The 72,089-nt window shown below is 32.6% G+C and overlaps 2 protein-coding genes and 2 long non-coding RNA genes across 4 annotated transcripts; 3 read left to right on the top strand and 1 right to left on the bottom strand.

The window, feature by feature from the left end:
• Positions 1-8,834: 8,834 nt before the first annotated feature.
• On the top strand, positions 8,835-9,698 carry LOC108489724 (uncharacterized). Its single transcript, XR_001872052.2, has 3 exons — positions 8,835-9,068; positions 9,307-9,481; positions 9,641-9,698. It is a non-coding gene; the product is annotated as an uncharacterized LOC108489724 (long non-coding RNA).
• Positions 9,699-18,076: 8,378 nt separating this feature from the next.
• LOC128280689 (uncharacterized) lies at positions 18,077-20,241 on the top strand. The gene is made up of 3 exons (XR_008270793.1): positions 18,077-19,141; positions 19,283-19,354; positions 19,460-20,241. It is a non-coding gene; the product is annotated as an uncharacterized LOC128280689 (long non-coding RNA).
• Positions 20,242-30,177: 9,936 nt separating this feature from the next.
• On the top strand, positions 30,178-34,169 carry LOC108488427 (monodehydroascorbate reductase 4, peroxisomal-like). Its single transcript, XM_017792705.2, has 7 exons — positions 30,178-30,533; positions 31,462-31,513; positions 32,168-32,248; positions 32,409-32,527; positions 32,849-33,068; positions 33,152-33,270; positions 33,345-34,169. Exons 1-7 carry the CDS (start codon positions 30,414-30,416, stop codon positions 34,071-34,073), a joined length of 1,440 nt encoding a protein of 479 aa, XP_017648194.1. The 5' UTR covers positions 30,178-30,413; the 3' UTR covers positions 34,074-34,169.
• Positions 34,170-35,461: 1,292 nt separating this feature from the next.
• On the bottom strand, positions 35,462-39,289 carry LOC108488431 (uncharacterized). Its single transcript, XM_017792708.2, has 2 exons — positions 38,881-39,289; positions 35,462-36,128 (listed from the first exon to the last, which is right to left on the bottom strand). Exon 2 carries the CDS (start codon positions 36,076-36,078, stop codon positions 35,551-35,553), a length of 528 nt encoding a protein of 175 aa, XP_017648197.1. The 5' UTR covers positions 36,079-36,128; positions 38,881-39,289; the 3' UTR covers positions 35,462-35,550.
• Between the last annotated feature and the right edge of the window lie 32,800 nt (positions 39,290-72,089).

Raw genomic sequence — 72,089 nt, 5'->3', positions numbered from 1 at the left:
ACATGGGCTAGCTAAATCAAGCTCCCATGACCTTGGAAACATAAAAATTACAAGAAAATGGCTTAATTGAACATACCAATTGAGGACCGAAAGTTTAAAGCTTCAAAAATGGCTTTCTTAGGTTTTTAAGCATGTACAGTGGAGAAGAAGAAATAAAAAGATGACATCTTCCTCTAATTTCACTTATTTATACCATGATTAATCTTAATTACCTAAATTTAATTAAGCTAATCATGTTTAATTAGCTTAAGTCACCATCAATCACTAACTATAATTGAAAAATGGTTTAATTATCATTTTAAACCTGTCTAATTGCAACTTAAGTCCCTAAGCCTTTGGCCAATTAAAAACCTATAACAATTGGACTTTTACAATTTAGTCCCTACACCTAAATTAAGCAATTAATAGACAAATTTGAGAGGTCAAATTTTAATATTATTTTAAATATTTACAAAACTAGTTTATAGAAATGGGGTTACGAAATCGCCTTTTTTGACACCACAAAAAATTAGGCTGGTACAACTCTCTCCCCATTAAAAAACTTCATTCTCGAAATTTACTTGAGAAAATATAAGGGTATTGAGATTTCATAGTTTCTTCCGACTCCCAATTAACCTCTTCTTTACCATGACGATGCCACATTACTTTCACTAATGTTACAAATTTGTTTCTCAACTCTTTTACTTCTCAAGCCAAAATCTTAATTTGTTCTTTATCATATGTCAAATCAGGCTGTAACTCAATTTCATCTGAATTTAAAACATGAAAGGGATAAATTTATATCTTTGTAGCATCGATACATGAATCTTATCTAGTTTTGGAGGCATAGCTAGCTAGTAAGCTACAGGTCCAATTCTTTTACGAATTTTATATAGCCCAATAAACCTCGGATTGAGCTTTCCTTTCCTGCCAAAACACAATACCTTTTTCCATGGTGAGACTTTGAGAATGAATTTATTGCCAATCTTGAATTCAATGTCTTTTATTTTCAAGTCAGCATAGGACTTTTGTTGGTCAGAAGCAAGCAGTCTCGAATAAACTGAACTTTTTTCTTCTGTCTCACATATCAAATTTGTTCTCGCTAACTTTCTTTCACTCAACTCTGACTAACATAGAGGAGTTTGACATTTTTGACCATATAAAGCCTCATAAGGTGTCATTTTTATGCTCGATTGATAACTATTGTCTTCAAATTCAAATTCACTTTGATAACTGTTGTCTTCAAATTCAGAATTAAAAGCTCAAATAAATTAATTATTTAATCCAAACATACAACAATCATTTTCCTCAAACTAAATATTTAACAGATATAAAAACAACCTACTAATTTGATGGACCTAAATACATGCCAAGAATAAACTAACTAAAAACCATCTCCACAAAATAAAAATTGTATATTTTTTGACAATGTTGCTCGATCATTAACTCACAAAATATCCATAACCTATACACGAAATTAAAAATCAAGACACTGAGATTTTCACAGCTAAGTGGTGTTCTAACAATTTCCATCAATACAATATGCAAATAATTAAATTATAAGCATGCTATAAGTACTACATTAATATTCAGTATCAAATCACAAAAACAAGACACATTATTTCTCTTAATTTAAATTATACTATATTCATTCTATCAGTCACCTATATCACACACAATATATCACCTATATCACACTTATAAACTCATGAGTAACTAACATTAGTTCTTTGGCTCCAAATAATTGATATGAAAAAATCATTTGATTACATAGATATCCAACCATCACAACAAAGTGCAAAGTGTAAAGTGTTACAATACAATACTCTAGTATGTACATGATATTTCATAACCAACTATCACATCAAATGCACAAAGCGTAATAGGATACTTCTAAGTGCGAGTAGCAACCTGCCTACACAATGTTAAAATAGAGCTTTATATCCCATAGCATAACAATTATACTCAATAACTTTCCTAAATTATTTATGGGAGCTATTATTACTATTTCATTAATAAACAAAAATATTTATTTAATCAGATATAACGCATACTCGTGAATGAACATATACCATGAAATTTGGATAAACATAAATTATAAGATGGGTTAAGACCAATTTTAAAATCAAATTAAAATTTGGATCGACAAAATAGACTCCCTTTATCCAAAATGGTGTTGATGGATCAAGAAATAAACCAATTTCTTTTAGGGGCCGCTATTGCGGACTAAAAACAGAGACTTTTAGGTTATAATGGGTTTTGGGCTATTAGCTAAATACTGATTCCGCCAATAACTACATAAATCCTCCTTATTCTATTTTTTTTTCCTCTGGGCCAATAACCACATAAAGCTACTAAAAATTCCAAAATAAATTCTCATTTTTCATAATTCTTTCATATTAATCCTTTGCTAAATAAAATTTCAAAAACTACTAAAAATTCAAAAAATTTAATTCCTAACTCAAAGTAAATTTTTCGATATTTGTTGATACAATGCATCAAGTAAACATGGAAATCCCCAAAATGAGAAAAAAGGGTATCCCCTATTTTTTAAGAAAGATGGAAGTAAAAGAAGGAACCCCTTTTCCATCCCTGGAATTTTATTATATAGGTAGAGTAATCAAGTTGGATGTCAGGCCAGATCCCCGATCAAGTTGTAATTATTATTATATAAAAATATTAAATTTGCTTCTTAGTAAACCTCACAGTATTTTACTAGAATATCACGAAATTTGAAATTGAAAATTTTGAGGGCATTACATTATAGATATGGAACCCTGACAATATTTGTTACTTTTTTGAATTATAAACTTCTTATATGAGATTTTTACACTTTTTAATCATTATATTTATAAAATGGTGATAATTTTATACCAAAGTTCATCAAATAAATATATATATTTAAATAAATATACAGTATTCCACGGGTAAAAAAACTAATGGATATCTATTTTATTATAAGGTTCCGATTTAAGAAGAAAATAAATATTCATGTTCACATTATAATTTTTGACATTTGGGTGGGTTCATTACCTTTTAATTTTTTTAAATTATTTTTTGCCTTTTGTTTAAATTTATTTCATTTAGAATTTTACTAAATATAAAATTGTTTTTAAATAAATTTTCTCTTTATTTCAAGATTTTACTATTTTAATTAACTTTTAAGGTTATAATATTAAAATTACTCAATATTAAATTATTAAGCTTAAAATATAGATTTAAAAAAAGGCATATATTAATAACATTCGTTAAATTAAATTTATATTTTCAAATATAATAAAATTTAATTGCATTCATTGATTGAAGTAGAGCATATATATATAATCATAAAATTATAAAAAGAATCGAATATTAACCATTTTAAATTTAAAATAAATTAATTTAAAATATAAAAATAAAAACCTAAAAAATCACTAATAACATTGTTTAAATTATAAAAATATTAATATTAATATTAAACCATGATGAATTGTTGTACTATTTTAATATTAAACATTTTTAAGATTAATTAACATTAATATAATATTTTAAAAAATAGTTAAATATTTTTAAAAACATTTTATTATTACATTATTTTTCAATTCGTTAATGATTTTAAAACAAAAATTAATTTTATAAAAAATTATAAAGTTTACAAAGGGATACAAACTAGTTATATATATATATATATATATATATATATATATATAAAAAAGTACGAGTGTATATATAAAAATTTGAGTTTTGGAGTAGTTCTTTTAAGATTCAAAATACTTCATTTTTTAGTTATATTTAAAATGGATTATTTTTTAATTAAGCTTTAAATATGATTTTCTTATCATTAATAATAATAATTTTTAAATAATAAACAAATTTAAATATCAAGCATTAAATTATAATTAAAATTAAAAACTAAAATCTCAACACAAACTTCAAAATAATATAATTGCATGTAGCTACACCTGTTCATGGGTCGGGTCATCCAGCCCGGTCCGAAGACCCTCCCGAAATGTGGGAGGGTTTAGGCAAAAATATAGGCCAGAAAAATAAGCTTGGACAAAAAATAAGGCCCGTTTAAAAAATGGGTCAGGCCTCAGGTAAGGCATTTTTGGCTCGAGCCCGGCTTTCACTAAAGGACAAAAAAATATGTTTTTTCTTTTTGTTTTTTAATATTATTTTCTTATTGTTTTCTCTCTATTTTGTTACCATTTTACTATTATGTTGCTACTAGTTTATTGTTATTGTTTGGATATTGTATAAAACTTATTTTATTGTTAATTTTGTTATTATTTTAAAGATATTTGTTAATTTTGTTATTATTTTTGAGGCATTTGCTTGTTAAGTTGCATCTATCTTAGGCTTAGTTTGGATGGGCGGTGTGTTTACCTCCGGTGAGGTTAAAAACAGCGGTGGCAGTGAGATTAGTTACTGTAGCGGTGAGATTGGATACTGTAGTAGTGAGATTAGAAACAATGGTGGAGTGTGTGTTTGGATTCAAACGCAACTGTAACAGCGAGGTGAGAATAAAAAATGACTATTAAGGACATCATATTAGAATTGATATATAATAGAAATTTTTAAATTATTTTACTTTTATAAAATTATTAAAATATGTGAATTTATAAATTTATTTATTAAAATATTAAAATGTATCTTCCAAAATTTTATTATAAATATTTTAATGAATTATATAACCAATTTAAATTATTTATTAGATAAAGTGATGATTATTTTAATTTTTATAGTTAAATATTCTTTTATAACAATGATAAATATCATTTTCACAAATAGTAACATTATACTTGGATCAAATTTTGAAGTATCTAAATGATGATTTTAATAAAAAAAATATAGTAACATAAGACATAACAAGTTTCATTATTACTAGAAATTAGGTTATGATACAAAATGTTTTTACAAATATGGATTCATTAAACTAGTTGTAATGGTTTCCCCTAACATCGTGATTTCAAGGTCACTTTCATTGTTAGAAGAACTCGATTCACCTCTATCAAAATGGCCTGAAGAGACTAGCATGTCGAGTATATTCTCAAATTGTCAAAAATCTTCATCATTTGACCAAGCATGTCTTCGAATGTAATTATGCAAAATCATTGTTGTAATAACTATTAAAACTTGCTTGTTGAATGAATAACTTGGAATTTCTCTTAATATTGGCCATTTTTTTCCACACTCCAAATGTTCGTTCAATCATAGAGCGTAACGAAGAATGGGTATGATTAAAGATTTTTTTTTTTCCAGATGCTCGATGATTACCTCGATGAAAATCAGGTAAATGATATTGTCCCCTCCTATATGGACCTAGAAAATCTGCCATTTGTGGATATCCTAAATCCACAAGATAATATTTTCCTACAAAAAAGTAAAACATAATATCAAGTTTAAAAATAAATTAAAATTTTTAATATTGTTTTTATGTAAATATTAATTAAAAATTAAAGTTCAACCTGGTGGAGGGTGTGGAAACTTTAACTCTTGTTTTCTAAGCGCTTGCAAAAAAATTCTACTGTCATGTGATGTTGCTTCCCAACCAAGAAATGCAAAAATAAAGCACATGTTGAAGTCACAAACTTCCATAATATTTTGGGTTGGTTCACCTTTTCGTCTGATATAAGGTATTTGACAAGAATGCGAAATGCATGCTTTTATGTGTGTTTCATCTATGGCCCCAATACAATCCTTTAAAATAAATACAAGTAATGAGATAAAAGTTAGAAATAATTTATATTTTAAAAATATAAAAATTGTGTAAATTTTACCTTAAAGTGAGACCAATATCTTGTATCATGTCGAATATGGTTCGATACTTCCTCGAATTGACCTTCAGTGGGTTTAATCGTGTCTATTCCCATTCAAGCAAATATATGCAACAAATCAGTAAAAATTCGACTAACAGTTTCCCCAGATCGTTGAAATCGCTCTATTGCATTTGAATTTGATTCTCTATTTCCAAGAATGTACAATGATAATGCTAACTTCTCCATCACCAATACTTTCCCATGCTTTAAGCCATAATTTGTTTGCAAATCATGCAACAACCTGTGAAATATATTTTTTGGCTTCCTAAAACTATTCATGCAACGATCATCATGCCCATTTAATACTTCGTCCACCCATATTTGACCTATATAATTTGAATCCATACATGGTTCATAGTGAAATAAGTTTCATGGTGTACCAATACACTGCTTAACACATATTCTTCCACTTCATGATAATTGTTGTGCTCAACTTGTGTAACAATTGTGGCTATTCTTCGTTGAGCTTCTTCACTTAATTTAGGAGTATCATAATTCATATCAAAACTATTATACATATTGTTAAATTCATCCATAACCTGAAAAAGTAATCAAATGAAAATAAATTAATATTTTGTGACATTCTATACAACACAGAAACTTGAATAAAAGCATAGCATAAAAATACCAAACATAAAAATATCATACATTAGTTTTACATATAAAAAAGTAGTATAGTTATATTGCAATAATAGTTCTAAGGAGCTTATGGTGGATGTGGTTAATGGTATGGTTGGAAGGGAAATGAGGATGTTGTTACCAAGGATGAAAATGATGCAATTGGATTTTGTTCAGCATACTCACGTTAAAGCCTCCAAATCCTAACATCTGGATCTAAGTTCAAAAACACTTCTCGTTTTACCAGTATTTGGAACATTTTGATGGCAAAATAGTACAGTTCATCTTTCTTTTTTTTTGGAATTTCATCTCCCAAAGTACGCAAAGCATCCATTGCATTTGAAATAGTATATTGAGAGTGAGGAAAAATAATTTCATTCACTGACTTCCTTGGACTAGCCATAGTCTAACACAATTTCTCAATCTGAGTAGTTAATGTATTTCTTGATGATTTTCTACTTGAATTTGATTTTTTTCCTAGTGTTTGCTTTATTCAATTAGGAGTTTCATGAGAAGGGTTTGATGGTACCTCATTAGGAGGAATACCTTTATTCTCATTTTCATTACTATGTTCATTTGAATCACCAAATACCTCATTAGGTGTATAATCTCCCATAGGAACCCCGCTTGGAAGAACACCAGATGAAGGTGCAATTGCATTCTCTCCAGTGGCTACAATGCCACCAAACATTTGCCACATTAACTTATTCAATCGTGGTTCAATTCCTTTCTTCTTAAATCCTTTAAAATCAAGATTTTCCTACATAACATGTTAAATGTTATACTAAGATTTTTATATTTGTAAATTATTAATTTCAATAAACTTTATGCATTAAAGTAATGATAAAGTTAACACTAACCCATATTTTTTTAGCCCACCATTCTTCGGTAGCATCGACCATCTTTTAGATGGACACCATCCTATACCTGTAGATTTCTTAAGCAACTCCCTCCTTAACCTCCATTCCTTTTTTAATGTATCCCACTTATTTTTCAATTGAGGTTTTCCATAATTTTTTTGTGTTTTTGCTTGAAAAAGAGCAATGACATTTTCCCATCCTTTTGAGTTTAAATGAGTTGTCGGTCTATTACCAGCATTGACTTCATTCACTCAAAGTTCACAAAATATTAACGTCAGCTCATCATCCCAAACAGCTTTTGTTGCTAAGGTACTATCTTCCTCCACAAAATTTCATGTCTTTACCGTTTATTATTATTATTTTGATTTTAGATGTCAATCGACATAAAACCATAAATATATATATATATATATATATCATAATAAGCATCATTTAAAGATCACCAGTATAACAAATATAAGCAAACATATATCTTAAGATATCATGGTATATATACATCCACGCATTTGTAAAGCTCATTCAATATTTCTCACAAAAACTCTTTAACAATTTGATGTATGGGACATGCATATTCTAAACAAAATAATAGAATATAAGTATTTAATTTTCACTCATATGGGACATGCATACATGTATATCGTGTCTCCGCACCGATTTCCAAATATGAATGAAAAAACTAAGGGTGTCCAATATGAATACTTTAAAAAATGAAAAGCCAATGTGACATAGTCTAGCATTAGCACCAAATCATACAACATTTCATTACTTCTTGGATAATTTTATAACCATGTTATATAGATTTTCCACACCACCTAAGTTTCATATATCTAGATTTTCTAAAGACGTATAACAATTCGGCCTCTCAAACACAAAGATACGTAGGGGATTGAGAACGCTAAAATTATTTCAAAAGGGTGATCTTTCAAAGCTGTGTTTCTCAAGCTTTGTTGGTCTCAAAAGCACTATTTGAGTAAATTACTTCATATTCTAGGCATAACCCAAATTTTTATAACATTATTTTTTATAACATTCAAAATATATTTCATTTAATTTGTTCATTTTATATAATTAGATATAATAATATAGTTTCATAAAAAATAAGAATAATACATAACAAATATTAAATACCATCTCATTGTAAATACCAGCCAATTCATCACGAATGGGTATCCAATTTCTCAATGGGAAATTATTTGGCTTTCTATCATATCCTCCATTGAAAATAATTAATCACTAATTGCATGATTTACAGTCTTCCTTCATGCTGTCCCTTAAATCAATTTTTCTTACTTTTTTTTCTTGTGAAAAATTATTTAAAGCTTAATTAAATTAATTATTTTTATTTATATTTTATGCATCTAATCCAAATCAAATAATTTTTTTAATTAAATTTCAATTGGGCTTTTATTAAAACTATAAAGTAACAGCTTACACAATCTAAAAAACCAAAAAAGAAATAATCCAACAAAAACCAAAAGAAAAGGCCCAAAAATTAGATAGGCCCAAAATTCAAAAATTCAAAATATCTAGATATTTCAGAAATAGGTTCAGAATAGTTTAGAAAGCAATAAATGCACCGAACTAACACCCAATCATAAACTCTGAAATCTGTCCAGTCAGCTGTCCATTTTATCTCCTGCCCTCGGTTGACGATTTCACTCTTTTAGGAAAGCTAGTTCTCTCAAAACGTTGTCATTTATTTAAGCTTCCCTTTTTCAAAAACTTTCCTCCGAAAAACCATTCTTCAATCTGCTTCACGCACCCATTCAAGCTGCATTTGGTTCTCAGCGTACTCCGGGACTCTCCTTTCTAGGTACACTTCCTCTCCCCTTTTTAGAGTCTCTGTTGCGATTTTATAAGCAAGGACGTTTGCAGGTCTCGGAATATGTTTAAACAAAAAATTCTTACATCTATTTGTCATCTGTTGAATATCCGATATATATGCTCCTATCATGGATCTGTCTTGACATTTGCAGTTATATTTTTTTATTATTGCGAAGGAATCGCCTTCGATTATAACTGCTGGCCATTTATTTTCGACTCCTATTCAGACTGCTTTTCGGCATGCAACTGCTTCAGCGACAAAGGCGGAGGCGACCCCATGATGGGTTTCTGAACAGGACAAGATAACTAACTCTTCTTCATTTCTGACTATGATTCCTAAGGCTGAAAAATTATTTTTTCCATCATACGTGCCATCGAAGTTGATCTTGATGAACTCCCGAGGTGGGTGCCTCCAACTCCTGTTTTCCTTTGTATTTACTAATTTTCTATTTTCAAGACCATCAAGTTCTGCAATATAATTATTAATGAAATTTCTATTTCTTTACCTGTACTGGTCTTTTTCTTATGTATCCTTGGGTTCTTGTCTCCCATATGGCCCAGAGTACAGAGCAGAAAATGCGACATTAACGAGGGGTAAGCTGTTCAAATACCCAGGTAAGCCATTGTGCAAAATCCATATTAGCAACTATGAGAATATTCTAAAATGATAACATTGTTCGAACTTCCACTGTAACAGGACACTCCCAAAGTAAGTGGTCAATTGTTTCAGCTCGTTCTCCACACCAAGGGCAACTTGAGTTATTAGCTAACTTCCTATACTGCATATTTACCTTCATAGGCAGATAGTTCCATGAAAACCTCCATATTGTAATCTTGATTTTTGTTGGTAGATTTAGGAGCCATAGTTTTTTTTAGAATTTCTTGTAGATGGTTTGTTGTAAAGCGTAAGCTCTAAGATTTTCATCAAAAATTTGCAATAGTTTATAGGCGCTGCGGACCAAAAATTCTTCGAAGCTTCACGTCCCCAAACCAGGAAATTGTCGTGTGGTGCGCGTGCCAAGGGGATCTTATCGTCTCAATTTTCGGGAATTTTAAAAATGTTGGAAAAATTTAAAAATTGTGTTCTGTTTATTTGTCGTAGGATTAAGTACGTTAGTGAGCCTCTAGAAGGCCCAAGCTTAAGGTAAAACTCGGTAGTTTTAATTAATTTTAATTTCATAAGAAAAAGGGGTTCTGGTTAATTGGGCTGTTAGGTATTAATTGTGTAAAATAAATCACAAGGAAGCATGTGGTAAAGTGGCTATGTGACGCCACTTAGGGGCTTTAGAGGTGGCATGTGGGTGACCAAGGAGGGTTAAGGTTCGAGTCATAAGGTAAGCAAATTAATGATATTAATTTTTATGTACAAAAAAGGTAAGTAATGGAATTGAAGTGAAAGACTGTTAGGAAGAGTTGGAGTTGCTCAAGAGATTTGAGTAAGGAGGGGATAAGGGAGAAAATTTAGGAGCTGATTAGGGAGAGCTATGTTGGTCGAATAATGGACTCTTGAGGAGCAAGAGTTGGTTGGCCAAGGGGAGCTTTAGGGAAGTAAAATTTGGCTAGGGTTAAGGTCAGTATAAATTCGGCTTTAAGGGGAAGTTGTGCCGTTTGCTGACCATTTCCCTTTTCATTCTTCTCCCCTCTCTTCATCAACCTTTTTCTTATTCTCTTTTCTCCTTCATAGCCGAACCCTTCTAATCTCTTGTTCATCTCCATCCTTCCTTTCAGACGTTTCAAAACCTTCATAGTCTTTGGCCATAAAAAGTCGAAATCCCGAAAGCTACACTTTCTTCTGTGTTGATTTTTTCCTAGCAAAATCCTCTTATTTTGCTTATCATATTTGGCCGATTTTTTCCTCCTTTAAACCTCAAGCTTTGTTGACAAGACCACAGTAAAACCTTATTAATTCATCTTCTTCTACACAGTTGCAAAAAAAGCCGAAAACTCCACTTTCATAGGGACTTAGTCCAATATTGAAAACACTGAAGGTTTGACTTTGGTGATTGTTTGAGGGTAGAGCGACATTTGATTTAAGTAGGCATCAATTGGAAACATTGGTCGAAGGAATCGGTGGTAAGTGTTTCAAAACATAGTCTTTCTTTCGTATTTTAGGAAAGGCTGAAATCCCTAAATGTTAGGGAGGCTGTCGATTTGGACTTGTAGCCCTAAGGGGTTGTAATAACTATTCTCTTTGGTAAATGGTGTGATTTAGAGGTCACGATCAAGGGCTTGGACAAGTGGAACGATCGGATCTTTGGATTTAAGACATAGTTCGGCAACAAGGTAAGAGCAAGAAGGTTTTAAGCATGTTTGGCCGAATATGGTAAGGGGCTATTTACTCAGTATTAATTCAATATCTAGAGTAATGTGTTAGTGAATTAATTGTAGGCAGTTCATGCGTGGATCTCGACAATAAATCGTCGCAAAACAGGTGTGTAACTGACACCCTCTCATAAAGTAGATCGGCAAAAGCCGAAAAGTTGAAATGCCAGAAAGTTGGTAATTTGGGAATTTTCGAGTGTGCGAATGCTCGTAAGATAGTTGGGTTTGTATATTTGGTAATCTAAAAGTAATAAACTGCAGTACATGCGATTTCGTGCATTTTGATAATGTGGACTTAATGGGCCAAAAATCGGGTTAATGAGCCAACGGGATCAATTCGGTAAGTATGCACGGTAACTGTTCTGATAGTACGTAAATGATTAGGATATGCATGAAAACCTTAAAAGTAGCTAAATTACTATAATACCCTTATGTATGAGAAATTACCATGATACCCTTAGATGTAAATGACCAATATGCCCCTAGGGTTAATTTTGTCTGAAAAGCATGTTGAATTAAATCTGTATGATGTATGCCATGAATGAATATTTGTTGTATGGGGACATAGGTTATATTTTGGAGGAAGCGTCCTGGTGGCTATGCCACAATTATCTGATTTGGTGGTTCTGCCACATATTTCTGTTCTGGTGGCTGTGCCACAATTATCTGTTTCTGATGACTCGATCACATTATCTATTTCGACAGTCATGTGTCATATTTTTGTGGCGTGTAGCGGTTGGGTGGGTCGAGTAGTCTCCCCACATGGTGAAAGGATGGTATGGGGGTGTACATGGTTGGATATGGGTTGGGTTTTGCATATACATGAAATATCTAATCTGATCTGTTATGGGCCTATGAGCTTAATTCTGTATTTTGTTTTGGGCTAAGGCCAATTTATTTTGTTCTGTGGTTTGAGCTAATATGGCTATGGTTGGGTTAATTTTACACACTGAGTTTCCCTAAACTCATCCCCTATTTTCATCCATGCAGGTAATCCCCAACCGTAGTGGGCTTGGAGCTGCGAGGGATTCGGAGTGGCCACTCGTTCTGCAATATGGATTTCTTCTAGTGATTTGGATTTCAATTTTCCTTACTTTGATGATTTGGGTTTTGTTATGTAATAAGGCTGCTTATGATTATTTTTATTTGGTTTTTGATTTATAACTTATCATGATGAATTTAAACTATATTAACTATCAAAATGGGCTAGATCTAGGGTTCGTTTTCCAAAAACATAAACTGATTTCAAAGTAACACAATTACAAACAAGGCTTTTGCTATGATAATGTTTTCCAAATTTAAATATGTTTTATTCTAAAATAGACATAATTACAATGGTAACCTAAAAATATTCGCGATGTTAGAGTGTTGCAATGGCAGTGTGAATGTCTAGGATTGGATCCGAAAGAGCTTGGTACTTAAGCAGTCCGATTGACTCACCTCATCTTTTCCGATTTCCTATCTGGTGCACAGATTTCATTCATTTTAACACTTAATGAATTAATCCTTTGAACATTAAGTACGATTTTCTGAACTTAGAATGGGAAAAATGTTTTTAACGTTTTTGATGTGGCACGTCGGATCCGGTCATAACGTCTAGGCCGGGTTTGGGGTGTTACATTTTGTGGTATCAGAGTCAAGTTATAACAACTCGGCTGTTGAATGGGTTTACAAAAACGAAGATTTACTTCTGAAGGTAGCATTCAGAATCTCCGGCCCAAGCTTGTAAGTATTTTGAATTTTTCTGAATATATTCTGAATCATCTGTCTGTACTGAAACTTTACTAGAATATTCTAGATAGGATGCTACTGAAATCTTGGAAAAGCTTGCTAAAAGACTGAAACTGTAGCTAGACATCGATTCTGCGAAAATCAACTCTGAATTACTGTCTGAATCATAAAACATCTGTAATAAACATTAGAATGATATTAATGTATAAAATTCATAATCAGATAATACAATATGAGTACAAGAGCCACTCGTGGAAGAGGCCGTGGACGTGGCCTAGGAAGGGCTCGAGCGGTATCTTTATCTTCGGGACATATACCGATGGCAAATGCACCGGCACCATCGACAACAAAAGTGGAGTCTCATGATCGTGGTGCCGGGGATGACGCCCTGTCGCAGGCTATGCTTCAAGTTCTAAAAAGGGTTGCCGGGGCAAGTTCGGGCAACGGGATTCAAGGATCGATTTCTGAACGACTCTGAGCTAACGGAGCGGAGATCTTTAGGGGCGTATTTGGTGTAGCCCCGAATGTGGCGGAATATTGGTTGGAGGCTACCGAACGAATTATGGTTGACTTGGACTGCTAGGTGGAGTAGAAGCTGAAGGGGGCCGTATTGCTGTTGCGAGATGAGGCTTATCAGTGGTGGCTCACCGTGAGGGATGGAACCCCAACTAATAGGGTTACTTGGGAGCTATTTAAGACAGCCTTTAAAGGAAAGTACGTCGGGGCAAGTTATGTGGATACCCGTAGGAAGGAATTCCTGAATCAGGTCCAAGGATTTTAAAGCTGTCTTGAGTATGAGGTCGAGTTTAAGGTGGCCAGTATCTTTGTGGGGATAGTCGCTACGGAGTATGAGCGTAGCGTTCGCTTTGAGGATTGACTCAGAGATGACCTTAAGGTGCTGATTGCTCTACAAAGAGAGCGGGATTTCGCGGTTCTGGTGGAAAAAGTTAAGATAGCTGAGGAGGTAAAGCGTACTGAAAGGCAGAACCGTGAGAAAGATTGAAACTGTTTCCGGAGGGATTCTGGACCTTCGGGTGGAGCAAATAAGAATGTCAAAAGGGCGAGAATGGAAAAGCCAGTTCGAGTAGCTTCGGTGAATGTGGTTAGACCGCCAATTTGTGGAGACTGTGGAAAGGTATATTTGGGTGAGTGTAGGAAACGTTCCGGTGCTTGTTTCGATCGCGATCTATGGAGCATAGAGTTAAGGCCGCCACGAGAGTCGATCGCTCAAAGTTGTCTGAGAGGTCGCTCAACCCGAGAGGTGGACCACAACCACCGAGAGGACGTGGACAAGGCAGGGGCGAAAATGGAAATGGAAATGGTCGAGGTCGAGGTCGAGGTCGAGGGGCGCCTGGCAGGGGTGCCGGAAATGCTGATGCTCGACAGCTAGCGTTGGTGTATGCTGCTCGTCGTCGAGAGGAGGGCAATGCACCTGACGTCATAATTGGTACGTTTTTGGTTTCTAACATGCCATATACTGCTTTGGTGGATATTAGATCTATTCATTCTTATGTTGCATGTGCCATATCTGGGTCATTGGGAGTGCATTCTGAAAAGATAGTGAGTGGGGTATCTGTGTTAAGTCTTTTGGGCCACTCGGTTAGGGTAGACAAACTGTATAGGGATGTACCCCTGGAAACTCAAGGTAGGATCTTTCCTGAAGATCTAATGGAGTTGCCGTTCGGAGAGTTTGAACTTATTCTGGGAATGGACTGGCTTGTTAAGCAGAAGGTGACTTTGGATTGTGCTGCAAAACGAATGGTGTTAAGGACCACGGAGGGTGAGGAGGTTATGATGATAGGTGAGCGAAGGGATTATTTGTCTAATGTGGTGTCGGCATTAAGGGCCGAAAAGTGGATTCGAAAAGGTTGTGAGGCCTATTTGGCATTCGTAAGCTAGTCAGAAGTAAAGGGATTGACAGTGGATAAGGTCAGGACCGTAAAGGAGTTTCAAGATATTTTTTCGGAAGAGCTTCCGGGATTACCTTCAAACCGAAAAGTGGAGTTTGGAATTGACTTGTTGCCTGGAACAGCGTCAGTGTCTATCGCACCGTATAGGATGGCACCGAAGGAGCTGGTGGAGCTAAAGGCACAAATTCAAGAGTTGTTGGATAGGGGCTTTATTAGGCCAAGCGTGTCTCCATGGGAAGCACCGGTGTTATTCGTGAAGAAGAAGGATGGTACAATGCGGATGTGCATTGATTATCGCACCGTATAGGATGGCACCGAAGGAGTTAGTGGAGTTAAAGGCACAAATTTAAGAGTTGTTGGATAGGGGCTTTATTAGGCCAAGCGTGTCTCCATGGGGAGCACCGGTGTTATTCGTGAAGAAGAAGGATGGTACAATGCGGATGTGCATTGATTATCGCCAGTTGAACAAACTGACCATTAAGAATAAGTATCCACTGCCAAGGATTGACGATCTGTTTGACCAGTTTAAGGGGGCTTCTGTATTTTCTAAGATCGACCTTAGATTTGGATATCATCAGTTAAGGGTCAAGGAGATGGATATCCTTAAGACGGGATTCAAGACTCGGTATGGTCATTACGAATTTTTGGTTATGCCATTTGGGCTGACGAACGCTCCTACGGCATTTATAGATCGATGAATCGGTGTTTCAACCATTTTGGATCAATTCGTAGTCGCCTTTATTGACGATATTCGGTATATTCAAACGGAAGCAAAGCATGATGAGCATCTCGTATAGTGCTACAAGTGTTAAGGAGAAGGAACTTTATGCAAAGTTCAAAGAAGTGTGAATTCGGTTGAGGAGGTAACTTTCTTAGACATGTGGTCTTTATCTTGAGGGATTAAGGTGGATCCTCAAAAATTGAAGCAGCTTTTGGAGTGGAAGCCTAGGTCAAGATCGGAGATAAGAAGTTTCTGGGATTGGCGGGATACTACTGAAGGTTTGTGGAAGGTTTTTCGTTGTTGGTGCCTCCGACTAAACTCATAAGGAAAGGGGTACCATTTGTATGGATGAGACCCACCGGAAGCTTTTGAAAAGTTGAAGAAAGTTTTGATGAAGCACTGTGTTACTTCACCAGAGTCCGGAAGGATTTTACTTGTGTACAATGACGCATCACATGTAGGTTTGGGTGCGTGTTAACGCAGGAGGGTAAGGTGGTTGCATATGCGTCCACGGCAGACTTAAGCCTCACGAGGGGAACTATCCTACTCATGATTTGGAATTAGCAGCAGTGGTTTTTGCACTTAAGATTTGGAGACATTACCTGTATAGAGAGAGGTGCATTATATACACAGACCATAAGAGTCTTAAGTATTTGTTGACTCAGAAGGAGCTAAACCTTAGGTAAAGGAGGTGGATCGAGTTGCTTAAGGATTATGATTGTTCGATTGAATATCACCCAGGCAAGGCTAATGTGGTAGCCGATGCTCTAAGTCGAAGAGCTGTATCTGATCTGAGAGCAATGTTTGCTTGTCTAAGTCTGTATGATGATGGAAGTCTGTTGGTTGAATTGCAAGTAAAGCCAACTTGGGTGGATCAGATTAAGGAAAAGCAGTTGAAAGATGAGTCCTTGGTCGCTCGTTTTCAACAAGTTAAAGAGGGAGGAACTTCTGAGTTTGGGTTAAATAACGAAGGAGTTCTGTGCTTTCGAGGAAGAATTTGTGTTCCAAAGGACTCTGACTTGAGACAGTCAATACTTAAGGAAGCTCATGGGGGACTTTGTGCCGTGCATCTTGGAGGGAATAAGTTGTATCACGACTTACGAACTCTATCTTGGTGGCTCGGACTTAAGCGAAATAACGAAATTGTGGGAAATGTCGACATGTCAACAAGTGAAAGTGAGCATCAATTACCTTCGGATCACAGTGTAACCCAGGTAAAGATACCACTTTGGAAGTGGGAGAGGGTAACCATGAACTTTGTGAGTGAGTGGCCGTTGACACCATCGAAGAAAGACTCGGTATGGGTGATTATGGATAGGTTGACCAAATTGGCCCATTTCATACCAGTATATACTGACTTTTCGCTTCAAAAGTTAGCCAAGCTGTATGTGGCGGAGATTGTGTGACTTCATGGAGTCCCAGTTTCGATTATCTCTGATCGGGATCTCAGATTCACATCTCGGTTTTGACAAAAGTTGCATGAGGCATTGGGGACGCGGTTGAACTTTAGTACGGCTTTCTATCCCCAAACTGATGGTCAGTCGGAAAGGGTCATTCAGATTCTGGAGGACATGTTAAGGGGATGCGTGATTGACTTTCGAGGTAGTTGGGAGGACTACTTATCGTTGGCAGAATTTGCGTACAATAACAGTTATCAGGCGAGTATTCGAATGGCATCGTATGAAGCCTCAGATGGTCGAAGGTGTCGTACACCTAGTTGTTGGACTGAGCTAGGGGCGACAAGTTCTTGGACCGGAATTGGTGGCTGATACTGAGGCTAAGGTCAGAATAATTAGGGACCGTTTGAAAGAAGCATCTGATAGGCAAAAATCGTATGCAGCTTTGAAGCATAAGGAGATTGAGTACTCAGTAGGGGATATGGTCTTTTTAAATGTTTCTCTTTGGAAGAGGATATTGAGGTTTGGTAAGAAAGGCAAGTTGAGTCCGCGGTTCATTGGGCCTTATCGGGTTTTGAAGCGAGTAGGCCCAGTAGCTTATCAGTTGGAATTACCTCCAGAGTTGGATAAGATTCACGATGTTTTCCACGTCTCCATGTTAAGGCGTTATCGTTCTGACCCTACTCATGTCATGCCGATTGCAGAAATTGAGGTGCAAACTGATTTGATTTTTAAGGAGGAGCCCGTGCAAATTTTGGATCGAGATGTTAAGATTCTGAAAAGGAAATCTATCCCATTAGTAAAGGTGCTTTGGCGTAATCATGGCAGAGAGGAAGCTACTTGGGAGCCAGAGGAGGCGATGCAGCAACAATACCCTCATCTGTTTGGACCAGGTAAATTTCGAGGACGAAATTTCTTTAAGGAGGGTAGAGTTGTAACGCCCCAATTTTCGGGAATTTTAAAAATGTTGGAAAATTTTAAAAATTCTGTGTTTTGTTTGTTTGTCGTAGGATTAAGTACGTTAGTGGGCCTCTAGAAGGCCCAAGCTTAAGGTAAAACCTGGTAGTTTTAATTAATTTTAATTCCATAAGAAAAATGGGTTCTGGTTAATTCGGCTTTTAGGTATTAATTGTGTAAAATAAATCACGGGGAAGCATGTGGTAAAATGGCTATGTGACGCCACTTAGGGGTTTTAGGGGTGGTGTGTGGATGACCAAGGAGGGCTAAGGTTCGAGTCACAAGGTAAGCAAATTAATGATATTAATTTTTATGTACAGAAAAGGTAAGTAATGAAACTGAAGTGAAAGACTGTTAGGAAGAGTTGGAGTTGCTCAGGAGATTGAATAAGGAGGGGATAAGGGAGAGAATTTAGGAGCTGATTAGGGAGAGCTGTGTTGGCCGAATAATGGACTCTTGAGGAGCAAGAGTTGGCCGACCAAGGGGAGCTTTAGGGAGGCAAAATTTCAGCTAGGGTTAAGGTCAGTATAAATTCGGCATTAAGGGGAAGTTGTGCCGTTTACTGACCATTTCCCTTTTCATTCTTCTCCCCTCTCTTCATCAACCTTTTTCTTATTCTCCTTTCTCCTTCATAGCCGAACCCTTCTAACCTTTTGTTCATCTCTATCCTTCCCTTCAGACGTTTCAAAACCTTCATAGCCTTTAGCCATAAAAAGTCAAAATCCCGAAAGCTACACTTTCTTCTGTGCCGATTTTTTCCTAGCAAAATTCTCTTATTTTGCTTATCATATTTGGCCGATTCTTTCCTCTTTTAAACCTCAAGCTTTGTCGACAAGACTATAGTAAAACCCTATTAATTCATCTTCTTCTACACAGTTGCAAAAAAAGCCGAAAACCCCACTTTCATAGGGACTTAGCCGAATATTGAAAACACTGAAGGCTTGACTTTGGTGATCGTTTGAGGGTAGAGCGGCATTGGATTTAAGTATGCATCAATTGGAAACATTGGTCGAAGGAATCGGTGGTAAGTAGTTTCAAAACATAGTCTTTCTTTCGTATTTTAGGAAAGGCCGAAATCCCTAAATGTTAGGGAGGCTGTCGATTTGGACTTGTAGCCCTAAGGGGTTGTAATAACTATTTTGTTTTGGTAAATGGTGTGATTTAGAGGCTGCTGATCAAGGGCTTGGACAAGTGGAACGATCAGATCTTTGGATTTAAGACATAGTTCGGCAACAAGGTAAGAGCAAGAAGGTTTTAAGCATGTTTGGCCGAATATGGTAAGGGGCTATTTACTCAGTATTAATTCGATATCTAGAGTAATGTGTTAGTGATTTAATTGTAGGCAGTTCGTACGTAGATCTCGATAATGAATCGTCGCAAAACAGGTGTGTAACTGACACCCTCTCATAGACTAGATCGGCAAAAGTCGAAAAGTCGAAATGCCAGAAAGTTGGTAATTTGGGAATTTGCGAGTGTGCGAATGCTCGTAAGATAGTTGGGTTTGTATATTTGGTAATCTAAAAGTAATAAACTGCAGTACACGCGATTTTGTGCATTTTGATAATGTGGGCTTAATAGGCTAAAAATCGGGTTCATGGGCCAACGGGCCCAATTCGGTAAGTATGCGCGGTAAGTGTTCTGTAGTACGTAAATGGTTAAGATATGCATGAAAACCTTAAAAGTAGCTAAATTACTATAATACCCTTATGTATGGGAAGTTACAATGATACCCCTAGGTGTAAATGACCAATATGCCCCTAGGGTTAATTTTGTCTGAAAAGCATGTTGATTTAAATCTGTATGATGTATGCCATGAATGAATATTTGTTGCATGGGGACATGGGTTATATTTTGGAGGAAGCGTCCTGGTGGTTATGCCACAATTATCTGATCTGGTGGCTCTGCCACATATTTCTGTTCTGGTGGCTCTGCCACAATTATCTGTTTCTGGTGACTCGGTCACATTATCTGTTCTGGTAGCCATGCTGCATATTTTTGTGGGGTGTAGCGGTTGGGTGGGTCGAGTAGTCTCTTCACATGGTGAAAGGATGGTATTAGGGTGTACATGATTGGATATGGGTTGGGTTTTGCATATACATGAAATATCTGATCTGATCTGTTATGGGCCTATGAGCTTAATTTCAGATTCATTCGGGCTAAGGCCAATTTATTTTGTTCTGTGGTTTGAGCTGATATGGCTATGGTTGGGTTAATTTTACACACTGAGTTTCCCTAAACTCATCCCCTATTTTCATCCATGCAGGTAATCCCCAACTATAGTGGGCTTGGAGCTGCGAGGGATTCGGAGTAGCCACTCGTTCTGCAATATGGATTTCTTCTGGTGATTTGGACTTCAATTTTCCTTACTTTGATGATTTGGGTTTTGTTATGTAATAAGGCTGCTTATGATTATTTTTATTTGGTTTTTGATTTATAACTTATCATGATGAATTTAAACTATATTAACTATCAAAATGGGCTAGATCTAGGGTTCGTTTTCCAAAAACATAAACTGATTTCAAAGTAACACGATTACAAACAAGGCTTCTGCTATGATAATGTTTTCCAAATTTAAATATGTTTTATTCTAAAATAGACATAATTACAATGGTAACCTAAAAATATTCGCGATGTTAGAGTGTTGCAATAGCGGTGTGCATGTCTAGGATTGGATCCGAAAGAGCTTGGTACTTAAGCAGTCCGATGGACTCACCTCCTCTTTTTCGGTTTCCTACCTGGTGCACAGCTTCCATTCACTTTAACCCTTAATGAATTAATCCTTTAAAAATAAGTACGATTTTCTGAACTTAGAATGGGAAAAATATTTTTAACGTTTTTGATGTGGCATGTCGGATCCGGTCATAACGTCTAGGCCGGGTTTGGGGTGTTACAGGATCCGAAGTATTTTTCCAACATCTTCTTCTGAAAAGGTATTCTTAATCAGCTCCGTTTTTCATATTCTTTCAGTGTTATCGATCAACGCATTAACTTTTAAATCTGACATCGAATTAACCAATGAAGATAGCCTAAAATTTATTGCGTCTGGAATCCGAGCATCATTATTAATAGAAATATTAATGCCTGTACCTACTCACCAACATAAACCCTTTGCCAATACATCTTTAGCCGACCAGATGTTTTTCCATGTATAAGAAACTGAGTTTCCCTAGCAGGAGTTTAAAAAATGATCATTTGGAAAATATTTAGCTTTAAGAACTCGCATAACAAGAGAATTCTGATTATTAATAATCATCCATCCTTGTTTCGCTAGAAGAGATATTAAAGTGAGACATGTTTCGAAAACCCATTCCCCCCTCCTCTTTTGGTCGACACATAAATTTCTATTAGCACCAATGTATCCTTTTCTTCCTCTTTCCATGTTGCCACTAGAATTTAGCAAAAATATTTTTTAAATCCCCACATAAAGACTTTGGTAGAAGAAAGCATGTCATAGTGTATGTAGCAACGTAAAAAAAATTTGCTCTCGGTCGCTAATTGAGGCGATTTATTGGAAAATTTGAAAAAAGGAATTTCGATTTAAAAAAAGGGAGTCGCCACCGATCCTTTTCCTAGGTGTGATCGGACACCTAATAAATCATCTTTTTTTTTTAAAAGAAAATTTACTTTTGAATACATAAGGAGGCCGGGTTTAGGTCTACGTCAAAATCTAGGGAAAATGTAGGGTTCGGGAGTCGGTTACACATGAGGAAGGTATTAGCACCCTCGCGACTCCCAAAATTGGTATCTCGTTAAACATGTGTTGTCTTAATTTTCGAAAATGCGAGTTCAATATAACATTTAATCGTGATTCGATTAAAACACGAGAAATTTCAAGTTTTTCGGCTTCTTTTGAGAAGGATGTTCCATTTTTAACACGAGCCGATTAATATTCACCCAACATAACGATGAAATCGACGAATTAATGTTAAATCGGTACGTTAGCTTATTTGTTGAAATTAATTAAAAAGTATGAGTAAAACATTATTATAATAAGAATTAGTAAATAATGCAAACAATGATGCAATTAATAATAAAAATATTAAAACTAAGAATATTAAAACAACAATAACAATATTTACAAGAAAATAAAAATAATGTACTATTACTATAATAAGAAAAATAATGTATTTATAACAATAATAGAGAAATAATAATATATACATAAAATATATATATACATATATATGTGTATATACATGTTAATAATGATGAAAAGAATAATAATTATACTTATAATAGTGGTAATGGTAATGATCAAGGAGTAATGAAGTAAGTATAAGTATGTACAAAAGATACATGTATACCAAATAATACATAATAATATTAAGCAACAATAGTGAAAATAATAAGTATAATAATAAATATAATGATATATAAAATAATACTATATATAAAAAGTATATATATATACACGTATAATAAAATATATACTAATATTAATAGTAAAATAATAGGGTAAAAATAGATATAATAATAACATGTACATAATACGGTATATAAAATATATATATATATATATATGATATAGTATTTAAAAATGTATACATAGTATATATACTAGGAATAATAATAATAGTAAAACAACCATTAATAATGCTACATAAATAGATATATAGTAATAGTATATACATAATATAGTTATTAAAAATATATATGTAAGATAATATGAAAATAAAAAAATATATAAATAATATAGTATTAAAGATATATACATAACATATATAAAAATATAATATTAAAAAGATGTATATACGTAATATATATAAAAATGTATACATAATATAGTATTAAAATATTTACATAGTATATACATATTAGAAATAATAATAATGTTAAAAATAACTATTAATAATACTACATAAATATATACATATATATTAAGAATAAATACGAAATATAGTATTAAAAATATTTACATAATATATACATATTAGAAATAATAATAATATTAAAAGCAACTATTAATAATACTATATAATATATATAAGTATTAAGTAAAAATAATAATAATGAGATGCTAATAAATAAAAATATAATAGTATGAATAATATTAAAATTAAAATAGAATAATGAGAAAAAGTAATAAAAAAAAAGGACGAAATTGAATTGAAAATGGAATTTTTGAGGCGAATTTGAAATAAAACAAAAGGAAGGGGCCTATTTGAACGCGTGCAAAACATAGGGGGACCGAAATAGCAAATATTCCTTCCCATCAAAACGCAGCACATCATCGGGGACTAAATTGAAAATCGCAACAAATTTCGGAGCCGAATTTGAAACAACTAAAAACTTGATTGCATAATAGAAAAGAAGCGGAGGGGCTAAATGCGCAAATAGCCCCTCCAATGAAAACACGCGGATCCTGAAGTTGGAGCGGGTCGAGTCGCGGGTCGGCCATGGGTTAAAGCTCAAAACGACGTCGTTTTGGTGCTTAAAAGGCTTGCCCAAAACGACGTCGTTTTGGAGGCCTATTTAAGGCCAAAAATTTAAAAAAAAAATAACTTCCAACTTGTTTTAAAAAAAAAATTCTTTATCTCCTTTTGTTTTCTCTCTGCAGGTATATGCTTCGGCGAGGACTCTGGCCGGTCGCCACCGCCGATCGTCGTCGCCAGCCGCCACCAACCACCGCCGGCCACCGTACACGGTGGCCAGAAAATCGAAAAAAAGTATTTTTTTATTTTTTTGTTTCTTTTTTTTTTGCTTAATAACATGTATATATTTAAGTAGATTTGCAATATAAAAAGGGTACAAAAAAATAAAAAATAATAGATTCTAAAAAAAAGAATCACCTTTGGTTTTCAATCTCGATTTTTGGCACTTAGATCCTTTGATTTGGTATTGTGTTTTTGATTTGGTGTTTCCCTCGTCACTGTTTTTGTGTTTGAAAATATAATATATGTATTAAGACTGCCCAACCCCTTTACAATATTTTGCTTGGCTTTTTATAGCCATTTTACATCAATTTTTTTTATATTTGTGTCTTTTCTTTCTTTGATTTTGCAGGTGCAAGTGGCGGTAGAGTAGGTGGCGGTGGGTGGTGGTGGCAGAGTCATCAGAGGCAAGTGGGGAGAGGGTGGCTAGGGTTTCAGCTTTTCTGAAACCCTAGTTTGACTAATGAGCTAATTGGGCTTGGGCTAGGTATTTAGGTTTTGTTGGGTTTGTTGTTTGGGCTAGTTTAGGTATTGGGCTTGGGGTATATTTTGGGTTTAATTTGTTGGGTTTTAGTTTAGTAATTGGGCCACTCGGGTTTAGATGTAAACGGGCCAAAATTGGCCTACAACAGTGTAAGTTGGTATTGCTTGAAGAACTGATTTCATAAAAACCTCTTTTCCCCCTTGTGATAAAAGCCTTGTGCTCCATTTTCCAATTCTCTAATTAACTTTGTCCTTGAGATTTTGAAAAGATTTTTTTTTCGTCTGCCTATCACATTAGGGAGCCCTAGATATCTTTCCATATTTGTTGAACACCGCACACCCATTCCATTCAAGATTTCTTCTTTGACCCCCTCTGTTGTGTTAGAGCTAAAGAAAATTGTCAACTTATTAAAATTTACACATTAGCCAGAACATCGTTCATATTCCTTCAAAATGTCTTTTAAAATTGTCGCTCTTTCCTTTGTGGCTTCTCCAAACACTATACAATCATTTGCAAACAATAGGTGTGATATCGCCGGTCCCCTTCTACTCACTTTTACTCCTTTTAGGAAACCCTCTTCTACTGCCAATCTTATCAAAGATAAAAGTCCCTCGTTACATATCAAAAAAAGATAAGGGCTAAGCGGATAGCCTTGGCGGAGCCCTCTAGTAGGTTTAAAAACACTGCCTCTGTTTCCATTAATATTCACAATATAAGAGATTGTAGAGATACATCTCATAACTAGTGTCACCCATTCCTCTGCAAATCCCATCAGAAGCATTACTTCCTTTAAAAAATCCCATTCAACCTTGTCATAAGCTTTGCTCATATCTAGCTTTATTGCCATAAATCCTCTTTTCTCGGTACGTTTTTGGCGTAATATATGTAAGATTTCATAAGCTATCAGCACATTATCCAATATTAATCTTCATGGAAGCACTTTGAGCATTTTCAATGCACCTTCCAATACAGTCTTGAAGTCAATTTGTTATTGTTTTTGCCACAATTTTGTACAAAACTGTACATAAGCTAATAGGTCTGAAATTAATGAGGCTTGTGGGATTTGGGATTTTTGGGATAAGCACTATATCTGTACAATTCAAAGATTCAAAATCCTTACCCACATTTGGGATTCCTAAACAAAAGGCTTTAACATCTTTTCCTACAATGTGCCAAAACCTCTGGAAAAATAGTGTTGGAAAACTGTCACAACCTGGTACTTTAGTTGGTCCCATGCCTTTCAACGCTAAATAAACCTCTTCCACCGTATATGTTGCTAACAAAGTTGTATTCATCTCAAAGGAAATATTAGTACCAATACCAGTCAATAGGTGAGATAAATCACCCACTTTATTAGATGAAAATAAATTCTGGAAGTAGTTTGAGACTACTTCATTAATTGTTATTTCATCAGAAATTTCCTTCCCTTCAGCTGATTCCAGCCTATTAATTGTGTTGATCATTCTATGAGCTGAGGCATGTTTATGAAAAAGGCTAAATTTTTATCCCCTAATTGAAGCCAATTGGCCCGTGCTCTCTGTTTCCAATACATTTCATCTTTATTAATCTCTATATTGAGTCTGGTTCTAGTATGAATTAGCTTTTCCATTATATCATCATCCTTCTCGCTTTCCATTAGAATCCCTAGTTCCTTTGTGAGCTTCTTTTTCAAACCATCTCGACCTTTTTTAATTGAGCTTACCCACCTTGTCAGACTAACTTGTAGACTTTCTAGCTTCTCAGAGATCGACCCATTCGATGACTCCCATGATTTCTTTATCTCTCGCTCAATCAATTCTTCTAAGATCCACCGTGCCTCAAATTTAAATCGTGGGCTTCGTTTATAACTTGTTCCATTGTCTGTACTAATAAGGAGAGGGCAATGGTCTGATATCGAGTGAATTAAATGATGAATATTGCCCTTTGGAAATAGATGCATCTATTTTTCATTGGTAACGCCCCTATCCAATCTCTCTTTAATATTTCTTTCTGGTATATTCCCCCTCTCCCATGTAAACCACGCTCCCGTAAAACCCACATCCATTAATTGACATTCATCCAAAACCTCGCGGAAGGCTGCCATTTTTTTCTCCTCCCTCGGTTGTCCTTCACTTTTTTCAAAAGAGTACATTATTTCATTAAAATCACCACTAACCAACCACGAATAACGCTGTTCTTCACCTAACATCCTTAGCAAGTTCCACGAAGCACTTTGATTGCTAACATATGGTAACCCATAAAACCCTATAAATCTCCATTCTCCACTAACATTGCTTTCTTCGATCAACACATCAATATGATTTTTTGAAAAAGCTTTTAGACTAACCGTAATTTCCTTTCTCCATGCTAGACAAATCCCACCTTGCGAGTCATTTGCTCCTACATCTATTCCATTCACAAAACCACATCTCCTTCTGATCTTTTCCATATGCTTGTCATCAATTTTGGTCTCCATAAAGAAGACCATTTTGGGGTTATGTTGCTTCAGTGAGAACCAAAGCCTTCGCACTGTCCGTAGGTTCCCCAAACCACGGACATTCCAACAAATGATTTTCATTGCGCTCGGTCGGCTTGCCTTCTGGCAGCCGCTGATCTATTTTGGTTGGGAAAATAGCCTTTTTCCAAATTTTCTAGTAACAATATTGAGCCCTCCTTGTTTTTTGAAGCTTGTCCATCATATTTCACTCTTTTTACTACATCTTCATAGGTTTTTTCTTCATCGCAATCTCCAACATCTAATTCTGTCAACTTTCTCTACCGCATTATACTTTCTTCACTGTAATGACCCATCACTCTAGCCGAATTAATTTTTTTCCAGCTAGTCTTTTTAGCTGATTTCAAAGTTTGATCCTGTATATCGCATCACCCATGAACTTCCTCGTCTGCGATCACCCCTTCTTCTTGAAACTTCTTCACTTTTTCCACTTCTAGTAATTATAGTCTCATGGCATTTTCATCCCCTCCTTGTGGTTCCATTTCCTAACTTTCCTCCAAAAGACCTGTGTACGAACATTGAGACTGTGTCTTCTTTGAGAGGGCATTAAGCTTTAAACTCTCCATTCCTTGTAAATTTAATTCTGCCTTTAGCGTTACAGAGAAAGGTGGGTCATCTCTGATTTTGTCTTTTTCTGTAGGTTTTATCACACCACAGTCTAGGAGGGCGTGCCCCATCCTCTCACATCCAAAACAAAAGGTCGGTAGTTTCTCATATTTAAAAGAGATCCAAGATTTCCTTTGATCATCTGTGGATACAAATATACCCCTACGAAGGGGTTTCTGCACATCTAACTTAACTCTAAGATGAAAGAATTCACCATTTATTTTAGATCTAAAAATTCCTCCAAAAGTCACCCCAATAGCATGCATCAATCTTTTTTTTATCAAATTTAGGCAAACATGGCCCAATGTTAACCTAGAACGGGGATGAAATAAGTCTGATTTGATTTCTTTCCATCGATTTAACTAGTCGATCAAAAATAACTAATTGCTTCCGAAATAACCATGGCTGACCTTCCAGAACAGTCTCTAAATCTTCTTCAGACTCAAACACGATTAGCAAAAGGTTTTATCCTGCCAATTGGATCTTGAATTTTTTCTTTGTTTTCCATATACTATTCATCTATGCCCTGAAACTATCCAGATTATAAGATTTCTCTGTCCATATAGTGCAAATCAGAGTTGGCTTTCCTCCTGGTTCCACTACCGAACTTTTAACCGATAATTGGATGAGCTCTTCTACCAAGAGGGAAACCTCGTTACCTTGAAACCCATTTTTGCCACCACTTTCCTCCATCTCAAGCCGCAACAGAGGCTGTTTTCGCTAATATACTAAGTAAAGCACTCTTCGCTCCTAAATCAAATAAAATGTTAATCCACATCATGATTATGAATTAAGAACATAGCTAAATGGAAAAAGAAAAACACAAGATATCAAGAATTACTCCGTAGTAAAAAAACAAAGAATGACCCAACTTAAATACTTTTTTCTCATACAAATACATGGATCTTTCCTTCTTCTTCTTTTTTATAGCTCAAAATTATTTCAAAACTTTAACAACTAGAAACACTATATTCATATAGGGTTAAGATTCATTTCTCGATTTTATGGTTTGTTTCATCATTTCAATCTTGTATTAAGAAGAAGAGCACTACACTACACTAAAAAATTCTTAAAAAATTCCCAACTACAAGCTAAATTTTTGCATTCATTGTAGAAGTGGAAACTACAACTCATATATGTAGATATCCCCAACAGATCAATAATCCGATTTAAACTCGAAAAATTTAAAAACGAGATGAAAACATAACATGAACATGATACCATACTCAACACGTATATATAAAAACTAACCTTTAGGCAAAGAAAAAAGTAGCAGCCACAACTAAGAATGAAGTAAAAAAGAGGGGAGAAACCAGTAATAATCACTGTTTTAGTTCTCAAATCTGAAAAATAAGTGCCTGCTTTGTTCCCAAATCTGAAAACAAATAAGGTTGGGGAAGCAATTAGTTTAACTTTCAAGATAAAATGGTAAAATAATAAATAAAAGTATGGGTATTTTTGTCTGTTAAAAATACCTACTACCCAAATGGGTTTAATTGCTGCCGATATCTCTAGCCACTTTTCAGCATATCAGTGTGGTTGAAATTAATTTTGACTATACTGTGATGCTGAACCAAACAAGCAATCAGTGAAATTGGTAGCAATTATCTCCCTCAACTGCATCACACTGGCATTAAAAGCTAAACCAAAAGAAGCCTTAGTGTTATTTAAGTATACATAGTTTTTAAATTTTATTTTTAATTTGTTGGGAAATATTTATTTTGATGTTTTTAGTATTTTTGATGTATTATATATATTTTAAAATTATATAAAAAAGAATATAAAAATTAATATGGGCGGGCCAAGTCGGGCTTGGGTTTTAACATTTTTATCCGGGTCAGACTTGGACAAAATTTTAGGCCCATTTTTTGGGCCGGGTCTAGGCCTAGCGAATGGACCTAAACTTTTAGTTGAGCCTGGCCCGGCCATGCACACATCTACATGTAGCAATCATATATATCATAATATATATCTATATGTAATATGAAAGAAGGTATGAGAGCATATATTAAAACGTACATCGAGTACTGTGATAGTTATTTGAGTTTCAAAATATTTCATTAATTATTAACCTATAATTATGGGACTCATTATTAACTTAATTTAATTACATTATATAACATTTTAATTTAATTTAATTAGCTATAATATTCATTACTTATTAATCACATCATATAATAACTTAATTTAAATTGATTTAAGAATCAAATATAAATATAACATTTATTTTTATCGAATTCATCAAACAATAAACGAGAACAAAAAATAATCCTATTTTATTAATTTTATTATATATATGATAGCATATATACACATCATATCATATATATATAACACACAAATATATATATAATAAAATAGAAATTTGGAATAATTTTATTAACAATTAGTTCTAAACTGGTTCTAAGACATTTGTCACCTATTACACGCTGACACATCATCATAATTTAATTTCGTAATCAAATTATTAGTGAAACATTATAAAAAATAGATTTATAAAAATAATTAAGTGTATTTTAATCAATACATACAATTGAACCGTGCATTGCACAAGTATGTAAACTAGTATATTTATATAATACATGAAATGATTATGAAAAAAAGTAAAAATATTTTTAAAATTAAAAATATCAAATGGCTTGAATAGTTTGCCATTTAATTCCATTTTATAAAATTAATAAAATTTCCATCATTTGTATGATTTGAATTCTATGTCATATGATTTAATAAACAAGACAAAAGATAAATCTGTTTACTATTTCATGGAAAATTATATCCCCAGAAGTACTATAGAAAAGAAGATAAAGTCCCTTACATCATGTGGTAGAAATATGAAGACCCTTATCCACTCCACATACAATGTTTGGCTTCTTTCTTTTCCGGGTGGCAACATCCCATTGCAGGACCTTACCCCATCACTGGTCCCACCAGTACACGTCAACCAATGGCATGATCATGTTAAGTAATGACAAATCTTTACACGTTGTACCACGAGAGTCAAAAAAAAAAAATTATTTGATCTCATTCATTTTCCTTGGAGCTGAGAAAGGCAAGACCTTCCATGGAGAGAGGATTTGAATATGTAATAGTAGGAGGAGGTGTAGCAGCTGGATATGCAGCTCTTGAATTTACTAAAAGAGGGGTTTCTCATGCTCAGCTCTGCATTATATCTGAAGAACCAGTAAGTGTTTTTAATAACTTAATCATGTCTACTTACTCTTTGTAGAATTAGATGAGGGTTTATACATAAAACTTAGGGGTAGTGTTTTTTTCTTTTCTTTTGCATAGTCCTAAACTAGTTTGTGTATATTAAATTAGTTTTTAATGAATTTCTTAAAAAATTCATTAATAAATTGAAATTTTAATCTAATTATAAATTATTTTAAATATATTTAATTAATTTAGAATTGATTATATTCATCATGGTTTCAATATTAATATTAATTTATTATAATTTAAATAATATTATCAATATTTTTACAGGTTTTTATTTTATATATTTTAAATTAATTTATTTTTTAATGTCAAAATTGTTACTATTTAAATTTTTATTATTTTATATTTATCTTTACTCTACTTTAATTAATAAATATAAGTAACTCTTATTATATTTAAAAAGTACAAATTTAATTTAATAAATACATTAATATATGTTTTTTTTAAATATATATATTTTAAGCTTATTTTAAATAAAATCTTAAAATATAATCTTACATCTTGTGCTAAAATTAAACTCATTGGTTGAACTGGTTAGATGAGTTCAACCAGTTAATTATATTAAAATAATTTAAATATTAAATATAAAAATTGAAAAAAAATATCTATTTTATTAAATTGTACAAATTCTAATATAAATTCAAGATGCTAAATTTCATCACATACACTTATATTTTGGTAAAAAAATCAAAGAAAGTTAAAACCAAATTTTATTCTTTTTCCAAAATTTTTGATTTCTTATTTAATTAAAAATTTTCTCACTTAATAGTATAAATTAAATTAAATAAATCATTAATTTTCGATTCAATCAATTTATTTGATAGATTTTACTCCTCTTTCTACGATAGTAGATGATGTGATTATTTTTTTATGAAGCATGGAATTGTTTTCAGGTTGCCCCATATGAGAGACCTACTCTAAGTAAAAAATTTCTACATCCTGAATGTAAGTATCACTTTCCAACTCTGATTACTTTTTTTTTCTTCTTTTGGTTTTTTATTTTTTGGGTAAATGAAAAACATTACAAAGATTATTCCAAGATATATCCAAGACTTCATGGAGGTGTTTAAAAAAATTGAACTATTAGTCTCTTTATTATAATTTTTTGAAACGTGCTGAATCAGTCAAAAGTAAGTTAATTCTTATAATTAAAGTGGAATTCGACACCGTTGCAGCATTCTCTTGAATAGTTTATACCTCCTCTTTATTGTCCGATAAGATAAAAACTTTGTCAAGTCCCCTATCAATAATAATCGCCACATCTTCTAAAGTGCCCCACAATTCAGTATCTAGAACTGAACAAATACCTACCAACTAATTATACTCAAGAATCCAACTTCCGTATCTATCACGAATAATTACCCCAATTGTTTCCCACCACATTTTCATGTTGTCAAAAATTATAATTATTTTCCGTATAGATCTATATTATATTTAATATTTAAGCTAATTATTGAATTAAAATATTTTAAAATTTGAACTGTAATTTTATTTTGAATCAAAAGTAATGAAAAAGCCCAATTTTATTTTGTTAAAAATTCAAAACTAATAAATTTTGCCATATCTTAATATTCTCTGGTTTTTGTTGATAATCCACAGCTCCGGCACGCCTTCCATCATTTCACACTTGTGTTGGTGCTAATGAGGAATTGTTAACTCCGACATGGTACGAGGAACATGGTAATTTCTTTCTCATAACATTATCCTTATACTTACAAAGAAACATACTTGTCTAAAAGATAATTTTTTTTTTTAATTTTCGTCCTTATACTAGATTAAATTTTGAGTTTAGTTTATATACTTTTAATATTATGCCCTTTCGAGTTAAATCATTATTTAGGTATCGAATTAGTCCTTGGAACTCGAGTTGAATCTGTTGATGTCGGACAGAAAACGCTATTGACAGCTTCCGGCGAGACTATACGTTATGAAACCCTCATCATTGCCACAGGGGCTAAGGTATCGAAACTAAGCTTTTAATCACCTAATTATTGTTGTTAGTGTTAATGGTCACAAATGATCAGGGGCAAAGTCCGAAACTAATTTTGGAGCCGAAATTGAGTTATGTATTTTTATGAGATCTAAAATGCAATTTTATCATTGTATTAGCTTATATCTTTATGAAATTTTATCATTTTTGGGGCTAAAGTAGAATTTAGCCATTTACTAATTTATAATTTTATAAAAGATAAAGAGGCCAGAATGATATTTTCCCATTTTAGGTTTAGTGCCACCCCTGCAAATGATAATGATTGCATATTCATGTTTGTCAAACGGTAGGCTTTAAAGCTCGAAGAATTCGGAGTGAAAGGATCGGAAGCGGAAAATGTATGTTATTTACGAGATTTAGCCGATGCGGACCGACTCGTTAACGTGATGCAATCTTGTACCGGCGGAAATGCTGTGGTCATCGGCGGAGGGTACATTGCGATGGAGTGTGCTGCATCATTGGTCACCAATAAAATAAACGTAACCATGGTTTTCCCCGAAGCTCATTGCAGTGAGTGTCTTAGTTTTGTAATCCAAGAATGAAGAGTCGGATTTTTTCTATGTTATAAAATGTTAATATTGTCTATGTTGTAGTGCCTCGTTTGTTTACGCCGAAGATTGCAAGCTATTATGAGGATTATTATCAATCTAAAGGAGTTAAGTTCATTAGAGGAACAATTTTATCATCATTTGAATTTGATTCCAATGGGAAGGTAAATTATGTTTATATGATGTTTAAAGCTGTAATCTTTGATGTTTTGATTAGCTAATCAACTTAGTTTTTTAGGTTACAGCTGTTAATCTACGAGATGGGAGTCAGATACCTGCGGACATGGTTGTTGTAGGGATCGGAATACGTCCGAACACGAGCTTGTTCGAAGGACAACTGACGATGGAGAAAGGTGGGATCAAAGTGAATGGGAAGTTGCAAACAAGCAATGACTCGGTTTACGCGGTTGGTGATGTCGCGGTGTTTCCTGTCGATCTTTGCGGTAGAATTCGCAGGCTCGAGCATGTTGATTCGGCTCGAAAAACCGCTAAACATGTCGCTGCTGTGATCATGGAACCGGAAAAAACAGGCGAGTTCAAGTACCTACCGTTGTTCTACTCAAAAGCCTTCTCGTTTTCTTGGCGGTTTTACGGAGACAATGCAGGGGAAGTGGTCCATTTTGGAGATTACTTGGGGACTAAATTTGGGGCATATTGGATAAACAATGGTCATCTTGTTGGATCTTTCCTTGAAGGAGGGACCGAGGACGAGTTCAAAGCAATAGCTAATGCCACTCAGCTTAAACCAGCAGTCGATGATCTGGCCGAGGTGGGACGACAAGGCTTGAATTTCGCTATGACAGGGAATAAGCAAATAAAACCTCATACACCGTCAATCGAAGCCGGAACTTCTAGCCTTGTTGTAGAAACGCCGATCTACCCTTGGCACGCAACCGCGGGTGTTGCTGTGGCAGCATCAGTAGCTGCATTTGCATATTGGTATGGAAGGAGACGTAGAAGGTGGTGAGAGACATCATCAATATTGGAAAACACCATTGTTAATAAAAGAATAAAAGGGTCTAAAATACTTTATATATCATTGAGTTCACTTTTTTTTTTAAAATTGGTTCAATTTAGAATCTCATATTTTCAACACCAAAGCATATTTTGTGGTATAAATTTTGACTAATTACCCTGTATTATATTAATAAGATTTAAAATTATCAGATACTATTAGATATTACAATTTAAATATTTGTAGTGTGGATTTAAATATTATAAATTGAATTATATTAGAATTTTGATATTTTTAATTATTATTTGCATTAAATTTTAAGAGGATGTGTGGATTAATAATTAAATATTTATTATTCAAATTCATTTTATCTCGTAAGTAATGTATTAATCGAGATTCAAACAACAATTAAATTTAATGAAAATATGAGTTTTAAAATAAAATTGTTCTACATTTAACAAAATTGAACAGAGTTAAAAGGCTGATCCTCAAGACCATTGAGAGTTGGGCATTTGGCCTAGTGATATGATTTTTGCTTTGGATGTGAGAGGTCCGGTGTTCGATTCCTAGTATACTCCATTTATTAAAAATAACAGTTGACTGATCACTTGACCCCTCTTCACTTTCTCTCGCTCCAAACGAGGGAAAACAAAATGGCTTTTTATTTTATTTTTCAGAAGAGTAAAATAGATGTTGGTTACTGTTTTTTTTTTCCTTTAATTTTTGTTCACTATTTTGGCTGATTTAATTAGATGCAAGTAAATAAATTGGTCAATTGAGTCTTAACTCGATTAATATGGGTATTGTTGTTAATGTAAGAGGATATGGGTTGAGTGCGTTAAAGCACATTATCTTCCTATTTATGGGTAATTCTAAACATTGTGTCAAAAAAATATATATAATTGTAACGAGATTATTAAAAAATCAAATTAAACTCTTTAATTATTTAATGAAAAATATATTAAATTATTAATCATCACATAGATAAGTGTTAGGAAATCAAATTTTCTAAATTTTAATCAAAGTGGAATAATAAATTTTATTTAATTTCTTTTAAGATGTAAAAAGCCTCAAGTAAATAGTTAATTTTGAGTTAAAAAATATCATTCAACTTTAAGTTAAAATTATATAAATTTGGTACTCGTTGTATCAAACCAAACAATTTATTTAATAATATAATCGTCAGAGATGTAATTGAATTGCGCTAATCACATTTGTTGTTTTGAATTTTACTTTATTCTTATAATTTATTAAAAATAATATCAACTTTTAATCCCTTTTACTTAACTAAAATATCATCTAATTATAGGACAATTTTTTCTTACAAATTACTAAAATCCCAGATTAATTTTTATTATAACTCTCACCCTAAAACTCTCCTAAAGAAAAAAACTTACACATTTAAAAAAAAAACTTTACAATAAAAAACAACAACAATGTACTTACACATTTTTCTTTTCTCGCGAACCAAACAGAAAAAGGAAAAATATCAAATGCCAGTGAAAGAAACCCTACCAAATCCCAAATGCCCAACCTGATATAACTCTAACCAAACTTTCTCAGCTTCAAATCTCGCACTGAAATTTCCCATTTCTACTTCCTCGTCATCATCATAGAAATTTTCTTTCTCTCCAAACACCCTCGAGAATCCCCACATTTCCTCTTCTTCTACCCTCATTTTCCCCCTCGAATTGTTACGATCATCATCGACTCGGCTGCGTACTTTTCTCTCCATTTCCACCCTGTTCCTCTTCTTTTTCCCGAACCCCAAGCACCTCCTCCCCATCTTCCATGGGACCTTAACCAATGCAAGCGTCAAGAGATTGAGCAAAGCACAAGGGCAACAACAAAGTGCCACGCAGTCGGCTATGACACCGGCGGTGCATGATCGGCAATACTTGCCTGAACACTCGATCAAATCCCCTGCTTCATCAATGGCCTCCTTGTTCTTCCTCGTGGGCCCTACTACCCTTCTTCCTTTACGTGGAACTCGAGGTGATGATGAATTCTCCACCATTTGATCTCTCTTCACTTCACTCTTGACGATTATATTTAAAAAAAAAAACACTGCAAATAAAAAGAAAATATCAGAAAACCCCTTTGGTTTTCATCATTCTCTCTCTGTAGATCTCTCTAAATCTTTTGCATTGATTGAATATTATATTACATATATATATATATATAGCCTCTACATTGTGGACATGAAAGCTTTTATTTTATTTTTTTAACATCTTTATATTAGTTTTTCAATTTGAAAAAAGGGTTAATTTTATTAAACATCCTCAAACTATCGTTTAAATTTCAAAATAATCCCTAAACTTCAAAACATCTAATTAAATCCACCAAATATCCTCAAACATGAACAATTTAAATTTGACATGTTGGGTTGTTTCTCTTTTCTAATACATCATATCTATAAGTTGTTTATATCATAGATACACATGCGTTTACAATTCAATCCATATATTTTATATGCCATATTTAAGATGAAATTTAACACCAAAACTATGACTACATTAACACGAATGATTCGATAGTAATACTCTGAGAGTTCAGTTAGAATATTTTAAAATTTGAGGATCAATTTAAAATTTATATCATAGTTTGAGGATGTGTTTTGAGATTAACCAAAAGAGAAAATTATTGAAGTCAGGAAACTGAGGATTTTTTTTATATTCTCTTACATGCATTTTTTTTTCCGAATTTTTTCATGCATTTTTAGCTCTGTAACAATTCAAACACTTGAAGAGAAAGGGAAAACTCACGCGCAGAAATGGGTGGTGGTGTCGGAAATACCAATGAGAGTTTAGAGTGGGGAGAGTTAATGGCTAAAGCGCGTGGTAGTTTGATGTGTTCTGTTTTAGGAGGTTGACATGACAACAATGGGAAGGTTCTTAAATTACCAAATTACCCATTTTATTTCCAAATTGGTTTATGTCACTTTAATATATATTTGTTTTATTTAAATTTACCTATAAACAAACCATAAATTAAATAGTGAATTTACACTTTGACCTCTTTAAAAATAAAAAGTTTTAATTTAATTCTCTTAAAAATGAAAATAAAAAAACTTTTGTTTAGTCCTTTCAAAGATTAATACATAATAAACTTATATCTCGATCTAGGAAAAAATTATAATTAAATTTTAACTCCTATTAAAAGATTTCTAAATTCACCTCTATTTAAAGTTTCGCCCGTGAACAAGATTACACATGTAAAAAACATAAAGAAATAAAGAGTTGATGAGTAAGAAAAGAGATAAATTAGTCATTTTATCTATTTTCATTAAGATTTGACCATTCATACATTACGTGGTGTTGATGTATTTTATGGGGGTTATAATGAAGTATACAAAATTTATATATAATATAACGCAAATGTGTATAATATGAAGCAAAAAGAAAGACAGAAATGTGAATATGAAATGGAAGTGTTAAAGAAGTAGATGACATAAAGGAAAAGATGATGGAAGGGGGAAGAGTTTGAAAAAGGAAAAGTTACTTAGACGAGACAATGAAGACAATGAAGCGACACCGTTTGCATGGGAAGCAAAATGCTTAAATTTTCCTTTTTGGAATATAATTATTAAATAATAAAATCAAAGGTTGATGTCTTGTTATCATAACTATTTTAAGCTTTACACCAACTCTTTCAGTCACCCATTTTCATGAATAGACTTTTCATCTTCCTAATGCTTTTTACCTTTTTTTAAATGCATTATCACCTCTCATTTGGTTTTTTTATATACAAACACGAATATGTATATATTAGATATTTATGTGTAAATCACGTCAATAAAATTTATATTAATTTTAAAATAATTTCAAAAAATCAAATTTCAAATGCTAAAAGACGAAAACTTAGTTGAGGGCTAAAACGATTTTTTCTGAATCAAAAGAAAAGAAATATTACAGTGAGTAAGTTTTTTAAGAGTAATTACAAGTCTGTTTTAAGTCAATATGTGTATCATAATAAAATTATGGCTTTTTTATTAATTGTTCTAACTTTATTGAGTTAAGTAACATCAAACTCAGATAGTATAAATGTAGGTTTAAAAATAATAAATAATAAAACATACGTATAAAATTAAAAATAAAAATTAATTTAAATTGTGAGTAAAAAAATTTTAAACACGTAAATGCATCATATTAAGAGTATATTTAATGCATTTAAATTGTTTCTAAAGTTGGTATCTAATTAACTTATGACACTAACTCAATCAACGACATTATCAATTATTTGTATAATAATATTACATTGTATAAAAATATTAAAATAAACATTTAATTGAAGCCATAAAGAAAAGATTGTATAGATGCTAGTAATTTTTATTAGTTTTCTAAAATATAGAAAAAATATCATCACAATATATATATATATATATATATATATATATATATATTTGCAAGTAATGCACTGTATCTTAAAAAAATTAATGGGGGCATTTCGAAGTCTGGGTGTTATGTGATTTAAAAAACATTTTTTAAAATATATATATATTTTTAAAATTCGAAATTTAATAAATTTTAAAATTTAAAGTCGAAATTTCAGTATCCATAATTTTTACCAGTTATATGAACTCTAAAACAAGAAAACTTTTGCAGTAATGGTTATGATGGGATCCAGTCAATCATTATCAACAAAGAACATGAAAATGCAAAAAGAAAGTCACAGTTTTGATTCATGAAAACCCTAATGTCATTTGTAAAAAGAAAAAAAAAAATCAACCTTTACCTTCCTATATTTGATACTACTATCATTGTCATTTATATATATGAAACTATTGGAAATAAATAAGTAGTAAAAAAGAAATTCTTACCTTTACTTGGGCTGAACTAGCTAGCTGGTTGTTGTTGTTGTTTCTTTCTCCGGAAACTTTGAAGGTTTTTTTTCCCGGGAAAATATTGCTGAGACTTTTCTTGAGAAAAAAAAAAAGAGTTTGGGAAGTATAGTTGACTAGTTTTGTTTGACCGTAAAAGCTTTGATCTGATCTCAAAATGGTTACGAGATTTAAATTGTTGCTTCACTAACATTTTCCAATGAAAGGGAATCTGAGGTGTTGTGGATTCTGGGTTTTTATTTGTTTAATAACTGGGGAAAAATAAAAAAACTTTCTTAAAAACAGTAAAAACAATTTGTTTATGCAGAAAACAATGAAGAGAGAAGCATTAAAAAAGAAAGAGGTTTGCTTAGAACAGTGTGAGCTCAGATTAGAGATCTGCTAATTTATATATATATATATATTCTTTTGTTTTTGATGAGTCCCGATGACAGCGAATATAGGAAATTGCCTTTTTTTTTTTTGAACTCCTTATTAACCTATTTTCCCACTTCTAACTTAACCCATTTTAGAGTTAAGTAAAATTCGATTCAATTTGAAAATTTTGATAAAATATTTTAATTTTAAATTAAATAATTTGAGTTATTTGAGTTAATTAAGTTATTCAGATCAACTAGAATAAAAATTAAATTTTTATTTAACTTGAATATAACCCAATTCGAGTTATTTTAAAATCCGAATAAGGAAAATCAAAACTTCGTCATTCTGATAAATGTTTACCTTTCTAAAGTTAAAAGGTAAAATTATGTCATTTTGATAAATATTTACTTACTAAGGTAAAAGGAAAAATCATTATATTGTTTATGTAGTTCAATAATCTTATACTTTGTCTACTAGTTAAATAATCGGTCCATGTAAACGCAACATTGAGTATAAATAATAGGATTTATTAATTCGACTCGACTTGACTCGAAATTTTTTGACTCAATTCAATTCGATTTGAAAAAAATTCAAATTGAGTTTGGTTGCTAAAATTGGATTCTTCAGCTCGACTAACTCGAAATTTTTTAACTCAATTCGACTTGACTCGACCGAATACTGACCCCTATCCCTTGTATTGTATTTACATATTTTTTATTATATAAAATTTATGTTTAAATGATTTTTATATTTTTATGAAATATATCTTAGACATCTTGGCCTCTCTAGATTTCTCATTTTTCTTCTAAATTTTTTATGAAATTACATGTTAGTATAACGGTGAAATTTCGCTTTGATCCCTAATAATTTATGATTCATCTCTGTCTTTAAAGTAATTTTCTGGTTTTATCCCTGACCCAATGTGCAATGTCATATATGAACTTTGATTTTGTACAATTTTATACATAAAATTTTGATTTGATTCAATTTTCAAAAATCACTAACAATATTATCAAATTAACATTATTTTACGTTAATATATTACAAACACAAACTATGAAATTAATCCAATATGAAAATAAATGTATATATTTATTTTTAATGGGATAAAATTGAATTAAAATTTTATGTATACATGTGAACTATACAATAAACAAAGTTTATGTATAAATTTAATATGTATTCGTATACATTTTCAAACATTTGTATATTCATATGAAATTTGTGTTTTTTTTTCAATTTCATTTTATATATTTGCATTTTCATAATCAAACAAGCAAAGGGGGAAAAATAGTAAAATATTTTCTTGGATTGGAACTTTTTTGCATGAGTCATGCATACACGTGAGAGGAGGGGGACACGCACGTGCACCCACCTGCACATTCAAAGCTCTTTTTGGATTAAAGAAGGATTGAGAGCCATATTGAATTGACCAAGGGAGTTTGGGGTGGAGATGATGGTCCTAACCATGGAGAGTTCACCGGTCAGACCCTGGCTTAGTGGGGGTTGGGTTCCACCACCGACCTTGTCAGTCAGTAAGGTGTATCTCAAAATGCTGATTCCAAGAAATTTTCTACCACATCAACAACGTAATTATCAAGCTTCACTTTATACTTTTAATTTTCTTGCCTTCAGATTTTATTTTATTTTAATTACATAAAGTCGGCTGAAAACCATCTAGTTATCGAAATAAATATTTAAGTGTAACTGTAAGTCATATTATATTTTTACGAGAGAAAATAATTTTAAATTTTAAAAATGATATTATTAGGAGAGACAATTATAAATATTAAATATAAACTATAAAATAGACATGCAAAAAATCAAAATTTCATCTAATTATCTCAATTTTATTTTTATTTTTACAAACCGAGGGCCGATAGTTTAGACCATAATGACAAAGTCTAACCACATCCATTTTATCATCACTAAAAATCCTATGAAGATTGTGAGGTGGTATAGTGAAATATTTTTATAACAATCACCTTCTACAGGGACGAAATTAAAGGGTTGGCAGGGGCGTGAACATTTAATTTAATTTAATTTCGACATGCTTTGTTCCATCAAGTTTTGAATTCTATGTAAAAATATTTTTAATGACATATTTGTTGGAAAAATCGATTTAGAAAATAATATTTTTAGGCATAATGGAAGTTAAATTTTTTTTTAAATCGAGCTGGGTGGTATTTATAGTTGTTGATAATGCAAAGGATTGTTGTAAGTGTTTATATCCCACACTGATTTAGTACAAGCTATTAATAGGGTTTTTATATAGCTTTACGTTTAAATCTTATTAAGTAATTAGATTCTAGGTCTAACACATGCATATCATTGTTGCTAACTTGATTTGTGTTTGTGTCACATACCATATGTATTTTTTGGGGACAAAGTTTTATTATTTTTCTAGAAAATAATATCTTAACACAATTTTATTTTTTTCCTATTTTTTACTGTTATGAAAATCTAGAACAGTAATATCTTTTATTGTTGCACGCGAAAATAGTGGGCCAGTTTTAAATTTGTTTTGCAGTAGTCTATTATCCAACAATTTAGAAACGAATTACTACTACTTAAACATGTCTACCTCAATCAACAAATACATCCTTGATCTCTTGAAGCTCGAACCTCTTGACGAGACTAACTATCGACGTTGGTCTTAGAGGATGGTTATCTTCTTCGAACAACTTGAAGTTGACTACATCCTCTTCAATCCACCTACCATTGAGAAACTCGGAGATTCCGCCACCGTTCCTGAAAACTTGGATGTCCTTACTACAAAAGTCAAATTTGAAAAAAAAAACAAAATGGTAAGAGGTCACATGTTAAGTCATATAGCTGACGACCTCTTCGACTGGTTTGTAAAAAATAAGTCAACCAAATCCATCTAGGATACATTGAAAAAGAAATATGAAGTCAATGATGCCAGAGTCAAGAAATATGTTATTGGTGAATGGCTCAAGTTCCAAATGACCAATGATAAGTCTATTATGGATCAAGTTCATATCTTCAAGAAGCTATTTTCGACTTCTAGTGGAAGGGATGGAGATGTGTGAGATTCTCCAAGCAAACGTCTTGATTGAAAAGCTACATAAATCTTGGTCTGACTATCGTAATCTCCTAAAGCAAAAAAAGTGGGACATTCCTCTAGAAGAACTGATTAGCCATATGAAGATTAAAGAAGCCAACCACCTTAAAGATAAGGCTTTAGTAACCTCAATTCAATTTCTTTTAAAAACTAACTTTGTCAAATCTGGTTCTAGTTCCAAATCTAGCAAGTATAAAGATGCTGGGAGTTAAAAAAAGACAATAAAACTCTAGAACAAGAAGGCTATCAATTTTAAGAAACTAAGGAAAACTAAGAAACCCAACAACCACATAAAGTGCTACATGTGTGGAAAATATGGGCACAAAGTATACAAATGTTGCTAATGTTATAACCGCTAGAATGAAAATACACCACAAGCGCATATAGTTGAAAATCCAGATAAGGTTATAGCCTTTATGGTTTCTAAACTATACCTAATAAAAAATAATAAAGAGTGGATTGTAGAAACAGATGCCTCCAATCATTTTTGTTCCAACAGAGAAATGTTCACTAAGTTTGAAAATGTAATTGAAGGTGAATAAGTCTGCATGGGTAATTCAAGCACTTCGGAAGTACTCGGTAAAGGAAAAGTTTTACTCAAACTCACTTCTGGTAAATTGTTGGCATTAACTAATGTCCTTTATGTACCTACCCTACGTAAAAATTTGATTAGTGGTGGACTATTGAATAAGGTGAGCATTAAACTAGTCTTTGAATCCGAAAAACTTGTACTTTCTCGAAATGGAGATTATGTGGGGAAAGGTTATTTGTGTGAAGGTTTATTTGTGATTGAGACTATGTTTAAAAATAAAGCTACCACTTTTGCTTATATTATTGAATCTTTTGACATGTAGCATGCTATATTAGGACATGTGAATACTCATTCTTTGAAAAAAAAAATCATAAAAGTGAATCTACTTCTTAACCTAGATAATAGTATCTTTAATAAATGTGAAATCTGTTTTGAAGCCAAGCATGCTAGACCTTCCTTAAAGACTATCTCTGATAGGAAAACTAAACTTTTAGAATTAGTTCATACTATTCTAGCAGACTTTAGAAACACAAAAAGTAAAAATGGAAAACGCTACTATATTACATTTGTAGATGACTACTCTAGGTATACAAAGGTTTATCTTTTAAGAATAAAAGGTGAAGCTGAACAAACCTTTCTCCTTTATAAACCAGAAGTAGAAAACCAATTTAATAGGAAAATAAAACATCTTAGATCCGATAGAGGGGGCAAGTATGTCACTAACTTTCTTAAAGAGATTTGTGAGAAATACAATATTATACATGAGTTTTCTGCTCCTTATTTTCCACAACAAAATTACATAGATGAAAGGAAAAACAAAACTCTAAAAGAAATGATGAATGCTCTACTACTTAGTTCTGGTTTACCTGATCACATGTGGGGGGAGGTCGTACTTACTGCGAATCACATCTTTAATGGAGTGCCTAATAAAAAATTAGACTGCACCTCATACGAATTATAGAAAGGTTATGCCATTAATCTGAAATACTTGAAAGTGTGGGGGTGCTTAGCAAAAGTAGGTTTGGCTACTTTTAAACAGAACACTGTTGGATTTAAAACAATTGATGTTGTTTTTGTTGGTTATGCTCTAAACAATGCTACCTATAGATTTATGTATTTGTATGATTCTTCCATATGTGAATTTAGAGATGTTATTTTCTTTGAAAATATTTCTCTTTTAAAGAAATATAACATAAATCTCGATACACAATTAGATAAGTATATTCCTTCTTCTAGTACACATAATAGATATATTCTTAATGATGATGTGGAACCTAGGAGAAGTAAAAGAAAAATGATTGCCACTAGCTTCGAACCTGGTTTTCTTACTTCCTTTATAACTAAAGTTAATGATTTAGGCTTAATAAGTGATTTTATTGCTCATGTATTTTTTTATAAATGATGATCCAAAAACCTATGAATGAAGCCATAAATTCAATAGATTCTAGTTTTTGGAGAGATGTTATTAATAATGAAGTTGAATATATTATGTCTAATCACACTTAGCAATTAGTACACTTGCCAGTAATAAATGGGTCTTTAGAAATTTTTTAAATACATGTGTTAATCTTGAGGGACGATGTCCACTGTACGATTACACCGATTTGGGCAAATCATTTCTAAGGCAGTGGATTTTTCATGGTGCAATAAGTTTTTTATTTTTTAATTATTTATTTATTTTCCAATTAGTGCTAACAAATTTATTTTGCAGTAGTCTATTATCCAACATTAGTAATAAACCTTAAATCAAATTATTAATTGTGTTCTGTGCAAAGCGGGCTAAGTCATTTCTCGATTTTCTACTAAATGATGTTCTCCACTATCTTCGAACCCCGAATTACTTTGGCTGTAAGCTGAAAAAACAAATCAAACGCACAAAATGAAAGCTTTTATTAACTTTCAGTGGGAAAGTTAATTTCTCTCTATGGGAACTGAAAACCTTTAAACTTTTCAAAAAATAAAATTTGTTCTAATAAATAAATTGCAGTTATTTTCTAACAGAATAACAATGTTCTATCATTGTTGTAGTTAGGTCATCCCATAAATCCTATTTATAGGAAAATAGTATAAGAGTTTAACTTGAACAATGGGTAATTAAATAATAATATTTTAATAGAAAAATACAATTCCCTTTTATTTGGAACGCTGAGAGGCAATGACATACCCTATTGTGTGCTAGGGTTTGTCTCCCCTCTCACATGGTATGGGCTCTTGAGCCCATCGTGTATTGAGTACAATTATATGTGTTATGTAACACCCCGAACCCGAGACCATCGCCGGTGTCGGACACGAGGGGTTAACAAGCCAAATCCACATGTTTCGCCCATCAATTTGACATTTCCAGTCAGGCTGGAAAACTGGGTCATTGTCGCCTTAAAAATCATATCTCGAGTTTCAAAACTCGGAAACTGTTTTCGTAAATTTTCCCTGAATTTAGACTCATATATCCATCCATGGATTTATTTCTAGAATTTTTGGTCGGGCCAATTGGTACAGTTTATTAGTTAAAGTCACCCATGTTACAGAGATCGACTGCTCTGACCTTTGCGCGTTACAACTTGAATATCTCTCTGTACAGGGCTTTAATACTGGTTCCGTTTGTTTCTAATGAAACTAGACTCAAAATGGAATCTGTACATATAAGGCATGACTCCTGTTTCTTTCTGGATAATTTATAGTAAATTTTTAAAGTTGCAACAGGGGACCCAGAAACCGTTCTGGCCCTGTCTCACAATAGCATTAATATCTCTTAACATGTAACTCCTATGACCGTTTCGTTTCTTCCATATGAAAGTAGACTCATCAAGGTTCATTTACATAACTTATTCACTATTTAATACCATTTCTACAAATTTTGGTGATTTTTCAAAACCACTCCACTGCTGCTGCCAGCATCTGTTTTCAAGGTAGGTCTTATCTATTTGTAGTCTCCATGATCCAACTAGTCTTGCCATACATAGGTTCACCTATGACCATTTTAGCCATTCAATGGCTGATCATGTGACCAACACTCCCATTTCCAATCCATAATTACATCATGAAACCATATATATATATATATATATATATATATACAAATCACAAATGGTCCAAGTTCGTACTTGACTTCTACGAGCCATTTTTGCATGGCCGTACACATATACATCACAACACAATTGAACCGACAAGGGTAGTCCTATACATGCCATTTCAAAGTTCAACCAAAAATTATACCAAAATGGAGGCTTTGATAGTGTAGATGACTTGACTTTAATGATTCGAATCCGATTGCTATCTAGCAAAATCTATAAAACAGAGAGCCAAAGCAACGGGTAAGCATTTTTATGCTTAGTAAGTCTCAAGGAATAAAATCAGCTTTAATTAAAGCAATACATTCACATAGCCAAATGCATCATTTCATTAATACACATTCACATAATCATTCTTACTTCACACTTCATCATTATATACTTTCACAAGGTATCAACCACTTCAATAGTTGATATTCGTTAGTCGATTGAGCGAATGTTGCTCAAACATGTCGACTTTTCCAATGCACATATAAACATACCTTATTCTTTGGGCTTTTCGAGCGTACTAATTGAATTTATTACAGCAACCAACACTCACCTCCAGCCCAAGCTTCTTGAATACAACCGGATATAACCACGTGCACGAATGCCTTGGTCTTAGCCGGATAGAACGACTTGCACAAATGCCTTGGTCTTAGCCGGATGTAGCCGCTTAGCACAATTGCCTTGGTCTTAACCGGATATAATTTCCAGCATAAATGTCTTTGGGACTTAGCCGGATATCATTCAATTGCTCATGCACACATACATCAATAATCATTAGACATTCATGTTTCATTTTCGTTACTAAGGCTAAAACACAAAGGTAATCACTAGCATAATCGCCTTGGGACTTAGCCGGGTATCATTCAAATACTCATACACACATAAATCGATAATCATTACACATCCATATTTCATTTCACATAATTCAAGTAGGGTCACTTCTTGAGGACTTACCTCGGATGTTGTCGAACGGCTTTTACGGCTATTCGATCACTTTTTCCTTCCCTTGTCCAATTGTGGCCCTCTAAGCTCTTGAGCTAATTCAAACAAATTTAATTTATTAAAACCTCATTATGCTAGCTTATGGCGAATATGACAAGGAGTTTAAATGGTCATATGGCCACCCTTTAGCTTGAATACACAATGGTCATGCACATTTTATACTACATCAAGCAATTCAATACAATTCATTCAAGCATCAAGGAAAAGCTAAGGCCATCAATAGGCTACCTAAGGCCGAATATACATGTCCAATTTGAGGCCAATTATCCACTTAATACCACACAAAAAAACAGCATGCATTTTACTAGTTAATGTTTTACATATTGTGGCTCAATACTTATAATATAGCATCAAGCACTCATATGGCCGATTATACTTGCAATTTCACAAACATTCTTCAACATTTTCTTCTTTAAACAAACATATTCATCACTTACTTCATAACCAAAACATCATGTGCAAACATATATATACATATATGTGCATGGCAATTTCAAGGTGCCCATAGCCATCCAAAACACAAATTTTAACTATCATGCAAGAAGCATGAACCATGCTCATGAATGCATCATGGCGAATACATCACAATCATGCCCTTTCAACTTCAATCATGGTTAAACAAAAAGAAAACTCAAAGTCTTACTCAAGATGGCTACAAAGAAATTTCAAGAGTAGACAATCCATCTTTGCATGCATCATCATCAAGCTTCACACTTAGCATGCAATGGCTTTATCACCATATTCACTTGGGCGAATTTCATTCCCATGACATAACAAAGATTTGAACCATGGGCTAACAAGAACATCAATCTAGCAACCAAAAACATGCATGAATCTCATGGCACAACCTCAAACATACCTTACTCTTGATGCAAGTATAGCCAACCTCTTCCTAATCCTCTTCCAAACCAAGTATGAAGCAAAACTCCTTCCTTATCCTTAGTATTTTCGGCCAAAAGGAGAGTGAAAATAGATGAACAAAATTTTTTTTTCTTTGTTTTGTTTCTCTCATGTACGGCACAAGGGGGAAAGCATCCACACTCATTTTTTTTTCATTTCTTTACCCATGCTCTTATTTTATTATTTCTAACATCCACCACTAGTAAAACATGTTTAAGACATGTTTTCTTTTGCCCATCTTCATCACCATGGCCGGCCACTTCCTTCTCTTTGGGTAAATTGACATGCAAAACCATTCTTTTGCATGCATATACTATTAGACCATTGAAGATTGGCCTATCACCTTTCAACAATGTTTCATATAAGTCCATCTTAATAAATTCACATAGAAATGATCAAATTAATGCATGCAACTTTCACACATGCATTTGCTAACATCATAAACATAGAATATAACTTTTAATTACTTATAAGACTAGGTTTAATGGTCCCGACACCACTTCCCGACTAGGGTCAAATTAGGGATGTCACATGTTATCTAGATTTTTAAATAACACTTATAATTTTTTCAACCCAATAACTATTTTTCTATTTTCTCAAAATATTGTTAATTTAATTTAATTAATTAATCCATTTAATTATTTTTAACCAATTCTAATTCCGTTAAATTCATGACAACTTTACCATATTAAATCTATAAGAAAATATATGTAATTGCCCCATTCAATAAAACTGTGATGACTAATTAATTTAATTCTCAATTCAAACTTGAATATAATTAATTAAATAATAATTCAAAAAATTAATTTAATTTCTAAGTCACCTTTTGTACTTAGTGAGAAAATGCATTCACTATAAATAATGATACATGTGATCTATTTTTCTTAGTTATCATTTTCATTTATTCCATATTATTAGTTCTACACGCAATCCATTTTGGGTTTGTATCAATCTAACGAAGGGATCAATTAGACATATATAATTACGGATAATTAAGTTTCGGCTCTTCACTTATCATTTAGAACATTATTTAATCGTGGAGTCATTCTACTAAAGTCCTATGATTGAAATCCCCATGTTGTATATCATTATGAAAGCAGCTTGATGTGCTTGTCTAATAACCTTATCATAAATATATTACCTTATAGGAAATCATTAACCTCTTTGGGTTAAATTTGTTCACCCAATGTAATTCTATTTTATCTTATGGTAACAATTACATCGTCCTTCATGAAAAAGTCATTTACTAACAAATAATAATTAAATCATTTGTTGACAATTGATTTATGACCATGTTACTTTTTCATCTATCATGTAATGCCAATGAAAGGATATTATTTACCCATTATTGGGATATGAAATCCATTATTGTAAATGAAACTATGTCATGTAGAAGTCATATACGTACTAGCTTTAAGCTCTTTAGTTTTGAACTTATGATTTTAATACATTAAAATATACGAGTCATACACACATAGTCAGTTACTTACTCAAGATTGAGGTAAGCCACACTATGAAAATCACAAGTGAATTAATCCGTAAATGAATTTAGGATTAATTCAACTTATGTCATGTCCTATATATTATCAATCCAGACTAGCATTTGTGTCTCTATCCTCTAGGAGTAAATCACTTTGATATCCAAGACAAGGTCTCTCCATTTGGACTTGACATACGACATAATAGTTTTTTAACCAATTTTCTCAATTTTGATTCGTTAAACTATGAACCTTTTAAATTACCTACTAATACAAGTTTTTTTCTCGTATTACGATCCGACCACGTAATGTATCTTAGTAAACATTAGGTAATTAGCGAGCCATTATTTGTTTACATTTTGCTTTGTACAGAAAACCCATGAAGGACAAATACAAATGATATTAACGTGAATAATGAAATTTTATTTATACCAATGTATTAAAAAAAATTCCATATACAAATCATGAATAAACTACACTTAAGGCAGTAGAATCTAACAAAATCGTCAACAAAATCAATTATCATGTCATCTTTCGTAAGATCAAAATAATTATCATCATCCACAAGTTAATCCTAAACTAACTCAAAAGTTCCTCCACAAACAACATAGGATGTTATTTGGCGAATCCATAACCATACCCATCATGTCAGGAGGATCCTCTTCTTTGATTTGCAGTTTCTTTATTGCTCTTTAATTGCCACCTTCAATCCATTATCCATCTTGATTGCCTAAAAGTGACGACAAGAGATAATCCACTTTGTTAATAAATTTGGTAAATTTTAAACTTGGTTTTCGAAACACTTTTTGTACACACAATGTAACAGCCCGCCCGACGAGGTGTAATACTCGAGTATGTTAATTGAACTAAGGCTTATAATGTGAACCTCGAGTAAGGAAAGGGTTTGAAATTTATTAAGTACTTAAGGTCTGCGAATGCGCCCTTGGGCAAAGCCCTGGTTAAGGCAAGCTCTACTTTTCGATAGAGTATACACCGCCTCAACAGATAGATGAAAATAACGAGTCATAATTGTTAAACCCGTAGTCTGATAGGAATGATATTTATATTGTTATCTTATTATCTGATTAAACTATTTATTGGGCCTAATGAGGACTAGTCAAGATTGGACAAAGTTTTTGAAAATGCAAGGACATGCATTTAAGATGAGAGATAAAATTATTACTCACAGGTACCAAAGAAAAGTTAGTGGAGGGAAATAAGCTTTTCCACTAAGTTTTCCTTTTGTGTGCACCTATATAAATCCAACCTTAGCTTCCTAAACAAGTTCTATACTTTTTTTTTGGCAATTTATACTTCCTTTCAAAATTCTCTCTGCACTTTCTAGGAAAGTGTTAGAGCCAATGCCTATTTGAAGGATTAGAGTTTGCTGTAATTAGCTAACTTCACCGTCGTGAAACCTGGTAATGATGAAACTCTAGTTGTTTTAGTGATTATTTAGGGGACCCTAGAGTTTCATGCTTTAAGGACAAACTAAAGATTAAATGAAGGAAACTTCCAGATTCTGGGTTTCCTGATTAAGTGTTCTTGAAAGATTTTTTAGTTCTTCTGAAAAACATGATCTAATAAGTTAACTATTTATGTTATAGCTTAAAAAACTCCCGAAAGCTCTCGAGACAAGGGTAAGGGACTTTTTGTTTAGTCTTTGCTGCATCTTTTGGTGAATTATTTTATACCCCATGTATGTATTGTACATATCTGGTTTAAGGTAAGTTTGCTTGTCTGGTGAAAAGTCTAGCTTTGTATGTCTATGTAAGAAATGAAAGGGCCTTACTTCGTGTTGAGTCATTACACATCTTACTCTGAAAAAGGAACCATATGGTCAAAACAAAGAAAGTGAATTCATGGCATTGCCTTTATTGCAAAGAGCATTGAACTGGCAGATCAGGATACATGAATGATGTTTTATGTAGCCTCTGGTAAGGCAAGTGGAATGCAAACCAGATTGGCAAAACGTAACAGAGGAAAAAGAAACGAATAAATGATACAATCTCTAAACACGGACTAAGGTTTTTTGGCTAGCACGAAAAAGGTTGTCTGCATGAATGCATGGGCGTAGTCTATGTGCCAAAATGAGTCCTATTCTGTTAAAGTCTATGTAAGTTTGGTATTCGCCAATAGGTGAGCTACATGAAGTCAATTTGTGTGGTGTATTTTCCAATGGGTGAACTATATGCTCTATTGAGTTGGGAAGAGTCCTTCTGTGTATGTGACGTATAGATATCCTAATGTTCGCTCTAGAACTCACTAAGTTCTATGAACTTACTTCGTTTATCTTCTCTTCGCAGGACCACCGAAGAAATAAATGAACATTTAAGGACTAGCCAGAAGATACATACCGTGTGAGACTTCTCTTAATTCTGTATTATGTATGATAAATGAGGGTGGCATCAAGGTTTGAAATTTGAAGAACAATATTTTGTAACTAAAAGTTGTATTCGTCAAACTGTGCTCTTTTCTTAAATCCTTACAATCAAGTTTATGTTTTAAAACTGTTTAGGTCCTTAAGTTATTTCATATATTATTGCTATAGCATATACCTAACTATTTTTGTAAACCTGAGGTTCTGCCAATTACATTTCTGTAAGGAAAAGACTTTAAGGCTGTAACGCACCATTCCTGGATCATTCTTAAGCGTCCGGAATGAGGCACTACACACAAATTTCAATTTGAATATTAACCTAAAAATTTGGAGCAAATTTTATTTATAATTTTGAAAATAAGTTGGAATATCTGGATTTCTCGAATACAAAAAAAAATCTCATGATTCTTCTCTTTAATTGAGCTTCAATCCAATGGTGGTCTAGACTTGATCTTAGAAGGATGTGGGTTACTTTAAGTGTCGTGGTGACTTGCTCTTGAAACGAGTTTGAACCTCCTTTCTTCAACTGCATAAGATCGAAAGATGACTTTTTTCAAAATTGAATTTTGACTTCATTTCCTTGGTTGAACTAGATCAGAAGGAAGATTTCTTCAAAATTGGAATGTTGTTCGTCAGAATTTCTTCAAGTTCTTCATTTTCTTTAGAGACTTTTGAACTTGTGAATGTGTGTTGAATAGATTGAAAGAACCTCTTTCATAGTGTCAATCACTTGAATATAATAGAGTTCTCGTAGAATTTTGATTGCCTTTGAATAAAAGAGGGCTATTGAAACTGGTTTGGACCTCCTTTCTACAACTGAATAGGATCAAAAGGTGACTTTTTTTAGAAACAAATTTTGACCTCCTTTCCTTAGTTGAACTAGATTAGAAGGTGACTTTATTCATAAATGATATGGTGTTCGTCCAAATTTCTTCAAGTTTTTCAGTTTCCTTAAATACTTATTTAGAGAACATTTGAAGATCTGAACTTGTGAATGTGTGTTGAATGGCTTAGAGGCTAGTCACTTCAATAAAAGAGAATTGTTGTAGAATTTTGACCACCTTTGAATAAAATAGAGCTCTTGAAACGAGTTTGGACCTCCTTTCTACAATTGAACTGACTCGAAATGTGACTTTCTTCAGAAACAAATTTTGACCTCCTTTCCTCGGTTGAACTGGATAAGAAGGCAGTTTTATTCAGAACTAGTATGGTGTTTGTTAGAATTTCTTCAAGTTGTTCAAAGACTTAATAGATTTGTTTAGAAAATTTTTGTGCATTTGAATTTATGAATGAGTGTTGAATGGCTTGGAGGTTACTGTTTTTTATAGCGTCAGTCACTTGAATAAAAAAAGTTCTTATAGAATTTAACTTTTTCATTTGAGTGTTCTACAAGAATTAAACTCTTTTATTTATTATTTATCTTATATTAATTTAATTAATTAGAAATAAAATAATTATTTAATATTACCACTTAGTTATTTTAACTTAATTAGTGGTAATATATTTTATTAATCTTTTAATTAATTAAAAAAGTAATTATAACCAATATATGATATCGTCATTTTTACCTATGATAATTTTTCTAGACACATGACACTTTACAATTAGACTGAAAATTTCTTCATCTACACTCTTATTCGATAACAAAGTGCTTGGTACGGTGATATCTCGATTTGATTTAGATTTAGATTTAAATAGTCGGTTTTAATAAATTAAATTAAGTCAATTGTTGGTCATATTAATCAATTTATAATAAATAAATATATTAATTTTAATATTTTAAATATTTATAACCTAATAACAAATTTCAATCTCAATCAAAAAAAAAATTATGTTTCATCAACTTGGTTCGTTCAATTGGATTATAAAAAAAGTTCATCCATTGTGGATTACTATTTTGTGAAGATTGATTAATTATCTAATGTTATTTTTAATTATCTTTTGCGATGTAAATTTAGGTTTTAACTCCAAAAGGTTAATTAAATTAATAGAATTATTCTTCTACTGTGAATAATTAATAAAATAAATTAAAGTTTTGGTCCTTGGAGATCAAAAGTTCTTTCTTTAATTGGGTAAATTAGCAAAATAAGATGAAAGACTTATGAGGCCCAAATCTCTAGGGTTTTGTAGTTTCTTTTAGGCCTATTTAGCTTATTTATGTCTTGAAATTTCGATTATAGAAGGAAGGCTCCTCAAAAGGCCATAAAAGAAAGCTTAAAATATGTAATAGATCCCTCATCTCTTTACAAATTTGGATTTTAGTCCTTATGTTTTTATTTTTAAAAATTTAGTCTCTATTTTCCAGATTTCAAAATTTGGGTCCAATTTAACATTATTAGTTTTTTTTTTTGTAACTAAAGAATGACGTTGTAATAAACTTGAATTTAATAAAATAATGTTAAGAGTGTCGAGTTGGACATGAATTTTGAAATTTAAAAAATGAAGGGGCTGAATTCCTAAAAAAAGTATAAAGACTAAATTCCAAATTTATAAAAATTGGGACAAATCTCAAAACTATACATGAACTTTGATTTAATATTGAATAGTATACATTAATTTTAATTTGGTGAAATTATACACGTGAGTAACAGCTTTTAGTAACAGTTTTCACATCTAATGTTAAAGTTGTAAATGACTATTTTAATATAAATGTATAATTATAATGAGTAAAAGTATGAAATCAATACCTATATTAAAGAAAAAAAATGGTTTATGTACATCAATTGAAAGAGTAAAATAATTATTTTGTTAAAATTATGTGGTTAAATACCTATTTATTATTTTATAGAAGGCATAATAATAAATTTACTTTTACATCTTTATTCAATTTGACCCTTAACCATTCATTGTTGATGTGGTATTATTTTAACTTATATAGAAGTGTCCCTGAATCAAACTAGATTGAGCTAAAGCCCGAATTTAAGAAAAATTCCAAGCTTAGGCCTAAACCTACCTAAGAAGACTAAATTCCAAATTTATAAAAAAAGTAGGAATAAATCTCAAAATTATACACCAACTTTGATTTAATATTTTATTATATACATTAATTTTAATTTAATGTAATTATATACGTGAAACTCTAATGGTGGTTTAAATGTATACTTAAAACTTTATTTTGAGTTAATCATACACATTTAAAGAATTAAATACATATTTTTGAAAATCATTTTATTTAAATTTAGGCTAAGCTAAGCTAACCCATAAACAAAAACTTATTGCCCAAGCTAGGTTAGATGACCACGTAACTCATAGATAACATTAATCTTATATGTCAAATCGATAAATAATTTAAATTCTATAAAAAATAAAAAAAGCACTAATAGATATTATAGTTACAATTTTTTTTTGGTATTATATTTTTGTTTGTGAATTTTTAAAATTTTAAATTATATTCCACATCAACAAATAATTTAAAATTGTAAAATTCAAAAATATAAAAATTAAAAAACACAAATAAAAAGTATAATATGAAAACAAATTGTAAATATGATTTCTATTAATGATTTTTAAATTTTAATTTTTTATAATTTTTAAATCATTTATTGAAGTCTATAGAATAAAATAGTGTCACATTAGCAATGAAAAATTGGGTTAAATTTACTTCAAACAAAAGAGTATAGGCCAAATTGAATAAATACCTAAAGGTTGACGGTTAAATTTATTATTATCGGTCATACATAAAACATCAAAATAGGCATTTAGTGGCAGAACTTTAATAGAGGGACTTTTTTAATCCTTCACCTAGCTTACATGAAATAATTTGTTCAGTTTTTTCAACCAAAATACAATATGAGGTATAATTAGAGTTGCCCATTGGCCGGGCCGGGCCAATTAAAAAAATTTAGACCCATTTTTTAGGTCCGTTCTGGCCTTAAAAATTGGCCTAAAAATTTACCCAAACTCGGCCCAGATAAAAATGCTAAAATCTAAATTTGTCCTATCCCGTCCCGACCCACCCGTATCAAAATTTTTTATATTATTATTTTTATATTAAAATAAATTTAAAAAATAATACATCAAATACACTAAAATATTAAAATAAGCGTTTCCCAATAAATAGGAAAAAATTTAAAAATATAATTCAATAATACTAAGATAAATGCAACTTAGCAAGCAAATACCTCTAAAATAGTAGCAGAATTAATAACAAAATAAGAATTATATAATATCCAAACAATAACAACAAAATAGTAGCAATATAATAGTGAAATAATTGCAAAACAATAAAATAAACAATGGCAAAATAGTAAGAAAAAGCAAATTTGGGCCTGGGCCAAAAAAACCTTACCTGAGGCCTAGCTCGTTTAAAAAACGGGCATTCCATTTTTCGAACCAATATTTTTACCCAAACCTTCCTACTTTTTGGGTAAACTTTCGGACTGGGCTTGACTTCGACAAATCTAGGTATAATACAAGGACTGTTATAGTACACAGACCCAAACATTTTGTGTTGACGAGTTTGAATTTGCACCCCTCTTGCGCACGAGGGAGAACATTAATTTGGTCATTCAATAACCATCAAGTTGGTTCATATATATAAACATATTTCACATTTGATATCTAACTAATGTGAGATTAAGCTTTCTATTTTTCTCAACATAATTCACAAGTGACTTTCTTTGAGCATCAATTTCTCATTCATCACTCAACCATTTTGAGCATATGATATGCCGTTGTAAAAGTATCATGGGCTAGAATATAAAACCACAATTTTATAATTCAAATCTCAATCTTTTCTAATCTAAAATATGCCTCAAAGCTTCCAAAAATTCTATTTTTTCCGACACTTAATAGCTAATTTGTTTTTGAACTATAAGTAAAATATAACGATAAATTCAAAATTTTAGATAATTATCATAAAATTATGAAACAAGTATATGAAAAGTTCATATTTTAGTTTTCTAAAATTTATTAATGAAGTATCAAATATATGTTTTTGGTAATTTAATAATATAAAGCGCATCAAAAGGAGAAATAGTGATATCAATGGTTCAGATTTGATCTGATATTTGCAAACAAATTTCAACCAAAGCTAATTTATGGAGTAAAATGTAGTATTATAGGAAAAAAATCTAATTTTCTTTTTAGATTTTTTGAATTTTAAGCATTCTTTTAGAATTTTATGATTATTTTAATTTTTCAAGAATTTGTATAATTATAATTTTAAAATAATTTTATAATTCCAAATTAAATTGATATTTTCGTTTCCATTCAAATATCAAATTAGTTATTAAGCATAAAGTTAACGCACCACATTATTAATCCATTTTTGAGTTATTGAATAAGTGACCAAAATATTAAAAATCAATACTTATACTTAAATTATAAAAAGATTAATATTTAATGATATATGTTAACATCATTAATAAATCAACAAAAAGAATAACTTAAATTATCAAATTCCAAACTTAAGAATAACTTAAATTATCAAATTCCAAAATTGAGTAATCCAAAGAATAGTTTTATTGTAAGTAGTTAGATTCTCAAATCAATCTTAGGTGTGATGGCATTTAATAATCAATCAATCAAACAAACTTGATTTAGACTCAACATATTATTCCATGATCCATAAGTTCTTGGGGAAAAAAAAGTTGTAAACAAACTTTAAAACTATGTTTGACTTAAATGGGTAGAAAAGGTTAAATTTAATTATAAGAAAGCTTAATCAAAGATTTTTGGAAGAGTGGAAAAGGTGTAATGTAACAGTTAAACTAACTTGGGTGAACATTTATTTTTTCTAGATGTATAAACCTAACTTTGGAAATATAGTCAACTACTTCCCTTATTTCTTTGTTGTTTGATTTTGTTTGTTTTTCTTTTTTTTTTCTTTTTTCAAAAATGTTTTAAGAACATCTTCATTATTTCCTTATTCATGGATTTCTATTTAAAAAATACAAATACAAATTATAATTATAATTAAAGTCTTTTAATAAATTATGAACAATCAATTAAAAATTAATATTTTTGTAATTTAATTTTAAACCAATTGATAATTTAAAATGAAAATTAATGGATAGAATTTTTTACAACAAAAGTGTGAAAAATATAAGTAGTTAGGGATATATTTATTACTTAAATAGGGAACAAATTCAACTGTTTTTATTTTATTTTATTTCTTTTAAAATTATATTATTTTTTATTGAACAATAAAATTATATTCAATATTTAATTTTAAGTAATATATATCAAACATATTTTATATTTTAAATTTAGCATTTAATTTTTTTTGTTTATCAAGAATACATAAAATTGAAAAATTAAGTACTAAATTTAAGTTATAAAATTTGTTTTGTATATGACTTAAAATTAAGTATAAAATATAATTTAATTATTTGATAATTGTAATTTTTAAAATTTTGAAGGTAAAGTATTTAAAAGATAGTGTTAAAAGAAATAAAATAAAATAAAATAATTTGGGAAAAAGAATTCTACTTTAAGTGATAAGTGGCTCCTTATCTACTTATTTCATTGATAAAAATTATATCATTTGTTTTTATTATAAATTTTCAAACATCCTTAAAAATTAAATTACTAAAAATATTAATTTTTAATTAATTTATTTTTAGGGTAAACTATATAGTTGGTCACCCAACTTTCATAAGTTTTCATTTTAGGCACCGAAAATAAAAAGTTTGCAATTTAGGCATTGCCATTGCATAATTTTATCTTTTTAGCCAGCACTATTACATACTTTTATCATTTTAGTCACTTGTTGTTAATTTACCATTAGATACTATAATACCTCAAACCTGACCTAGACGTTATGGCCGAATCCGGTGATGTCAAAAGGTAGGGTTTTTGAAAACGGAGTCGTTTCGTCAAATTATTCCAGTTTCAAATATCATACTCATTTATATCTATTTTCGGATGCGTTTGTTTAGTTTATTTATTTTCCCAAACGTAAGTACAGCGGAAGTCATAAAACGTTTAATTTGGTAATCCCGTTCGTATTTTCAGAAAGCCGTTGTTTTAGTAAAAACCATCGCAAATAAATAGTCAGGTCAAAATCCAAATCCCAAAAATAAAGTCAAACAGTTTAGGGAGTCCATAAATTACAAATCTCTAGAAATAACCCTTAAAATCAATATAAAATCATAGTCATTAACCGTTTATAAACTCGTGGTCACCAAGAGGCTCCGTCGCACCGATCCGCCTAAGTTTGTGGATTACATGAACATAACAGACAAACAGATGTGAGTTTTCGTAAACTCAGTGTGTAACCCAACAGAATTAGACATGCATTTCATACAGATAACACATACACAGTCAAATCCAGATTCATATTCGAGCTTAAGTCCTTTACAGATACAAATACAGATATTAGAATCAAATATGCAAAACAGATAAATCCTATCCCTCATCCTCTACACACCAACTCCCAACCAACTCTGACCATCCCATCACAGCATGTGGGGTTAAAAACACCCACCCATCCCTACACACCACATTGTGCCATTACGACACATATTAGATAATATATAGCCATGCTACCAGAATATAGGCGAAAGTCGCCATACAGAACATTTCCTCTTCATATACAAAACCCACCCCAATCACAGATATAGATATACAGATACAGTAGTCCCATACATAACATGCTCATGTACGAATGCCATATATATAAAATTAATAGAATAATCAGTCATGCATATCAATATCATACTCAGAGCAGAATATCAGACTATTAGATTACATAATTTTAGGGTTTGGTTAGCCTTTACCGACCCTACAGTAGATCTATAGCCAATTGGAACGATCCGTACGACCCTAGGGAAAATTTTAGAAATATGGGCCCACACGTCCAGATTGCCCTTGCCCGTGTGGTCCACACGGCCTGGCCCAAAATCCACACGTCCGTGTGGCCTACACGCTCAACTTGGCCTAGCCCGTGTGGCCCACACGGCCACACTCACAGTACCACACAACCGTGTCTTGCGCACGACCATGCCTTCGTCGACCACATGGCCGTGTCCCGTACACAGCCAACCATACGAGCGACCATACGCCCGTGTGGCGTCGACAGAATAGTTTTTCGGCTTTTTCTGAAATTCAATTTTCTACATTTCAGGTACACACCTGTTACCGTCTTGATTGCAAAAACACTCCCAAGTCTCGAAACCTAAGAAAAACATCCAAATGCTCAATTGGCAGTCAATTTACGAATTGGTAGAAAACTCGAAACTACGCTCAAGACTTATCAATAACCCGAACAGACCCTAATGTGATTTAGACTGCTGGAGTAAACCTTCACCGCTCATCGCTCACCACCTTCACTTACACCACGAGTTGACAGAAATCAATCTCCTAACTAAACACCATTATGCCGAAACAATACATATAACTCTAACCAACGTTAGAAAATAGAAGTTGTAAAACCTAAAACTTCACTTACCAATCAAACAGAGAATGACAGAATTCTCAAAACGCAAGGATTCTATAGCAGATTAACAAAATAGTAAAAAGAATGAAATACAGAGAAAAAGAGAGAAGAGCTGTCGTCAATTTTTTTTCCTTTGGAAGAGAGAAAATTTTAAATCAGAAGAAAATAAAAATAAAAATAAAAATAAAAATAAAAGATATTCCAATATCCCTTATTTTACTCCCACAAACCCACTACTCATAACTCCCTCAGAATTTTAGTTCAATCGAAACTCTATCAGTCTACCGAGCAAAAATAAACTCCCTCACTCACATAGAGATTTGAACACATGACCTTCAGCATAACAATCCCCTTACCACTCGAACCAGCAAGTTTATTCTAATATGATTTAATAGATAATTTTATATAAGCCCACTTAACAAGGGTAAGACTTAGATAAAAAATAACAAAATTTGCTAACATAAGACTTGAACCCAAAACCTCTCACACACACCCATAACACTTAATCATTAAAACAAATACATATTTATATCAGATATTTATAGAAACAGAAACAAATTTATCGTATGCTATGAGATACACATTTTAGTCACCCAACTTTAGTAAAATTTTATTTTGATTGCTTATTTTATCTTTTTAATTTCTTTTATTAATTTCTTGTTTTAAGAACTAATTTTAATTTTTTCAACAATGGGAAAAATTGGGAATTTACATGGAAATTTAGGTTAGAAAAATAATTTATCACTTTAACTTCCTTTATTTTTCCTTCTAGAATTAGTTTTGGTTTTTCTCAATAAAAAGAAGGCAAAAACTTGTATTATAGGGTCCTAATTGGGTTTTTATAAGAAAAAAACTTCAGTTTTACAGGAAATATCAATTTATCTTTTCATTCCTTTTTATTTTTTAGAAATAATTTTAATTTTTTAGTAAGAGTGAAAACCTAGAGTTTTATAGGAAATTACATAGGTTTTTATATGGAACACTAAGATTTTTAAATTTAAATTTAATCTTTTAGTAAAAGGAAAGTTTGGGATTTTACATCGTAACAAACATGGATTTCATCTCAACAGTTGAATAGTTTAATTTCTTGTAAAGATCCAGTTTTTTTTCTTTACAAAAATAAAAATAATTCTAAAAATGGAACGAGTGAAAAAGAAGAAGAAGAAGTAGAAAACTTATTAAAGTTGGGTGATTAAAATGAGTGTTTGTAGTGATAAATTAAAGGCGAGTGACTAAAATGATAAAAGTATGTAGTGACAGTACTTAAACCAAAATGAAAATTTATGACAATAGGTCACCAACTATATAATTTATCCATTTTCTAAAAATTGGTTATCAAGCAAAGCCCCTTTAAATTCACAAAACCTTTATTCAAGGCTTAACATTTTAAGCCAATCCCTTACATATATATATGTCCTTTCATATATATGTTTGGATATTATTGAGTTTGTCTCTTTTTGTTTTTTTATTTTTTGAGATGATATTATTTTGGGATAAATATAAAATTTATACATGAACATTAGTTTAATGTGTAATTTGATGCACAAACTTTAAGTTTGTGGTTGATATGTATATATAAAGCTTTTATTTTGATTCAATTATACACTTTAAAGAAATTAATACATGTTTGAAAAAAAATGTAATTTTAGAAACTTTGATGCATATTCTCGATTGGTAAAGGTGGAGAGTTTAATCATAAAATTATAGTTTTATATTCTACTACATGAGACCTTTACAACGATATATCATATGCTCAAAATGGTTGTAACGCCCTAAAATTTTAATTTTTTATTTCGTGTATGTGTGACACACAAATGTGTATCTACTTTAGTGGTTAAGTGTTTTGGGTGTATGTGAGAGGTCCTAAGTTCGTCGTACTTGGGCAAATATTGGTATTTTTATAAATAAAGCCTTAACCTTGTGCAAAGGGCTTAAGTTTAATTGTTGGTAAGTTTATATTAGAATGGGCCTGCTGATCTGGTAGTTAAGTGAAGTGTTGAAGGTCTTGTGTTCAATTCTCTGTGATGACATGAAGACAATATTTTTGGTCCAATTTGGGCTAAGAGTTATGTTGGGGCAAAATTCCGAGTAGTTGCATTTTAGTGAGTTAATAGGGAGTGATTTTAGGAGATAATTGGGAGAGTTTCAGTTTTCTCTTTAATTCCCCAAACTTTTTCTGACGTTTTCTTCTTCTTCTTCTTTTTTTTCTCTCCTCTACCGATTCTTTCCCCTAGTTGCTGCCGAAATTTCCATTATTTTTTCCCCTTCCATTTCTTTCTTTTTTTTCCAATTGATTCGATTGTTCATCTTTGGTTGCACATGTTCAGAGTTAATCAAAGGGCTGGTGGTTTTGAATCGACGCTGTGAGTGTGCGAAGTCATGGTTACTCAATCGAGGTTCTAGAGGCTTAGGAGTGCTTACACATTAGAAACGATACCAGGTGTGTACCCGAAACACAGAAAATGGGATTCAGTGAAAAGATGAAATTGCTTGCTGTCGAGAAATAAAAGAAATAAGAGAAAATGATGCAAAAAAAAATTGTAGAGAAAGGAAATAAGGGTGTTATAAACTTAGAAATCAACATTTTGCACTAAAATAGTTTTGAACAGAAACAATAGTCTAACTTTGAAAAATCATCAAAAATAGTGGAAATTGAGTTAGAGATTGAATAAAATATGAAATTAAATTTTATTGAGTCTAGTTTTTCATGGAAGAAACAATGTAAGTAATGGAATTGTAAATTATGAGATATAATAAATTTTGTGAGAATGATTTTGGGTTCCCCTGTTCTGACTTTGGAAAATCATCAAAAATTGTAAAAAAATAATTAGGGGCTTAAATTTATATGTTTAAATCTTTAATGAGTCTATTTTCAAGAGAAACAAATAGAAACATTATCCAAATTCTTTATTAAGAGATAAATAATTTTTAGTAAGGAAAGGTTGAAGTTGTAAAATAGTAGAATAAGGATAAATTTGAAGATTTTACTGTACTTATTTGATAAATTATAAATTTTGAAAATTTTATGGTAGAAAGGTATTTGTGCCTAATTTTAAAAACATCAAGCAGATCTTAATTTGGAATTCTGTAGCTCAAGATATAAATAATTTAGTGACTATGACTCAAGTAGAGAGCTTTGAATGAACATATAAGTAAATAGTTAGCACGGGTTACATTAAAAATGGATCACACGGCTAAGGCCAATTGGGGTCGAGTGGGCCACACGGGCGTGTGGGTCCACACAGGTAGATCACATGGGTATGTGAGCCCATTTTTACCGAAATGTTTCTAAGGTTGCACGGGTTGCCCAAGTCGACTTTGAACCTACTGTAAGGTCGATAACGCTACTTAGACCTCTAAATGTGTGAAATTGACTGAATGATATCTGTACTGAGCATGTTAATATCTGAATTGAATATATGTACTGAAATTACATAATAACATATCATCCATTGTATGTTGCATTGCATTGGGTTAGGGGTTGTTATTCGGAGGAAGTGTACTGAAAGGCTTTAAGCCTAATTTACTGACAGCTTAGCTGCAAGCTACTGTTTTGTGCCGCATTCGGTACTACTTGGGGTGTAAGGATAGGTGGGTTGATTATATCCCCACATGGAGTGTAGGGTTGGACGAAGATGGTGTGTAGAGGCTGGTTGGGTAGGATTTTGCTACTGCATTACTGTTACTGTTATTGATACTGTGATGGGCTAAGGCCCTACTGCATTTCTGACACTGTATTGAGATAGGCTAAGGCCCAAACTATCACTGATACTGAAAAGGGCTTAGGCTTAAGCCTGTTCAACTGTGCACTGTGAATACTAATTGTTTATTTCTTTCTATGGGATTACACACCGAGTTTACGTAAATTCACCCTTTTTGTTTAATGTGCACAGGTAATCCCCAGACTTAGACGGATAGGTGCGACGGAGGACTCAGCGGTGACCACAGTAAATTTTGGACTTCATGGTTTTCAATTTACAATTTATAATTTGATTATTATTGATTATTTGGATTGTAATTTAAGGACCCTCTAGGACTATGGTTTTAAATTTGAGTTTTTATTTATACCTGTTGGTCATAGCAAATTCAGTTTTCAAAAAGTTAAAGTATTTTCTAAACGTATGATCACTTAGACTGTTTTATTAAAGCATCCGCAATGAGGGATGTTTCAAAACAAATGTTTTAAATGAATAAAGACGACTTCCTAAGTTCTAACGAAGGTTTACTAAAGACAATAACATAGAATGTTTTCGTCGTAACAACTAGGTTTCAAAAACACTATCATGTGACATTGCCAGATACGGCCATAACGTCTAGGCCAGGTTTGGGGTGTTACAATGGTTGAGTGATGAATGAGAAATTGATGCTCAAAGTGAGCTACTTGTGAATTATGTTGAGGAAAATGAAAAGCATTAGTCCCACATTGATTGAGAATCAAGTGTGGAACTTGTATATATTTGTAAACTAACTTAATAGTAATTAAATGACTAAACTAATGTCTCACCTATAGGGGAAAAGGGTGCAAATCAAATCCACCAGGGTTAAGGGTGTACTTGCACGACGTGGATGATACAAAATGCTCGGACTGGTTAGGCATGCAGATATTTTAGCCTAATGCGTAATTTTTTTTCCCTCAACATTCTAGCCTAATGCGTAATTTATTTTTTTCCTCAATATTTAAAAGTTAATTTTTTGATAAAAATGCATAATATTTTCTAAAAATACATATAAAATTATAAATGAATGAATACCTTTTTTTTTCTCTTTTCTAAAATGAAATTTATTTATTAAAATAATAATTTTATAAATAAAATATATTTAAAGAAAACTACAAGTAAGACTTAAACCAAATTCAGATTTTTCTTTTTTTTTTCTTTTAGTTTTAGTTTACAAAATTTTAATTTTTCTTTTTTTGTTTCCCTTTTAGTTTTGGTTTATAAACCAAATTTGTCAAGCACCAGGCATTGCCTTCGCTCATAACCATCGGCATGAATAGGCCTTACTTTGAATTCATCCAACTAAGACTTGGTTGTAGAGTTGCCGACATGACCTTCCACTTACTTGTCATGCCTCGACTTCTGGGGTAAATTTCAGATTAAAATTATGGATTGTTGAATTTATTTTAATTTTTTGATTGGGCATGTAATTCGGATTCTATTTGGGTCTGATATGTAACACCCTAAATTTCTTACCTTTGTTTTGGTACATTTTGACATAAATATGTATCTGCTTTCGGGGGTAAGTGTTTTGGGTGTGTGTTTGAGGTATTGGGTTCAAGTCCCACTTTTGGTTCTGTTAACTTTTATCCTAGCCTTGTCTCTAGTGGGTGGACTTATGTAATATTGTTTGTAAACTCATATCAGAATGAATTTGCTGGTTTGAGTGGTAAGGAGTTAGCTTGCTAGAGGTCTTGTATTTGAATCCTTACGTGAGCATGAGTGATATTTTTGCTTCAGTTATGAGGTAGAGGTTGGGTGGAAGTAAAATTCTGAGGTAGTTATGGTTAGTGGGAAGGATATTTGGGATAAGATGGTTAGTGGGGAGTGGGGATTTTAGTAATCTTAATTTTTATTTTATTTTAATTTCCCAAAACTTTTCTCTCTGTTTTTCTTTTTTTACGTTTTCTATTCCTTTTCTCTGCAATTTCTATTTCCTTTTGACTTCCCTCAAATTTTCTCATCATCCACTAACTCCAATCATTGCTTTTGTAATCTCGTTGCTCCCCGCTCTGTTAAGGTAAGTAAGGTTTCATCCGTTGGAGTTTTCATCTTCTGTAAGGTGGATTATTTCTTTCCATGTTAGCGTATTGGTGTAATCGAGGAATCTGATTTTTCTACGATCATTTTGGTGTAGGAGAAGGCTACAAACAGTGGGTTTCGCTTTATTTGCCTGAACGGTGTTAGCGGTGGTTTTTGTCGATGGTAAGTCGAGTTTATTGTTAGATTATTGTTAGCGAATTCATAAATTAACCACCAAATCGGTGTTTGGTATTCTGTTTTTAGGTTGCAGAGGTCTTGGGATTGCCTTCTAGTAAAAAAAATGTGTAACGAAAACATGAGAAAATAAGGTTTGGTGAAAGCCAAAATAGAGGGCTGTAGACGCCACATGGGGGTGTGCCCGACAGTGTGCGAGACACGACTGTGTGATAGGTGAGTGTGTGGCTGTATGGGCCTTACGAGCTAGGCCGAATTAGGTATGTGGGCCCATACGGGTATGCCACACGGGCATGTGGGTTATGGGGTTATAGGCTAGGTCGTACGAGCTATACGGGAAAGGCCAATTTGGGCGTATGGGCCTATAAGGGCAGGCCACATGGACATGTGGGCCCAAAATTCTGAAATTTTCCCTAAGGTAGTATGAGTCATTCCAATCGACTGTGGGCCATCTGTAGGGTCAGTAAGGGCTAACCAAACCCTAGTGCTTATGATTTGCTATTCTAATAGACTAATTTGAGTAGGAAAAACTGTTATGTATGTCTAATTATTTTGTATAAGCATGTATGATATATGCACACGAACATGCGAGGCATGTTATTTATGTATATCTGTTACTTGATATCTATATCTATATATGGGATGAAATTTTGATATGTGGAGGAAGTGTTCTGTACGACGACCTTTCGCCTATTTTCTACCAACTTAAATGCATGTTATTTTGTTATGTCTCGTATGGACACTATATGGTGTGTAGGGATGGGTGAGTATTTTATACCCCACATGGTGTGTAATGGGATGGTCGAAGATGGTGTGTAGAGAATGGGGGTAGGATTCTGTACATTTGTTCTGATTATCTGATTTTGACATCTATTTCTATTAATAACTTAAGTCTGTATCTGTATCTGTTTTGCATATGAGTTTCTGTGTATATTTACATGACTATCTTTGTTGGGTGCGTTTATGAAAACTCACATCCGTTTGTCTATTTTCTTCATGTAATCCTCAGACATAGACGGGTCGGTGCGACAGAGGCTTAACGGTGATCACTAGTACAAACCGTCTTTAAATTAACGGTTTTATTTTATATTCTGGTTTCTTGAGAGTTTGTAATTTTTGAAACTCTTTGGACTGTTTGCTTTTGCTTTTGGTTTTAGATGCGTTTTTAAAATTTATACTACGATGTTTGACAAAATCACTATTTTACCCAAACAAAGGTTTTTTTTGAAAATACAAACTCAGTTTGTTTTTATCTATAACGATTTATCCACCTTCCACTACAAATTTACGTTTCACATTAAAGAACAAAAAATAATGGTTTTAATAAAGAATATAAAAACAAGCTTTTCCGAAAATGTGGACACTTTTTGGTAACGAATAATACATAAAGTTTAACGTAAAGGATGTGTTTTAAAACCCTTCATCGTAACACTCCCAGATTTGGCCATGAAGTCTAGGCCGGGTTTGGGGTGTTACATGATATGTCAGAATGACGAAAACTTTAGTACAACAAACCTTAGTGCAACAAGTTTGATTTGTGTAGGTACGTCCTTTGTTAACTCGTTGAAAAATCGCAAGTACTGGTTGGTTGTAAACCCACCTATGTGTTGTAAGTATAGGTGAACTATGCTGTTATTTTTATGAATTGGTGTTGTTGGGTATGTTTGGTGATGTTCCAGTGATATTTCTGCTCACATCTTTAATGCATGCCTACAGTTATTGCTCAAACTAAAAACTGTTATCGTTCGCAATAACTAAAAACTGTTATCGTTCGCATATGAATTGCACGTTAATACTGTTATTGTTTTATGATATCAATAGCATACCATACTATTGCATTAGGAATCGGGTTATTGAAGGAGGAAGTTCAGGCTTTAAAAGTCGGATTAGTTCATCGATTGAATCTACTATAATACTAGCTGTTCATCCATAAATACTATTTTGGTGTGTAAGGATGGACGAGTTTTGGGGAAATCTTATTGTGGCGTGTAGGGCTGGATTGGGTAGTGTACTACACTGGCATTCATAAGTATGTTAGTAGTTAAGGGTGTTTTTTGTAAATATCATGATACTGATAAATACTGTATACTATATATTGTATGCTTTTATGCTATTATTTATTGTTTGATATGAAAGTAGCTCACATGTTAAGACCACACTGACCTTTATAATTGAGCCCTTAATTTCCCATCTTTTCAAATAACCTGTGAGGTTAAGGCTCAAACTCAGCATTAGGAGGACCGTTGCTAGATTTTATCAAAAATAAAACAAAAATGTATTTTCATCTTCAACTTATTTAATAATTCTTGTTTAGTGTTTCTTTGTATAAACAATTTGTGGCATGGACTTGGTTATTCCTTTGGTTTGGGCTTTGCATTATACAATATATCTCTTAAACTAGATAAAACTAAATACTTAATTTTGACATGAGAAAAGGGTATCATTTTTTACTAAATAAAGTTTTAGGCTTAAATTTTCAATCTTATAATATGAGATTGAATTAAAATATTTATTTAGATCTAAAAATAAACTATGTTTTTTAATAGCTTAAAACCTTAGCAATTTAGTCCTTAAACCAGCTTTGAATTGAAAAGATAATGATTTTGGTAAAACTTAATAGAATCATACATTGATTTTCGAATGACAGTCAAATTAATTAATAAAATGAAATTTTTAAAAATTGGGTTTTTAACCTTTACTGAAACTAAATGTTTTTACTAAGCCACTTTGGTGGCTAGTATGACCTCTATAATTTGGCTATAACGTTTGGGCCGGGTTGGGGAGGTTACATTTGGTGGTATTAGAATAATGTTTTTAAAACTCGGATTGTGGGTTAAGTGAGGTTTGCATACATATTTGTAAATGGATTTTGTCGGGTTCCATGCCATAGATATTTCTACGATGTTTTTAAAATAATTCTGAGACTCCGATGCTATCCCTAACTAACTATTGTATTCTCTAAATTTGTAGATACACATTAGGCTATAGACACTCAGGAATTCACTATGAGCACTCGAGGTAGGAGAGACCGAGGTAGGCCACGTCGAGCTGCTCAAGTTGAGTTACCTATGGCTCAGGACGATACTCCAATTTCTGAGGCTGATTTTAGAGAGGACACACTTGCCTCTAGTGGCGGGAGTCAGAAAAGGAGTGATGATGCACTGTCTCATGCCGTATTGAGGGTATTTAGTGGGTTGCTAGAGCCCACTCTAGATATGGTGTCGTGGATCAATGGTTGTGAGGCTCCAGGCTAATAGAGTTGAGTTATTCAAGGGTGTGGCTGGAACAACCTCGACTGAAACGGAGTATTGGATGGAGGCTACAGAAAGGATTTTAGAGGATATGGATTGTACCCTAGAGTAGATGTTGAAGGGTACGGTGTCTCTACTTATAGATGAGGTATATTGATGGTGATAGTTGGTAGTGAGGGGTACTCATGCAGAGCGTTTGACATGAAAATATTTTCAGGAGGCCTTTTAGAAAAAGTATATGGGTACGAGGTATTTTAAGGCTCATAAACTGGAATTTATTGAGTTGACACAATGTGATAAGACTGCATTTGAGTTTCTAAGGTTGAGCCGTTATGCTCTATGTATAGTGGCTACTGAGTAGGATAAGAGTGGGCAGTTGAGACCTTGACTTAGGTATGATCTTAAGGTTTAGATTGCATCATATTAGGAGAGGGTGTTTGAGACCCTAGTTGAGAAGACTAAAATTGTGTTGGAGGTTAAACGACTAGAGAGAGAGAAACATGATAATGATAGGGCCTAGAGTAAGAGAGACATGATAATGAGAAGCGTGCCAGAGAGTATAGATCAAAGAAGAATACTGCAGGGGGTAGTGATGGATGTTCATTTGGACCGGGGAGGATTCTAATTTTTGGGTACTGTGATGGGCAACATTCTAATGAGTGTTGGAAAAAGTCTAGAGCATGTTTGAGATGTGGGTCCACTAAGCACTGAATGAAAGATTATCCACGTCCTGTTGGTAAGATGTAAATTACAACTCAGACTCAGGGCTCTAAGTAGTTACCTTCGAGGGGTCATGATCAGGGTAGGAATAGTGGTTCTGGAGTCGCAACTGGTGTGATAGGTATGATGGGTCGATGTCAGAGAGGAATAGGTTAGAATCCTATTAGGATTGAGGCTAGACAGTCGACATTGGTTTACACAGCCAAGAATTGAAAGGACCGCGATGCATCTGATGTTATTTTAGGTACCTTTACAATTTATTACATATCGTATTTTGCATTGATTGATATTGGTTCTACTTATTCCTATGTCTCTTGTTTGGTGTCTGTTAAATTGGGAATTGAAATAGAAGAAATTGTTAGTGATGTTACTATTGTTAGTCCGTTGGGACAATTTGTTGTCGTGAATAAGGTCTATAAGAAGTGTTCGTTAGAGATTTAAGATGAGGTGTTTCTAATTGATTTGATGGATTTACCCTTTAGGGAGTTTGACTTAATTTTGAGAATATACTGGTTGGTTGAACATCATGTAAGTCTGAACTGTACCATTAAGAGAGTGACTCCAAACACAACTGATGGGAAAGAGATTGTTAGGGTAGGGGAACATATAGATTATTTGTCTAATGTAATTTCAACAATGGTAGTAGAAAAACTGGTTCGAAAGGGTTGTCAAACATATCTGGCTTATGTTATGGATACAAATACGAGTAATTCAGCTGTTGATAGTATTCGTACTGTAAGTGAGTTTCTGAATTTTTTTCGAGAAACTACTGGGATTACCTCTTGATCGAGAGGTTAAATTTAGAATTGAAGTGTTTCTTGGATTTGCATTAGTGTCTATTTATCTCTATTGCATGGCACATAAGAAACTTAAAGTTCTACTTTAAGAGCTTTTGGACAAAGGGTTTATAAGACCCAGTGTGTCACCTTGAGAAGCCCCAGTCTTGTTTGTTAAGAAGAATGATGAAACACAGTGGTTTTGTATTGATTACCAATAGTTGAACAAGTTGACCATTAAGAATAAGTATCCTTTATCAAAGATTGATGACTTGTTTAACCAGTTCTATGGAGCGACAACGTTCTCTAAGATTGATTTGTGATCAGGGTACTATTAAATTGAAGGTGAAGGAGTCAAATATACCTAAGATTGTATTTAGGACTCAGTATAGGCACTATGAGTTCCTAGTAATGTCGTTTGGTCTGCCGAATGCTCCTATTGCGTTTTTGGGTATAATGAATAAAGTGTTTCAGCCATTCTTGGATCAGTTTGTTATTGTGTTTATTGACGACATTTTGGTTTACTCAAAGACCAAGACTGTTCATGATGAGCATCTGAGAGTTTTCTTTTAGATTCTCAAAGAAAATAAGATTTATGTGAAGCTCAGTAAATGAGAATTCAGGCTGAAAAAAGTGGTATTTCTGGGTTATGTGGTATCGACGGAGGCTATCCGTGTGGATCCAAAGAAAATTTAAGCCATTCTGGAATGGAGGCAGCTAAAGAATGTTTCTGAGATTTGGAGTTTCTTAGGGTTAGTTGGGTATTATCAGAGGTTTATTGAAGGGTTTTCTCTTATTGCTACTCCTTTGATGAAGTTGTTGCGAGATAATACTCCTTTTAAGTGGACTATAGCCAACAAGCTAGCTTTAAGAAGCTGAAGTCTGTGTTGACTAGAACACCGATGTTGATTTAACCTGAGTCGGGAAAGAACTATGTGGTGTATAGTGATGCAACTCACACTAGCATTGGATGTGTGTTAATGCAAGATGGTAAGGTTATTGCTTATGCATCGAGGCATTATCTTCTTTCCCATATCAGTGCAATTATCCGACTCATGATCTGGAGTTAGCGATGATGGTATATATATTGAAAATCTAGAAACATTATCTGTATGGTTAGAAGTGTTGCATTTACACAGATCACAAGAGCCTCAAGTATATTTTTTCCAAAAAATAGTTGAACTTAATGCAACGGAGATTAATTGAGTTGCTAAAGGATTACGATTGTGTCATTGAGATTCACCTTGGTAAATCTAATGTTGTGGCAGATGGTCTGAGTAGAAGAATGATGATTGATTTAAGGGAAATGTTTGCTAAGTTGAGTTTGGTCGATGA

Source organism: Gossypium arboreum, chromosome 9 (assembly GCF_025698485.1).
Source record: "Gossypium arboreum isolate Shixiya-1 chromosome 9, ASM2569848v2, whole genome shotgun sequence".
NCBI lineage: Eukaryota > Viridiplantae > Streptophyta > Magnoliopsida > Malvales > Malvaceae > Gossypium > Gossypium arboreum.
The sequence above is the reverse complement of the archived record's forward strand: the minus strand, read 5'-3'. Positions and strand labels throughout refer to the sequence as shown.

Bases quoted from the DNA above. Each gene is read 5' to 3' on its own strand.
- LOC108488427 (XM_017792705.2), top strand. From the start codon at position 30,414: ATGGAGAGAGGATTTGAATATGTAATAGTAGGAGGAGGTGTAGCAGCT. The intron at 31,514-32,167 runs GTAAGTATCACT...GATAATCCACAG, and splicing joins AAAATTTCTACATCCTGAAT to CTCCGGCACGCCTTCCATCA. The intron at 33,271-33,344 runs GTAAATTATGTT...TTAGTTTTTTAG, and splicing joins AATTTGATTCCAATGGGAAG to GTTACAGCTGTTAATCTACG.
- LOC108488431 (XM_017792708.2), bottom strand. From the start codon at position 36,078: ATGGTGGAGAATTCATCATCACCTCGAGTTCCACGTAAAGGAAGAAGG.